General features: G+C 39.8%; 4 protein-coding genes across 5 annotated transcripts in view; all 4 read right to left on the bottom strand.

Annotated features, from left to right (window-relative positions):
* The window catches only part of adcy9 (adenylate cyclase 9), a 54,333-nt gene extending 36,161 nt beyond the window's left edge, over positions 1 to 18,172 (bottom strand). For both annotated transcript variants that reach the window (XM_042484701.1, XM_042484702.1), the window contains exon 1: positions 14,077 to 18,172. In XM_042484701.1, coding sequence (XP_042340635.1) covers positions 14,077 to 15,967 — 1,891 coding nt within the window. In that variant the 5' untranslated portion in view covers positions 15,968 to 18,172. The remainder of the gene's footprint in view (positions 1 to 14,076) is intronic.
* A 6,089-nt stretch (positions 18,173 to 24,261) lies between these two features.
* Positions 24,262 to 44,972, bottom strand: LOC121942643 (sarcalumenin-like). Its single transcript, XM_042485907.1, has 8 exons — positions 44,855 to 44,972; positions 34,605 to 35,840; positions 31,282 to 31,383; positions 30,437 to 30,532; positions 28,681 to 28,797; positions 27,590 to 27,823; positions 26,689 to 27,038; positions 24,262 to 25,825 (listed from the first exon to the last, which is right to left on the bottom strand). The coding sequence occupies exons 1-8, from the start codon at positions 44,937 to 44,939 to the stop codon at positions 25,325 to 25,327; spliced, it is 2,721 nt and encodes a 906-aa protein (XP_042341841.1). The 5' UTR covers positions 44,940 to 44,972; the 3' UTR covers positions 24,262 to 25,324.
* Positions 44,973 to 47,523: 2,551 nt separating this feature from the next.
* LOC121942182 (transcription factor AP-4-like) lies at positions 47,524 to 58,502 on the bottom strand. Its single transcript, XM_042485319.1, has 7 exons — positions 58,173 to 58,502; positions 55,164 to 55,329; positions 54,907 to 55,005; positions 53,480 to 53,650; positions 52,619 to 52,765; positions 51,632 to 51,802; positions 47,524 to 51,514 (listed from the first exon to the last, which is right to left on the bottom strand). Exons 1-7 carry the CDS (start codon positions 58,259 to 58,261, stop codon positions 51,359 to 51,361), a joined length of 999 nt encoding a protein of 332 aa, XP_042341253.1. The 5' UTR covers positions 58,262 to 58,502; the 3' UTR covers positions 47,524 to 51,358.
* Positions 58,503 to 62,774: 4,272 nt separating this feature from the next.
* On the bottom strand, positions 62,775 to 71,072 carry mvb12a (multivesicular body subunit 12A). Its single transcript, XM_042485919.1, has 10 exons — positions 70,935 to 71,072; positions 68,917 to 69,006; positions 67,091 to 67,174; positions 66,830 to 66,929; positions 65,906 to 66,035; positions 65,608 to 65,748; positions 65,209 to 65,318; positions 65,064 to 65,122; positions 64,859 to 64,924; positions 62,775 to 63,934 (listed from the first exon to the last, which is right to left on the bottom strand). Exons 1-10 carry the CDS (start codon positions 71,070 to 71,072, stop codon positions 63,848 to 63,850), a joined length of 1,005 nt encoding a protein of 334 aa, XP_042341853.1. The 3' UTR covers positions 62,775 to 63,847.
* Positions 71,073 to 72,089: the final 1,017 nt, after the last annotated feature.

The raw sequence follows: 72,089 nt of genomic DNA, 5'->3' as shown, positions 1-72,089 counted from the left end.
ACACCAACATCCGGCTATCCGTGCGTACCTTCTCAGCAAGAAGACGACATTTACTTTGTGTCACCCAAAGCGGACCAAACAGACATGCAGACATGGAAAATATAAAGCTGCCTTTCAAACTTTACGCCTCCGAGTCACTAGAGGACCTGTTTCAAATCTCAATATTTATTACTTTGCATACTAATTTTTCCTCTAAAAGTAGCCTCAACTGACCAGCATGGACTTCAATCACAAAGCTGATGGTAAGCAGTAAAGTTGGTACCCCGCAATCAAAAATATTGATTTATTGATAAATAATGATTATTAATGCTTAGAACAGTTTTAGTACTCATTTTTCACAGTATCGATACACCGGTTGCAGCTGAGCTTTCTCACTCTTTCTTATTGTTATGTTTACTTCGGTCATTCCGCTCTTCTCTGCTACTAACAACGAAAAGATGTCGTTATCATGTAGCCTAAATAAAATGTTAGATTGTATACCCTCAATTATACATTTTTTTTACCCTGTGGTAATGTAAATATTACCAAACATCAATATTTTTTAAAGGTATTGTATCAAATTTGGAAATTCCAGTTTGTCCTTGATGACACTATTAGAGATACAAACTGTTTTGCTCTGACTATTCTCCTGGAGTCATTCTTCATACAATTACTAATCGAAATAACTTCATGTTGCTTCTGTGAGGCCAAAGGGCATGCTGGGAAACAGAGGAAATTATTGACTGAACTAGGCAGGTTAAGGGAAAGTAGGCATACCTTTTAAGTGATGCACTTTGACTCACTGACAACTCCCCTCTCCTCAGTCACGAGTGACTCCAAATGAAGTCACACACACATTATGGGAGACGGTATGAATAAACAGTTAGACTGGTACTCCCATCCTCCACCATGAAAAAGGCCTCTGTGTGTCTCACTTTATTTTATTTGACATATTGGGCTTTTTGATTGGCCAAGTCTCATCCATACTTTGCCCCACATTGGCTATTAACTCTCTTTCCCTCTCTTATAAGCTCTTTAGCTTTATAAACCAGTGCAAAGGAAGCTCATGGATTTTTTAACAGGCTTGAGGCCACGCTCCGTATATATTATTCAGAGCAGCCGTTTAACACAGCACCGCTCCAGCATACTTGAGTTGGCACACTGACTCACACACACACACACACACACGTGCACACACAAACAGGGCAGTAGAGACAACCAGCTGCTGTTGCCACACTGGCACATACAGCTGTCGTAAACGTGGAATTCATTACAGTTGTCACAATACACGCAAAACAGAATAACTACAAGGTAAAGGGAGACATTAATTTGGCCTTGTGCACAAATCCAACGTTAACCCTCTGAACACGGATATACAGCAAATAGTAACTGAACAAGAAATGACCCCAAAATTAGCATGAAATTAGTAAAAAGTACAAAAAATTTACTTGAAAATTACCAAAAATTACAGGGAGCCATGAACCAACACTGACACACACACATGTGATTATTGACCCCTGCTATTCAGACACTCATACAATCTGTATGATCTGGTCAATCAGTGACAGTGCAACAGGCGTGTCAGATAGGCCCAGAAAGTGAATAATCAGGACTATCCAGCATTTGATGAGTAGCAATGTGCATGACAGGACAGAAAAAAACATTTTCCCAGAGTTACAGCATTGCAAAAGTAAAGACAGTTTGCTCACTGTGGCCTGGTGGGCTGAGCTACTTCTTGCCACATAAAAGCAACGTCTGTGGCTCGAATCTGGCCACAGACCCTCACACATCTCTTGTCTGCCTCTGTACTGCATGTAGGATTTAGGGGAATTGATCGTTTTCACAGAGCATGGAAAATATGCTTATGAGAACACGTGTTTTTTGGTAAGCATGTTAAGTAAAATGGATAGATTTTAAGATAATATAACAATCGCAATGCTAATTTCCGATAGCTCGTTATTGTTAATTCCCATTAAGTGCTAGTTATTTGCCACATGGTTTTAGCTTTAGATTCAGAGTAAGGTTTATTACCATGTAGGGTTTCACGTACACTGATTTTGCCTTGGTGTTTGGTGCATAAATGAAGCATATTAAGAGGAAATATAATTAAAGGCAAAGCACTGCAAAATTCAAAAGCCTAAATATAGAATCAAAAATTACAATAAAAATCTGAAAAAATACAATAAAAATGTTTTCACATCAGGCTCTGTGATGAGAGCATTGGCAAAACGCAGATTGTTTGACATGAAACCGCTTCACTAAGTGTATTCTTTGTTTTGTTTTGTTTGTTTTGGGAGATTTGGAATAAAGCTTCCACTTAAAAAACCTCCTAGTCATCTGGAAAAGGCGAGTGGAGATTAGCAGGGGCTATCTGTGACTACACAAACTGCTTCGGAGAACCACTGAATTGTAAACTTAAATTGTTTTACTCAGTGTTTTTACCAGTTTTCCAGTCAATCACCTGGTCCTTTGTGGATAATTGAGCTCCAACCAAAAATCCTGAACAAGGAACACTGAAGAACTTCTAACCAGGAGAAGTTTCAGCTGCCTGAAATCTGCAATCCTCATCGCTAGATGCCACTAAATCACCTTAAGTCTTACACAATGTTCCTTTAAAAGATATATTGCCTACACTGATAGAGCATTGGAATTTTATTGTGTTTCACAGAATGCAAGTGTTTACACAATCCAGTTTTATCAATATCTACTAAATGTTGAAATATTTACTAGTTATGCTAAGCTACACGTCTTGCTACCAGGGCAAAAACTGCTGTAGCGTGGCGCCAGTGAAGAATATGCCAGTCATGTTGTGTGTAATAAAACAGTAAATGAGAACAGGTAGTGACTTCATCCACCTGTAACAAGCCACATTCCAGTAATTTATTACATTGCATCATTTGGTTCACGGATAAATCTTCAGTGTATGTTAAATACAGGCAAACACGCACACGCGTAACGACAAGGTAGTTTGTCCCAACACTGTTATGTAATTCTTCACTGAATGACTGATAACTCCCAAACAAACATTAGCATGTGCAACCTTTGGTCTCTATCACACACGAGCAAAGACACACGATGGAAAGACCGGACAGACCTGTAAAAACGATTAAATAAAACACAAGCAGGTGACTCATCTGTTTGGGATTTAGTTAATTACAGAAATTAACTTCATCTAAAAATAGCACATTGTGTTACACCAACAGCAGACTTCCAGGAAGGACTAGTTAAGTGCATGTGTTGTGTGTGTGCGTGCGTGTGTGTGTGTGTGTGTGTGTGTGTGTGTGTGTGTGTGTGTGTGTGTGTGTGTGTGTGTGTGTGTGTGTGTGTGTGTGTGTGTACTGTACTTGCAATCAGGCTAGGACAGGGTTGGGCATGCTTATCAACACTGAACACACACACACACACACACACACACACACACACACAAGAACACATTTGACTCAACACATTCTTGAGCAATAAGAATGACAAGCTTCTCATGAAATATGTGGGGTGGATGAATTTAAAAAAGGCTGAATAGACAAATCTGTGTGAGTGTTTGACAGTATTAGGGTTGAGGGTGCAAAATGCAGAAGAAGAAGACTGTCTGTAGAAAACTCCTGCTCCTGGCCTCTCCTTATACTCTGCTGCTTCTCTGGCTGTTACTGTTAAATTACAATTTAGTGTCAGATCTACACCATCATTTCTCTCTCTGGAGCACGCGCACATCACATTAATGATAATGGGGTCAGGATGTACCTAATATAATAATGTAGAGGGGCATTATGTAATTGTAGGTTTACTCCTGTTCAGTGTGTGTGTGTGTGTGTGTGTGTGTGTGTGTGTGTGTGTGTGTGTGTGTGTGTGTGTGTGTGTGTGTGTGTGTGTGTGTGTGCAGCGCTGGAGAGTCAGGCAAAACTGCACTGATAATGCTTTTTCATCTTTGAATGTCAAACCTCTATTTTCTCTCAGCTAAATGACTTTATCCACAAAATGTGTGTTTCAAGTCATCTTTGTCTGCTGGCAGTGTGCAAAGTGTAGAAAGAGCTAATTAACAAAAAATTGTATATGTAAAAATGTCCTGCCTGCCACTCAAACTTGTGTGCCACCCTTTTACCTCAGCCGTCACAGAATCCTCAATACAGTAAAAAATAAAAAAATGAAGTCGGAATCAAATGAAATGAATTTGTATTGCTTTACCAAGCGGCACCCAAGTAGCCAAACGCTGTTGCATAATGGAAATGTGCAGGGCTGCCCTCTAAAAGTCTAAGATTCGGATTTAAATCGTCAGTTGGCCCTTCAGGGCACTGAGATTCTTAAGGTTGAGTAGTCAATCGATTTTGTTTACTTATTTATTTTTTGTCAGTCAGTGTGCATTCAGCTTTTCTACAGCCTAAGACAACTTAACCCTTTGACACCTGAATCAGCATAATTGTTCTTGTGCAGCATTCAGATGACTTTAATAAACCTTTGAAACCTTAGCAAATTTTTTTCAAAAACACGGAAAAGGGCAATGGCAAGGAATGTCCTGCAAATCGCAAAAGAAAACTGCTTTCTTCTTATATTCTTGAAAGTAATCAGGCTTTAAAGGGTTAAGAGTTTTAAAGACTTTTTAATGCCACTCGAAACGAGACCAATTTTACGATAACAAAAACTGTAGAGAAAACACATGAACCAGCATCAAATATTAAGGGTTAATACGCACAATCTTGGATAAAATGCTCATACCATGGTCAGGTTTTCTTGGCAATTTTGTGTTTCTCACACTCTTTACTGCCTCGATTCCCACTGTGACTTTAACAGTTATTGGCTTAAAATACACTAAGTCTTATATGATTTGTCTTGTACAGGTTTCAGCCATGCTGCCAAATCTTAGATAAATAGCCCATCTTGGTTAAATTTGCACTTCCTCGTGTTGTCCAGGGTGCAGTGACAGCCAGCTAGCAGGCAGTGGATCCTCTGCTCTCATTATCCAGGAAAACAAAACATGAGTGTTGTTGGTTCCACTATCCTGATCTGCGTAACATTAATGTAAGAGACATTAAGTAAATAATCTCTCTTTTTGGAGTTTTTCCTATGTAATGGCATTTTTTTCAAGACTTTTGACAGATTGATTAAAGACGATTTAATAACGATAAAGGCCTTATTTTTAGACTACTAAATTGAATGGCTTTTATGATTCTTTAAGGCACTGGAGGAACCCTGAGCAGAGTTCATCTGGGGATGTTTCAGTAAACCCTATTCAAAATCTTAAACTTTATATGCAAAAAAAAAAAAGGAAGGAAGAAAAAAGTTGAATATTCAGATTAAACAGCCCCATCTGACTGGACCAACATAATTATGAGTCAGGTACAGCAGTAGGTACTGGTGGGAATTTGACAAGGAGCAATTTCTAAACAGGTTTTTACCAGTATGCCACCGCCATCAAGTCACATGCAGCTCAGTTGGAACAGGATTAGTGAGTAATAAAACATGAACTCTGGTCGTCTTTAACTGCCTGCTACAGAGATGACTGTCAAATCTAGAGTAAAGACAAACGTTGTGATGAAAAATGCTGCTTAAGTAAAGAAAACTGTAATCGAGCTCAGAACCACTACAACAATCACAATGGAGCATCCCACATCAAAAGTCCCTTTGATAACCTTTTTATTCTCTCTCTCTCTTTCACCATGAATCTCTGCCTGGTCTCCGTCTTTCCTCTGACATGTCACATGTTCAGCTCTCCTGTCACTGGACAGCATTTTTTCTTTTCATTCTGTTATCGTCTACACAACAACAGTCACAGAGACACACAGACCACCTAGTCAAGTGATTAGAGTTGACCTTTGAACCTTGTAGTGGCAGCATTGCTGAAAACCAGTGAGGTACAGGGAGCGGGGGCGAAACAACACCATGCTGGGCTGCAGGCCTCAGGACAACTGTCTCCTCTCAGCTTTAAACAGAACGCTGCTCTCACACACATGTGACGGACACACGGGAGATGTGCTGCATGCACAGAAACAGAGGGCATACTGACGGAGGCCTGTCAGCGTTGGAGAAAGAAATTGCAAAAGCAGAGGGAGAGTGAGAGAAAAAGAAAATATGCAACAGGGAGTTAACTCTACAAAGAAAACATTAACCCTTTGAAACCTGAGCAAATTGGTTTGATTTCTTTCAAAAACACGAAGAGAAGGTGATGAGGAACTTAACAAGACATGGCCTAAAAAATAGCTAGAAATTAGTATAAAGTTAAAAGAAATTCATCTCAAAATAAGTGCAAAAAAGGACCCAAAAAGTGCTTAAAAAACTTTTTTTTCCAGTAGCACAAATTTAAATATATAATTATGATTATTATATAAGATAAAATATAGAATGTACAAATAGAGTTTTTCAAAACACATTTTTAGGTCCGTTGTTTGTTTTGTTTTCTTTTACTAATTTCTCCCAAATCCACAGACATTGCCTTTTTCCCCATGTTTTGAAATAAATAAAAAGAATTTGCTCAGGTTTCAAAAAGTTAAATCAGCTTGTGAAAGGCGTCCAAACCCAGCATGACAAAACTGATGTGCATCAAAGTTTCAAAGGGTTAAAAGTCTTAAATTAGTTTTCTACCCTCTGTGCTCACCTCTAAGTGATAAATCTGTGTGTACAAATGTGCACCTGTGTATCTAGGGCACAAAGACTTTGATCAGTCATTCTGTTTTATAACCTGGGCATCTTATCTTTATCATAAAACATGCACACACGCACACTTTGTTTGCCCTGCCAGTGCAGTGTGTGGCTCTCATCAGAAGGTGGCAATCTGAGGAGGAGAGTCAACTATGATACAGATGTCTGTCTGTCTGTCTGTCTGTCTGTCTGTCTGTCTGTCTGTCTGTCTCTGCTGTTACCAGCTCGCTCTCGCCTTGTTCCTGTGTTCTCTAATCAAATTAAAACCCACAGAAAAAAGCTGAGAAATTTTGACTGCAGAAAGTAAACTTGAAATACTTTTTCTGGGTGCTTTTGTGCAAGCGCTAATCTGTATCAAAGGAGCTTTTCAGAAAGCTGAAGAAATCTGTTCAATTATTCTAATTTATGTTTTTGTTAATGTATTAATTTATTTCCATTACTTGTCATTTATCCATTTTTAACTACATATTATTTATTACAGTGGTGGAACATGTCAATATTTGGTATGTGTGCCTAAAAATGACATAAAAGGTTATTGTTTATAAATATTTCTGTTGATCAGCTCATCACTTATTAAACTTTTTTTGGTTCTGGGTTGTGCAGAATGTGCCTTTTTTAACAGCAGACACTTTGACTTGTCAAAGTAGAAAAAGCACAGACTTTACTTATAATATTAACAATGTCTCTGATCTAATCAAGTGTCCCAACAAGTCATGACAGTGAGTCACCATGACCATCAAAAATCTTTTTTTATATTACCTTTTTTGTCTTTTTTATCTTGTCTTAGTAGCTTTATGTCTTAATTCAGGGTGTTCGCATGTATCAGACACTTAAATTTAATTCTATCTTATATCTTTTCAAGATATTTTTAACCCACTTTAAGTTTGTTGTTTTTTTAATCCTCTTTTCCTTTTCAAGCATTGCAGGTAAATATTAAACTAAGTACTAATAGTATATGTGGTCCTGTGAAGAGGTAAGTTCTATTGAGGAATAGGGTTGTTTGATTCAGTAGTGTTAATCTACATTTTGCCAACAGGTTAGTCTAAGTATATGGTAAAAAGACTTTCACACTAAAGACCTCGACTCATTTTGGCAAAAGATATTAAATAATGGATAAATAAAATTAGCTAAAATGTTGGCAATTAAGACCTTACAAATTCAAATTAAAGACTGTTAAGTTACTTTTAAGACCTTGTGTTTATAAAACTAAATTTAGGACACTAAGTACCAGTACCTGCTAAACAAGTACATTTGCAAGGCACTGATTTCTGTGAAAAAGGCCTGCTATGAACAATATAAAATGGGACAGTGCTGCTAAAAAAACTACAAAGCAAACCTTCCCTCGACAGTCTGAATAAAATTATAAACATTACATGACATCTATAAGCCAGGAAAACGTCACCATTGGAAAAGTAACTGTTTGTCTTGACCCATTAGTTTGACTTCCCAGTCTCAGCAGAATCTCACACAAACTCATGAATGTATTTTCATGAAATCTGGCACAAAGATCAGCTCTGGGTCAATGAACTACTGATAGTTATGGTGATGTAGCTGCGGAATTTCGATGACTCCATGGGATAAAACAAGATGAAAAAGGGGATTTTCACCAACTTAAATCTGCAAAGTATGAATTGCCAATCAACAGAACTATTGACGAGTCCATTTCAAAGCATATGGCCTATATTAAATCGGAGCAATGTAACAAAGGAAGCTTTGCACACAGGACAAAAAAGATTGAGACTGAACCTGGATTTCAAATATCTGTTTTAAATGTTGCAGGGTTGTACAGACAGTAAAAAAAAAAAGGTGCAAAAAGTGCAAACATTTGAGTCCGTGTTGGGCTCTCCTCAGTCAAATGTGCGTGTGTCTTCCTCTGCTACACTGACATTTTTCTGACTCTCGCACCAGAAAAGAAGACAAACATAGGAACGTTTTTTAAGGCGCAGCTCATTGCATGTCTACCTCTTATAATTGAGAGAATTTTTTGTTTATTTTTTACATCCATGTACTTAAACTAGCTGCAAAAAACAGAAAATGTCAGTGGAGGGGCTTTGCAAGTCAGAGGCTTCCCTATGAGACAGTTAAAATGTTATCTATACCAGCAAACAGTGGATAAACTCAGTGTCGAATAGCAAAGCCCATGACCCACCGGGGCTGGCCTGGTTATGGTTAAGGATCTGCCATTTGCTGCTGCATGTTTAGGTGACATGTTTGATTTAGCACAGCCTAACCAGCCTCAGGGCATGGACTTCCCACTGCAACACACTGCACTGAAAGAATAGGCTGTTTGTACACATGTGAAGAAAAGAAAAGAGAGACACGTGCAAACAAGCACCTATTTGTATGTGCATACATAAGAATATCGCCCACCCTTAATTTGATTGGCTTCAAAGCCCAGCCCTCAACGCAGACTCATGCTGACTAAAACTGACAAGATGCAAGTGCCACCCTATGATACCATTAGAACAGTTCAAGGTCCAAAACTCCAGTCTGCAGATATACAACATGCTAGCTGCTGTACTGCACTGTAACTGAAATAATACACACACACACACACACACACACACACACACACACACACACACACAGAGAAAGACAAGTCTGAGAACTCCACAGCCTCATTTCCTTTCCTGAAGCCACAGTACAACACTCAACAAGACGAGCCTAAAAAGGCATTAACACAGCAGTTACAGGCAGGACATAAAGACCAGCTAAACAAAAACCCAGGGCAGAAAACTGCAGTCCTGACAACCAGTGAGGTGAAATACTGGTGTGTTAGAAACAGAAAGAGACAGTCGAACAGGTGGACTGGGGAACACCAATGATAAGATTGTGACTCATGTACGTGCAAAGCAGGAAAATGGAGGGTGCTAATATCATAGTATCTCACTGAATAAAAATTGGAGTACGATGTGAGAAAAACAGAGTAAATTAATACAGTGAAAACTAAGAATGGCGTTCTTGTGAGACAAACCGACAGGAAAGAAACACTGCTCACAGATGTGGGAGAAACATAAAACTCCTAATATGCCTGAGACATTTTAAAAAACCACCAACCCAAACACAAACTTGGATAAAGTGTATAAAGTTATTTCAAGCTTTAAGTGTGATAATATTTGACCTCCTCTAAACCTTGCATTAATATGCATTTTGTGTGATCAAACTGCAACTAACTGCAGATAGAGCTTGACCACATGAAAGTATAGGGGCAAATTTAGTCAAAACGCACTGAAAACAGTTTGTGATATCTGATCAGCCAAATGACTTGCGGAGTTGGTCTGTGACGCATTGTGACCACACTGAATAAAAGTGTAAATGCTATTGCATTTGAAATCTATCTACAACTATGTGGGTGGAAATACATGACTGCCAATGACTGTTTCAAACCGGAGAGGTGTTTCAATCCAGAAAACAAAAGCTCATTGCTCCAAGGGCTTTTTCTCCTAATATAGGCAACACATTCCCAAACAGAAGCACATGGCTAATTATTAAGCAAAATTAAGTCATCCTCACAGAGCCATTTACGAAGCACTGGTTTAGCAAATGGTGGAGAAAAGTTATAACCAGTCCTGGCTGCAATGTCCACAAAAAACACATGAACCTGGCATAAAGAAAAGCCGAGGACAAAAACAAGACAAGTCGTTCGGTAGTTGGTTTCAAAGTGGTTCCCTCGTCAAAAAGCCTATGGGATTTTACCACTTGATTTTGGATAACTGTAGAAAATAAGCTCTGTGGCAAAATAATGTTTATGATACTTACACATTTTGTTCAGTAAGATAATCTTCACAACACAACAACTTTTAAGGATTTTTGAGGCCTAAAGCAATCATCAGAAGAAAAAGTGGACATTAGGCTGTAAACAAACTACACTACAGTTACATGGCTTAACGCCACCACAACGAGGCTGTAAAGCTGTGTTCGGCGCAGCACATAGTCTCATTTAGCTACTTGCTCGCAATCGCCTTAAGACACATAAAAGCTTCAAAGTTCACAAGTAGAACAAAATGTGACAATTTCTTAAACTTGTGTTAACCACAGACCTAATTTTGGGCATTTTAACAAAAACCCATAAAAAGATTTTTAAAAAAAATTGACTTTGAGACGAGGGAACTGGAGATGCTGAAACTAATTTCGGGGTTTTGGAATCATCCTGGATCACTCTATTGGGTTGCCATCTGGGGATTTAAGAGAGGGTGTGGTCTAAGATGGTGAATGTCCAACCAGGTGACCAACAGGTGGACACAAATGTTGAAATGCATGTACAAGTTTCAAAACAACCCCATAATTTTCTGTGTATATGGCAACTTCTCAGACCCATTTAGTGATATTAATTAATCCAATGATCCAACGGGGCACACGTGAAACCAACCTAGTTTTGCCAACTTGTGTCAATGGATTTGGAAACTTTCAAAACTGCTGTGAATATTATTTTTCATTTTTATGTTACCCTTTTTACATTTCAGAGCAACTGCATCAGAATCTTAAAATCTTATGAAACAACTTCACACGATTAGAGTGCATATATGCTATATTTGTGTACTTGTCAGAATTTGTAAAGTTCAATCTTTAGCTTGCCTAAACTTCCTATTTTACTATTAAGCACTGTGAAGCATAAAAATATTGCTTGTTTTACCTGGTCTGCAAAATCCTCACTGCATACCTGCATTGTTAATGCATTTGTCAATGGAGGTATGACTCATCCCAGCATCTTTCATTAAATACATAAAGCAGATGTGTGACATTTGGCAGTTATTACAGTCTTGCAAAAGTCTTCATCCCATGTGCTGCAATGTGATGGAAGATTGTTTTTCATCCCTCAGATTTCATGACATATATCACTTAGATTTAGCGCCTTTCAGATACTGACAAACTCCAACTGCATTCATGGTCAAACAAAGCTTGCTTTGCTCAGTTGTTGTTCAAAGGAGAGCGAGCGGGGTGATGGGTATTTAGGGACTAACAGAAAGAGAACGGTTGAAAGCACGCTATCTGAGGCGAATCACTCGGCCTGCCGGGGGATCTGTTGCAAAGCCTTGACTAAAGACAGACAGACAGCACTAAAGCAGTGTTACACAACAGACCACATGTACAGGCCTGGGTGACAGGTGAGAGACTGAGGCAATGAATGTGATAACACAACGAGGATGAGAAGGAGCAGAGGGAGAGAGATGTGGAAGGAAAGGAGGCAGAGAGAAGAGGGGGAAGGAGAGGAGGGGAATTAAAGAAATACACCAAATAATTTAGTTTGGCACCCATGCTAATACTTCTGCATAAAAGATGCTATAAAGAATGAAAAATGCATGAAGATACCGAAGGTGTCAGCTGAGATGAAGATACAGCGATTTATAACACCTATATTTCAAAACTGTCTTTTAACTGAGGGGAAGATGTATTCCGGTTGTGTGACTGTCAAATGGCAAATTCAAGATGATCAGACTGACTTCATGCACACCTCCAAAAACTGACCCGCTCATTGATTTTCAACTCCCTAACTTGCTTGGACAAATTTCTCCAGTCTCTCTGTCTCCAACATGAAGCACTAGTTACATAACTGAGCATGTGTGACTGACAATTTATTCCTCTCAACAAAGTGCTATGTTGATTTCTCTCTATGTCCTTTTCTTTACAAAAGAAAAAGAAACCCCTCTTTCTTGCCGCAAGAGAGGCAAACTGTTAAGGTCATCTCTTTCTCTGAGCAGGAAACTGTGGGTTTCTGTTTAAGCAGGAAACTAGATGCCATTCTCCTCTTTTCACTCCCTCAACAAAAGCTGCATGTCAATATCTCACTCTGTCACTGTTCGCCAGTCTGGAAATAGAGAGTGATGGCACCATTTAGAGCCAAGTGTGAATACACTCTGACACAAGGCCTGACAATAGAACAGACAGTCTATGTTCGCGAGAGACCTAAGATTAGACGACCCACGAGGAATCCCCTGCTGGAGAGATTAGCTCCATTGATGCTGCTTTCCACAGAGTATTGAGACAGACTGTGTGTGTGTGTGTGTGTGTGTGTGTGTGTGTGTGTGTGTGTGTGTGTGTGTGTGGACTCAGTATGAGCAGCGGGAGCTGAACAAATTGCAGACATCCAAGTCAAATGTATTTCCATATCTTTTAACCTCTGTCTGGTGTCTGTCTAGTCTCTGCCCCCTCTGCTCCACTATTCCCATCCTAATATGTGCGGTGGGCACAGTATGATAAACACCTGTTTAATCCACTGGAATCCTGTACAATATGTGCCACAGAACAGTAAAGCCGGTCAGCTCTCCTATTATCAACTGCAATCTCCAGCTCAAACATTCTGGCCGACCACAACAACAAGTGGCAAACACAGTCAGAGAGATATAATGAACCAAACATTGCACCGACTCATAGCTCCAAGGAAAAACAGGATGTTGGGCACTTTGAACTGGACTGGACAGATTTTTGTTTGGTTCAGAACTGTGTTTAATTCAATCGGTCTCATCTGTGAAGCAAAACTGACCTTGCCTGACTTCATCTAAACGATCACATATAACAGCTTATGTGTGAGCCACAGTCACATACCGTCTCTGCCATGTATGCCACAAGTAAACACATCCCATCATCATTGTGTCAGTCTAGTATTACTATGCAAGTTATAACATTTGTCTGTAACAAGGATTTCAAATCCATTTGCTGTATTTGCAGATTAAAGTTTCTAATCTCACTGACACAAGCCTCTGTCATTCAAATACAGAGCTCCAAAAGATATCTGTAAAGTGCTGCTTCAAAACAATACAATCGTAATTCTTAAAAGCACTGACAGCAGAGGGCAATTAAGGTCATTACAGAAAGCGTAATATATTTCCTCAAGCAACAAAATGGCATTAAAATTGCGTACTGGTTGCTCTTCATTTCATAGTTTAAGATAACAAGTTGGTTCAGTGATTTCTGAATACAATCCTACAGGTAGTGACAGTGGAATCTGGTATTAGCTGCTACTGAATGTTACATGATATTCAATTGATATAAACCAAAACATGTCTTTCTTCCTGGTGCGCTAATCTCTTGATCTTGTATCCCGATCTCCCGAGCTTCTGTTGGTGCACCGTCTCAACAGGACTGACTGGTCAGATAACATACTTTAGTGCTGTCTAAGCACGTGGTGACCCGACTCAACCCTGATGACCAAGTGCTACGGTGAACATGTTCAGACAATGCTTTTAACCTTTACCCTTTACCCTGTGGATATCATAATATTCAAATGCAATGTCCTTCTTTTTTGGCTTTTACTGCACTGTTCAGCTATTTATTACAAAATAAGTGCTCGGCATTTTATCAGAACCTTAATGGCCTTTTAAGACAGACTTTATCTTTAAAAGTAATCACCATTAATCAGTAGAATCTGTGTCCAAGACCAGTCATTCTCTCTTCGTGATCATCTTGAATTTCTAGATTAAGATTGTGTAAAAAAAAATTCATGAGGAAGTTAAGAGTTGAACAGCCACTTACCTTTCAGTTTCTCCACCACACTTTGTCCAGCTCTCTCCGCCACCCGCCCATCCTCCCTCTGGTAGTGATCATCCAGGAATCGGGCAGTAGCTTCTGACAGGTGGACCTTCCCCGCCACGCCAAGCTGCTCCATCAAGTTAGCCAGATTGACATCATTTGACCACACGTCAAACTTGAAGCGCTTCATTCCCAGGATCCCACACAGGACAGTGCCCGTGTGGACGCCTACACGCATGCTGACAGTCTCACACGTCTCATGGCAGAACTGCTCGATGGCCTGGATCATGCCCAAGCCCATCTCTACGCAGCAGTAGGCGTGATCCGGCCTGGGCTCAGGGCAGCCAGCTACACAATAGTAGCAATCTCCCAGAGTGCTGATCTTCTCGCAACAGGTCAGTTCACAGAGTCGGTCAAAACGTCCAAACAGATCATTGAGAAGGCCCACCAAGGCTGGCGCTGACTTATTGGCAGACATTCGAGTGAAACCCACAATGTCCGCAAAAAGAATGCTGACAGGCTCCATTCGTTTCATATTAAAAGGCCGGAAGATGATCTGCCCACGGGGGATGGAGGTCTTCTTACGTTTGTGATTGTTGTAAGGGTAATTCTTGGCGCTTGTGGCACTTTGGGCTTGTGAAGCTCCACCGCTTCCTCCACCACCCACTGAGACGGCTGAGGCAGAGCAGGCACCAGAGGAATAACGCTTGCCAGAGTTTTCACCACCGCCCTCATCATCGCCTTGCTTCATCAACTCATCTGCAACTCGCCGTGGCATGACTGAGTGGATCATACGCTCCTTCAAGGCCTTCTCCACCTCCAAGTCTTTGCCATGCATGATGGCCTGGCCCACTTTGAGAAAGGTGCTGCGAGAACGCACCTCCGACATGATGAAGAGGTGGATGCCTATGACGTGGGCGCACAAGTGGAGCAGAGCTTTGGCCGGACCCAGCCAGCGGAGGGTGTCTCCTTCCCAATCTGAACTTGACCCCGCTAACCCTGTAGTGTCATAACTCCTTTGAAGCAACGGCAACCATTCTAATGCCTCGAATAATATAGAATAGAGGAACCCCAGCATCACGGAGGCATACAGACGGACATGGAGGACGCTGTACAACAACAAGAGAACCTCCATGCACAGCGAAAAGGTGCCCACGGGGGAGATGCAAGGGGTTGGAGCTGGTGCTGCTTTGTCTTGTGAGCGATACGACTCGTTCCCTCCGCCTGCCCACTCCAGCTCAGTGTAACCAGCAGTCTGTATCTGTGGAGCTAAGGTGATGGCAAAAGTGACCGCAATCAGAAACAAGGAGGTTTGGTTGTACAGCCACGTGTAGGGCTGGGTTAAGGTGAACAAAAAGAGGAGCACGAGGATGACTAAAAAGGAGGCTGTAGGGGCGAGGAAGGTCACGGGGTTGCAGCGGTCACTATTGACCCCAAAGTACACCCCCCAGAGTACAGCTGCCACCGCCAGGTAGAAAAGGACATATCGGAAGCGCCGCTGTGTCTGAGGAAAACACCTCTCTTGGCACGCATCTTCCAGGATGAGGGAGTCAAATTTGGGGTCCCAGCACTGAGCAGCAGAGCGCTCAAACAGAGGTGGTGCCTTTCTTTGCACCCTGGATGTGGAGGTCCCAGCCGGTCTGGAGTCTGCTGAGCTGCAGGTGGAGGAGATGCTGTATTTGTGGAGGTTAGGGTTCGTTTTACTGACGGCCCCATAGCCTCCAGCTCCTCCTCCGGCTCCTGCTCCACTGCTGGCAGCCTTCAGTGGCTCATGTTGATGCACGTGTGGCGCGCTGTTAGTAATCCGCACGGTCACGGCGCCATCCCCGCTGGAATCGCAGCTCACTTCCGTGCCATGCATGAGAAGCTGCCGGTGATGTTGCAGAGTGGCCATATTGACCGGTGTGACGAGGAAAACGGGGAGGGTGAAGGAGAGGTGTGAAATATTAATATCTTCTGATGGCGCTCAGACAATTAGTCTCGGTGCGTGGGCACCGTGTGTGCACATGTGGCACGGAGAGAAGAGGGGGGAGGCGGCGGGGAGAGAGTGACAGGCGGTCAGACAGAGAGAGAGAGAGCAAAAGGTGTTTGTTGGAATAATCACAGTGCATGAATGGTGAGCACGGCACAGACGTCTTTGCTACGCACACAGCAGCCTGCACACTCACTCACACAAGATGCGCCGTTCCAGTTTCTTGAGCAGTTCATTATCCGACCCCGGGTTTGCGTCAGTACTCACATTACATGTATCCTTCTCCAAAGAGGCTCTGGGTTTGAGCCCGGCTTTCTCTCCAGCTGCGGTAAAAACACTGTCATCACTCTTTCTGCCTCCTGAATTGAACATCCTTCTCGGAAAGGACTGGTTAGTGATGCAACCTTTTTTTCTTCTTATCCCTTCATCAAAGCGCTCCTGACGTTACATGACTGGAAATGACCTCCCGTGGATGTGCGCAATATTTCGATACTGCTGACATTACAAAGCCAGATTAGGAAAAATACACAGATTTATCTTCATTCCCTTTTTTTTTCCTGCCTCGAAAAACAGCTCTCATGTTCAGGGCTTCATTGCATGAGCAGATGCAGATACAGGCTGTCAACAGTTGGCGTTGTGCACAGCAAGTGGCTACAAAAGTTACACTGTCCTTCTTATCTCCACAACATGCGCGACAAATGGTCCATTTACGCCTCCTTTCCCTCTCTTAAAAACACGCAACAAAAGCTTGTTATGAACAGCTAGCAGTGCTAAAATAATGTGTGGACAGTTTGAATTTTTCGCCATAAAGCATCAAAATTGTAAGAAAATTGAAAAATAATAATAATAATCTGTCCTCACTTAAGACTCTTGCCTTGTTTCACATTGTATGCTGTAAATGTTTTTACCCTACATAAAAATAGTGCGAAAATAATGTGGGTAAACTGTTAATTGCGTTAAATAAAAAAGTGGGAGATCTATAATTAAGGCAGCTTTTACCTTCCACTACATCCCTTCTCGTGCATGGCTCAGTGTGCTAAGGATTTGCATTTCTTATTCCCATACGTCCTCCTTCCATCTTTATTCCAGCGGGGCCATGGAAATAGTCCACACTGAGTTATTTGGGAGCCCTGTCCAGTCCAAGATCCAGATCATGAGAGGCCTGACAGGCAGGCCTATTCCCACGGATCCAGCCCCGTCCTTTCCTGAACTCCCTCTCCGGATCTCCACCGTTTATTCCCCCTCTGCTTCCCAAAGAGGGGGTCGGTGAGGGGTATGCGCTATTCAGGGACGCGTAATCCGAAAAGAGAAACGCAGAAAATACCATCCGCTGGCCCAAATTAGTGTAGGTTTGCCTCTGCTGGGAGTGTCTGCAACTTGTTGCGCGCAGTTGGCAAAATATACAGCTATGAGGAACAGCCTCGGTCGGAACAGGCTGGTCTATAAATAGTGATGATCAAAACTCTTGCAATAACAACACCAACGAAGAGAAACATTTGAATGCCTTTCAGCAATTTAAACCGTTTAACAAGAGAAGCGCTCGAGAGAGAGAAAAAAATGTAATAGGCTACTTAAAAATCACGTCGTAAAACGCGTGCAAAAACGTCAGCGATAGGCCCCCTCTCCTTTCCAAAAGCTCCCAAACTTTTTTTCCCAGGCCGTATTTCCTGCGTTTGGAGAGGAGACCCAGTTAGGAGTCTCTGGTTATTTGGAGCTGAGGCTGGATTTCCTCCCCTCGCATTCCCCCCAGAGCAAAGAAGTAGAAAATCCCCAGAGCAATGCAGGAAACCCCTTGGATCTCTCCTCGGCGGGATTATCAAAAACAGTCCCACAAAACTGCTCTGTCTCCTTATCTTCACCAGTTTCTCAGGTCTGGATTGCACTAGTTTTCGCTGGCATGCATGTGTCCAACAAACACAACACTGTGCGCTCTGGCTGTGGTGCGTCCTCTTCCGTCCGCCGCTGGTTGCCTCCCTTTTTCCCCCTGATATAGCTCTCTGCTGGAGTTGGGGGCTAAATAAAAACAGAGCTACAGCGGGAGTTTCGCGGCTGCTTTTCCGTGTTATCCGGGTGAAGGCAGCGTCTCCACTCCCGTAGTTTTCACCATCCTCGCTGTGACTGGGTCGGAAATCCTCCCCCAGCTGTTGTGGCGGTGCGGGTTGGTGGGACCAGCCTGTCAAGCAAACCACAGTTTAGAAAAACACCGTTTCCGGTCTCCCTTTTCAAGGCGGCCAATAAGATAATAAATAGGCTTTTTTTTTCATTCAGTACATTCAGTGGTCAATACAAAAATTTATAAATGAAAATAATGACACACGTAGGTACAAACCAATAAGCCAAAAATAAAATAAAATCTGCACAGGTATGAACATAAGCAGGAGTTTACCTAATTAGTTATGTAATACAGCTATAATATTTGCATAAATTGCATTTTGATTCATTTTTACTGCATATTTTCAAGTTAGAAATTGTTTAGATATATTATTATTATTTTATTTAGTTATTTATTGATTTATTTATTTATATAACACCTTTAATAACAGATGTTATTAAATCAAGGAATTTGGGGGATAATGAAACAAATATCAACAAACATGTCAAACAGAGTCCAGAAAGGTCAATAAAATGCAAACACAAAAAGTCCACAAGAATAAAGCAAATAAAAGGAATAAAAGTGATAAGACCTCAAAAGGCAGTTAAAGTACTAAATGAATAAAGTTTTAGAAAATATAAGAATGAATGCAATAAAAGACAATAAAAATAATATAAGAAGACAACATCACACCAGTGGGGATAAAACAATTAAAACATGAAAAGATGATAAGAACATAAGAAGGATAAGGATAAATAGAGTAAGAAAAGCTAAATTAACAGAGGAAGAGTGATAAAAAAAAAAAAAAAGAATGAATAAATACATCTAATATCTAGATCTGAATTTTTGAAATTGGTATATAGGGACAATGTCTTTCAAAAAATATATATTTTTAAATGCAAAAATTAGCTAAAATAATAAGCACATTAATAATATAGGCTACTGTTCATTCATGGATACATTTGAATTTTTCACGTTAGTAACAAATCAGGTTATGGTGTGAAATGTTCTTGGTGTAAATGTTCTTGCCATGATGTCTTTGGAGATCTGGATGAAATACTGGCTTGTGCAGGACGGTGGAGGACAAAAAACTACAGACCACAGGGACCTAAAAAGGAGATAAGCTGTATTGTAATGGTTCAGCAGGCTAGCTTGTGAAAGGTGTTGCAAGGCTGACGTCGAACCAGGTTTCAAAGGTTAAAGAAATCGCCACTCTTCAAATATAGACAAAAAGCACGAGGCAATATAGTTCAATAAAAAAAAGTAAATGAATGGATAAAATTAGATATAGCCTAAAACAACGAGGCTAATGCAACAACAGCCTAGCTGACTGTTAGCTTACTTGCTAATTAGTTTAGTCAAAGCAGCGATTCTTCTTCAAACAAATATTAACTCTGGAAGTAAAGAGAAGCATTTAACTGACACAAACAATTGGACGCCTTTACTTTGAAGGCAGACTGTGTCCTCCGGTGTCTCCACGGTTGTCTCTGTCTGACTTGACGGTTGTTGGTGGCTAAATGTCCAGGGTGCATCTCTGCTACGTTCAAGTCACATGTCAATAACATTAGTATAGTTAACTGAAACTAAACTAAAAACTTAAACCAGGAATGAAAAGTATGTTAACTGTAATAAAAATAAAAACTAGACTTTAGAAAATACCATTTAAATAATACTGTGTAGTCGACTGTGTAGTCTTTTTTAGTTTATTTTTAGATTAACATTTTATTTGCATTTTTAAATGACAAACATCTGAAAAGAAAGTGTGTTCAGCAAATAAAATTAAATAAAACTGTAGTTTACTTCCACACTCAGGTTTATCAGATATAGTAGTCATGGTGATGAGACACAGCAAAGGCCAATCCCCTGCATTTATAGGAATGTAAATGAGAAAAAAATACTTGAAGGAGGTCCGCTTTCATTTTTACAATCATTTTTATTGTTTACAAACAGTAACCAACATGTCCTGCATAGTATATTTATAAGCATGGAAGGATAACCCACCTGGCCTACAGGAACAGGCTCAGGGGCCCTCAGTGTTAGGGGGCCCTCTGGCCCTCATTGCAAAATGTCACTTCAATTAATATGGGATTCTAAATAACCACCTCAAAGCTACACAAAATGACCAGAAAAGACATTAAATCACACTAAATTAAAAACACAAAACAATGACACAAAATGAAGCTAAACAACTATAAAGTGCGTGTGTCCAGCTCCATATGTAGGACAGCCAGAGGGGGGGCTTTTGCTTATCTGTGAATATCTGTGCCCAGGGGCCCATTGGGCCCATTGTCTGATAATCCACTCCTACCTTTAAACACAGTATGCCAGTCTCTAATTTAAAGTATATTCAGTTTTAACAATGCATCCTAGTTTGAGCACATTAGTGTCAAGAGCAAGACAACATTTTTTTTTTCAAAGTAGTGAAACTGGGCAGTAATGCAAACAACCACTGTCCTATCAACATGTGAGGACAGACACGCTTTCTCAGCACACAGCACTTTATAACCATTTATTCAACACTGACTCAGTCCTCACCATCCAGTACAAACCTGAGCTTCTATTGTATTTTTGATAAATGTTTCCTTCACTTTAATGTGGTATTATTTGTTTTACTGTACCTCTTTTAATAGAGGATATTGCACATGCAAAACCAAATACATCTTTTTGCCTTTTGCATGCAAAAAAGGAGACAATTAAGTATTTTATATTATTTTCTCAAACTTCCTTTAATTAACAAAGTTTTAGATTAAATTTGATTCTAAAACTGGACTTGACTTACTCAATAAAAGTCATTGTTATTGGTCACCATTTTCATAGTGCCTAAAAACAGCATCACATAACTTATCTCACTTTTCCATGATGACAACTTTCAAAACCGGCCTGCCTGTCTGTATGAAAAAACAAAAAAATCAAATATGCAGCTGAGATGAAGCTTGTGTTTTGTGTTAGTGTTGGTCATTTGGGAGGTGATCTGAAGTATTTCCCAACTCTCTTTTAAGAGCATTGAAACTGTGCAAGCAGTCCATATCTGTGGAATGTAGTTCAGTCTGATATATAAACCAAGGGAAAACATAAAATCTAACACATTTCTTGTTTGCTGCTTGTTTTATCTCCAAGGTCACGAATATCGAAGAGGGAAATAGCAGGAAGAATAAAGGAGGATGGTTTACTGTGCAGTGACCTGACACTAAGCGTTATCCCAGGCAAATTGTGCCGAGAAAGAACAAAGATATTGTTATTTATGTCTAAAGACTGTTGACTATCAAATACCCAAGGTAGTATGTGCTTTATGAGCATGAATGGACATCATACACTGAATGGACTCAAAAGAAAGGAACACAAATATGAAACGGGGTGTGACGGTGTTTGAGCATAAAACACTTAATTTCCTCCATTCTGGTGAACTGTTTTTGCATCAGTTGTAATGTAAACGTATTTTATTATGTCAAAATTTAAGTCCTCTGCACTGTCATGTTTTTATTCGGAGGCACAAATTTACACGTATGGCCTTAAGGTAATGGTAATATTCTGAAAAGAGATCAAATATCTCTAAATATACTACAAAATATAATGTATTATAATTTACATTTTTATATATTTATAATTATATAAATTAGGCGAACAAAAACATATTATGCAGGTATAATCAAAGCAACAGGTGGACTTACTGCACACCTGTGAGATGGTGGTGACCTCAGCTGCTGGAGGAATGGACACTTCACAGTCGGCATGAGACGCTGCCGCTTTCCAATATGTCACCCTTAAAAAAGTGTTTTTATATGTCTTAATAAATGGCTGCATTGATTTATTTAATCTCACTGACCTCATAAAACCACAAATGTCTGCACGTGTGTGTGGCATGTGGGTGGTGTGTACAAGTGTGCATGCTTATGTTGGAGAGCTTACAAGAGGCCTGTTTGAAGAGTTGATAAAGCTGCACTGATAAGTCTGTGTTAACATTGTGCCTCAGAGCTGAGAGCGCCGCCTGTCCACTCTGCAAACACAGATTACTCACAGAATATCAGATGCATACTTCTATGTATAGCATTTTTTACACGTGCACAGGTGTGTTCATGCCCTGTGTCTCATGAGTGTGTCGGCTGCCTCGGTGTGGTCGATGTGATATTTTATTTACTGTTGGGGTGAAATTAACTCCTTGATTTAGAGCTCAGGGTCGACTGCAGGACAGCTGCAGATTTGCTTACAAGTATTTAAGAGAAGCATCAGTAAGGAGACAAGCTGTGACAAATGGTGACAAATAGGCTTAACTCCTCAACTTGGTGGCATCTTTAAAACCCTTTGAAACCTGTAGTGACATTACTGTTGTTGTGCTGCTTTTAGTGACCCTTCATCAGTATTTTAATCTTTGAAACCTGAGCAAAGTGGTGCGATTTCTTTTGAAAACTTGAGAAACTTGGCAAGAAATGCTTCACAAATTGCAAGATATAAATAGACTTCCTTAAAGAATGAAAAAGCTAGGGAAAAGAAAAAAGCTAGGGAAAAACTATATTTATAATTATCATAATTGCATATTTAAATGTATGTTACATAGATATTATAAATTTCAAGCACTTTTCTAAGTCCTGTGCCTTTTTTTCCCCACTTTCTTTTTTTTAAACTTATTTTTCAGGTAATTATCTTATACTTTTTACTAATTTCCTGCTAATCTGGGGTTATTTTCTCTTTGGTTGCTCTAATCTATTGCCTTTTTTAATAAATCAAGCCAATTTGCTCAGGTTAAAAAGGATTAAATGTGTTATCACTTATGAAAAGTCTTATCACCAGCAGTATTTTGGCGCCTTGGCTTTAGATAAGAGAAAGCCTATTATCAAAAGGGGTAACATGTCCAGAAATTTCCATTTATAATTTTCTTAATTATATATTTAAAAAATATTTTTTAGTTTTTGCTGTTTTTTATTTTTCATTTTTTGTAACGTTTTACTAATTTCTTGTTAATTTTAAAGGGAGCATTGATTTAAAGGAACAGCTCACCCACAAAATGACCATTTGTAGAGGGACTACACTTTTTCTTGTATGCCTCCACAGAAAATGGTTAACATATTGATTTATTGATTAACTGGGGAACAGCAAAACTACTAACACACTAACACTACTTACTCTATCCCAACTTGTGCAGTATAATGCTCAGTACTCTTCAAACATATGTTTTTGTGATGTAAAACTGAACTGAGAGTGAAACTTACCTATGCTCTCTTCAAAGCCAGAATACGATACTAAGGGTTTTTTTGTTTTTTTTTGCTTGTTTGTTTGGGTGTTTTGTTTTTTGTTTTTTAATGGCAGAAATGTGTGTCTGGATCAATGAAACTTGGTTTACACCGCTTGAGTTGTGTGAGTGTTTGTAAATGGATGTTTTGATATAGTTTTGCTGATGTTGTGGCCCCCAGTAAGTCAATAGGTCAGCATTTTTATGTGGAGGCATGCCAGAAAAACAAAGTTTTCTTCGTGAATTCAAGGGAGCAACACATGATTTACAGTTGATCGCTTTTTTTGGGGGGGGGGGGGGGTCCTTTAATACTGAATTGTACAAGCATTGTATGGTGTTAAAATGGAGATGTTGTCTTCACATTTTGTTTTTAATTTTTTTAATTTATTTTTCGAGCCTGGAATTTTTTCCATTGTCCTGCATTAAAAATAAAACAGGCTATGAAGAAATAAAGCTTCTTTCTTTGCACTCTGCTGTGTAGTCAGTTTGATGAACACATTGAATACAGGCGCCTCCTGGTGGCTGATTTTAACCACTGCATGGGGATAATTAATTAACAGCTATCAGAAAGCATCATTTTTATTTTATTGTTAATGTGGTTTGGGGCTGATGTGTGCTCGCCAGCTGTTACACATTTAATCATGTACCTAATTACAGACAATACTTTTATGTATGAACAAATCTTTCTGCAATATTTTATTCTGAAGTTGCAGTTTCTCCAATCCAGAGCATTGTGTTGTGAGAAGAGGTAGTGCTTTTAGCATTTGGCCCATATTTTCCAAGCCGTCTTTCACTGCATTTTGCAGCTAAACAACCAAATGACATGAATTATGTATTGTTTCTGTGGAGGAGATTCCATCTGTGATGTTTTTGTAGCCTCAAAAAGGGAAACTGAGCCTGCACATTTTAATGTGGTTGTTTACTCAAAAGAAATCACTCAAAAGAATGACAATTACAAACAGATCTAGAAGGACAAGGAAAAGATTACATTTTTAAAGGAAATGCCCATGTGGTATGCAGCCGTGTTGAGGTAAAACTAGCAACAGTTCAGAGCGCTGAAAAGGCCGCAGTGGCATTATTAAATACAAGCTTATTGAATGATGTTGTTAAGGAGAGAATTCAGTTATTTCAGTCCCAGTGCAGCACTGAGAAATGCTAAAATGAAACTTGTTTCTATAATAATAGTACAACACTTAGGAATAAAGACAGTACAATATGCAGCAGTGCAGCACAGTAACTAAACATGGTTGAATCCCTGCTCAATAAAACGTGATGAGAGAATCCTCCTTTCTGTTTTATTGTCCTGTCATTGAAATGAAGCGCCCTAACCAGTGACGACCTACGGCGGTTCAACTGTAAAAACACAGCACAGCAGTTTGAATCTTCAGACTTTGCAAACAACAGAGAAGACATGAGTGGCAGCATTTTCTGTATCAGTGGAAGAAAACAATCGCTACCGGCATCTTTCTCTGAGGAGGAAAACTTGAATAAATAATGTACAAACTTGAAAACAACAGGAAACAATTAAACATTCATTCTCAGATTTCATTAAAATGTAAAGTTACAAAGGAGATGAACGTCTTGGGTTTTTTTTATTATGTTTTTGAAGTTGGTTTCTCTGGTGGATATTCATCACATTTTGCGCAGTGAAGGACTCTGACGGAAAGTTGACTTCTTTTTTCTAGATTCTTTTACTACCAAACCATAGTGAAAATATTTTTCTTTGTTCTGCCGTACCTAAACACCAGAAGGGTGTCATATTGGACAATGTGTACCAGAGAATTGTCACAGAAAAGTCGACCCAGCATGGTACATCTTTGCACATTTTCTATTCTCTTTTACCGCTCAGTCGCACCATTCCCAGTTCTGAAAATCACAGCAGTGAGGATTATTTCAGGAAACCCTCTGGCTGCTGCTGCCATCTGCCTCCTCTGTTCCCCCTCCTGCACCCCTCTCCTCCATCTCAATGCTTCCTCCAGCGATTCTTGGGTTTCTCCTCACACGCGGGACCCTCACAAGTGCCAGGGAGCGGAGGTGGGGGTGCGGGTGCGGCCTTCGCCGGGGCAGGCGTGTCTGCGGACTTGCTGACGCTGCTGAGCAGAGCCGGGAGCTCGTTTGAGATGGCCCTCTCTATCTTCTCCAGCAGGCACCCGCCAGTCCAGCTGCAGTGGGAGGAGAGCTGCTTGAAACTGGAAACTGGGTTCACGCCGAAGAAGTCCTGGTAAGCCTCCTTGTTGGGCAGGTCGAACTTGCTGACGTTGGTTTTGGCCAGAATGGATTTGAAGATGTAGTACTTGTCTGGGTCATTGACTATGTCTTGGAACACCTCGTAGGGGTCGCTGAACCAACCCAGCTTGTCGTAGTAGGTCTGGAGGTAGCGGTCCACCAGCAGGGCGTGGATGCGAACGCGGATGCCATGCTGGCGAATGAAAGCGATCTTGTTCTCCATCTGATTCTCAATCACCTGCAGGGGACAAAAGAAATAAGAGGAGATAAAACATAAATCAGACGTGAACTTGTAGAGCTTTGATCACAATTTGGCCTCCTTTCATTTAGTATTAAACTATAATTACCAAATCCAAGATTAGAGTCAAAAATTCAGCATCCGACCAAATGTTTCCCCTTTTATTCCTGAGATATGACGTCGAGTTCAAGTTCATCATTTTATCCAATTCATCATTTTATTTTTTTGACCAAAAACATGTTATGTGAGGTCACAGTGACCTTGACCTTTGGCCACCAAATTCTAATCAGTTTATTCTTAAGTCCAAGTGGATGCTGCAAAATTTTAGGGAAATTTCTTTGAGATGTTCTTGAGATATCACTTTCACAAAATGAGATGGACACAAGGTCACAGTGACCTCTGACCCCCAAATTCTGATCAGTTCATCCTCGACTTAAAGTGGATGTTTGTGCCAAATTTGAAGGCATTCTTGAGATATCATGTTCACAGTGAGACAGATGAGGACACAGTGACCATGACCTTCGACTTATGGCCACTAAAATGTAATCACCTCATCATTTAGTCCAAGATGACATTTGTGCCAAATTTGAAGAAATTCCCTCAAAGCATTCTTGAGAAATCGTGGTCACGTGAACGGTACGGATGGACGGACAACCCAAACACATAATGCCTGTGGCCTTGGTTATCGCTAGTGCAGAGGTATAAAAAAAACATTGCTGCAAATCTATCTCATGAGTGTACTGAACTTTTCGAAATGTGGTTAGGATCAATAAAGCTGTTTATTGAAGCAATTACCAATTAGCATGTATCTAAACTCAACGAATCACATCCTCAACAAACCAAGCCAGGAACTCATATCATACCTGGTTAAGGTCTTCCAGCAGAGAAGTCTCCTCCTTCATGAAGAGCCCTCGGCTTGTGTCTGCAGCGTAGTCCTGAGGCCAGAAGGAGCTGACGTACACCCGAGGAGGCTCGGTGACGTTGATTAGGGGCGCCATGCTCCAGAACAGGGCCCCGTAGACCCTCATCAGGTCCTGGGTGGTAAGGCTGTCGGCCTTGTTGAGGATGAGGCGAATCTGGGACTCGCGGCCCTTCATCTGCCTGAAGAGCATCTCCAGCTCCCCGCCCACGTCCAGCTTGGTGGGGTCGAACACCAGGAAGATGAGATCAGCTCGATCAATAAACCACTGGCACACCTCATTGTAGGGGTAACCTGAGGGAGAGGAGACATAATAATGTTTGGTGCATTATTTGAGCATTTCACATATGAAAAGCTTCTTTTGTGTACAGATGCAGGTTAAACTAATGTAATTTCTGGTTTAATAACTAGCACACGTAATAGTACAGGACAAATTAAGGTGGCTTTTTAAAAAGATCTCTCAGCAGATTTGAGCCCAGATCCCTCACATTATCTGCCTTTTAGTCCAATTAGCTTCAGAGAAACCTTTCATTTTTGTGTGAAAATCTCTGTCATAACACACACTGTAATCTGACACAACAGACACAAATGGGTTTCATAAACATGACTTCTACACACACTTTTGATTTGTCTGCATTCTTTGTTTTCTGTACACAGCTAAGTTGTAAACTGTTAAAATGCATTATGAATAAACATAATACATTGTGCAACCACAATATTTATTACTGTGTGTGTTATAATCACTGTCTAATGTTGATTTGATGTTGCAGATAATATTTCAGCAAGTCTGCAAGTCTATTGTTTGACTTCAGCTTTGATACAAAAGAGATGTGGTCAATGGTAACCTCTTTCCTGCTGTTTGCGGTTTTCAATGATGCCGGGCGTGTCCACAAAGGTGACCCTCTCCAGCAGCTTGTGGGGCATCTCAGTGCCAATCAGCTTCTCCAGGAAGCCTTGGCCAAACTTCTCCAGTGGCGAGAAGGACCGTGAGCTGTCTGCTGCCATGACGATGCCCTCTATGGTCCGAAACTTCTCACCGTGCATTATTACTGTGTACTCGGAGGTGGTGGGCTCAGCACCTAGTGGAGGAATTATTTTACATAATTTCTATCAGTGGGTTACACTTATGGGTTGGTTGAATTAAATTTACCTACAAGTCATGCAGTAAACATTTTTTAAAACAATGCCTAACTAGTAATTTTGCATTTATTAAGAATGTATTACTACTGGCATGCGCTTAGGTAAAACAAAATTTACTAATAATTAAGCAATAATTGACACAAAACACCTTCGCATTTCCTGAGTAGAACTTGAAACAAATGTTTAGCTAATGTTTTATATAACCAATATATTAATATATCTTATAGTAGACTATCTGTTTTTACAGATGGATAAAAATTAACAGTATAATTAACATTCGGAGCATATCTATAATTCAGAGTATGAACTGTGTTTGCCTGCATATGGCTCTCAACATGGAGGTGGCTGAGCTGGCGGCTAACAGCAGGAACAGTGCTAACAACAGCAACTGTGCTGACTGAGGTAATAGTTTTAACGTGGGGTACACTTCTACAATTACAATCACCGTGGGTCAGGGCACGGTACCTACAATATGAGGGCAGAGCAGCAAATAACTAGCCAGTGGGATACACTCACACGGATGCACATGCACTCACACGGCTGTATCATCTAACACAAAAAAGAATAAATGCTCAAACTACAACACACAAGAGGTAGTGTGAGGTCTCTTCTTAGGACGCCATTACTCCACTATATCTTTACCACATAGCATAAGCTGGTGCTGTTATTTGATTACTCTGAATGTTGCATACAGAAACTTTAATGAAACTATGAAACGCCATCACCGCTCTGGTTTACACATGTTATCAAAGGACAATAGCTGTGTCACAAGCAGTCAGGTTTCATGGGTCTGAACCTGTGTAGAGTTCCTGTGAGGTGCCGTGAAGACCCAGCAGGTAGTTGATCATGGAGGACTTGCCGACACTCCATGGTCCCAGGAACAAAACCATGGGCTTGGAGGTGATCTCACCATCTGCAGGGACAAAGACATGCATAGAAAGAAAATTTATTTCAGGAAAAAAAAGAAAAGTACAGCATCAAGCTTTTCTGCCAGGGTGCCATGTTGAGCTTTAATGCTGTTCTTGAATACAATTTTCCCTATTCAACTAAAGCTTATCTCAGGGCTGGCCAGAATACTTGCATGAATAATTGTGCTTCTCAGACACTAAAACTTCTGTTTTTGTCCGTTAAAATTTCCACTAGCAAACAAGAAATAACTAAATCAAATGGGCAGGCTGCAGTGAAAAATCCTAAACACATTTCAGCTCCCCTCAGACTCCTGATTATGTGCATGTCTTTCCATTCTGCACCACCAGGGGTGCCAGAGTAACATGCCACAGTTTGAAGTCTTCATCCTGCTCCTTTGCATAAATAATACTCCCTGCCCTCAAGTGCAATGGAACAAAGTTGTAGGGAGTCTGGCCCACACAGCGTTCCCTTTAATTTTCAGCAGACAGAGTCCTTATTGTGCCTCTCTGTGTGCCTGGATTGAATAATGTTAGGTCCTGGCTGAATTTCTTCTTAATTTTGCCTTTATTGGTGCTTCACTGTTTGTGTGCAACTCCACTTTATTAAACCATGTGCGGTATGGTGGAGTGAACCGATAGAAGAGCTGTGAGGTGATGTAGAGGACTTTCTATAGGATAGTGGTGACTATGTTATGTTTTTACATTTCAGTTAACAACTGAAAAATGAAAATGGTAAATAAATACGTATCGGATTGTTTAGTGACAGCATACAAAGTGATAATAACTGTGATAAGTGAAGTGATAACTTCATGTTTTGCGTTTTGTTTTATTTGACTTGGAGTTAAGGTATCTGACTAAAACTCATAACAAAATATCTCAGGTAAGGATTCAAAATAAAAATAAAAATAAATCATATAAAGACACAGAATTGGTGCCTACAGAGAACCCCAGGAATGAATCCTAAAACCCAGAAATCTGTATTTCTGGGTTTTTTCATTGCATGGAACTGGAGGTGCATTTCAGCACCTCCAGTTCCCTCGTCTCAGAGTCAAGGCTTTTTGGTTTGAAGCCTGAAATAAGGTCTGTGGTTAACACAAGCTTAAGAAACTTTCACCTTTTGCTTTACATCATAAAATAAGTCAGTAAATACCCCACTCCAAAACTTTGAAGCTTATATGTTTCTTAAAAAAGACAGTTGCTATTAAGTGGCATAATGAGACTACAGAGCGTCATCACGCCAAACTGAGTCTAACACAACTTTACAGCCTCATATATAGCGGTGGTGAAGCCACTGTAGTGTAGTTTGTTTAAAGCCTTACATTAACTTTTACTTCTGGCAATTGCATTTAGGTGAAAAAAGTCCTGAAATTGAAGTTCATTCATGAAGATTATCTTGCAAATAATATCATAAACATTTGTTTACCACAGAGCTTGATTTCTGCAATAACCCAAAATACAACGGAAAAATCCCACAGGCTTTTTAGCAGGGAACCAGGGCAACATTAGCTTCAGGGCTGGCCTACAGATAAAACATTTGTAAAGCCTATTGAGACATTGTCTGTCCCCTGCAGAAAGACAGTGTTGTTATTGCTTCTGTAAAAGCTGTTTTATCCAGGTGTAAACTCCAACAGGAAGCTGAGTTACCTGTGACTTCATGCTGCCTGAGCTCATTATACTTGTAGGCCTGCTCCATGGGCTTGATGGCAGTGTGGTAGATGTTCAACAGCTTCTTCATAGCAGCTGGAGAGAGAGAGAGAGAGAGAGAGAGAGACAGGGAGGGATGTAATAATTGGGATGAAATGGTGAGAAGACATTTTGGACAAGAGTATTATTAATGCCCTTGCTACCATTACTGATTACAACAGTTCCTTTGGCAGTGCATGATGAATTGCCCTCATAAAGTTTATTGAATCGAGCCGAGGTGATTAGAGGAGCGGCTCTGCTGCAGCACTTTGGCCTCTCTGAATTGAACCAATCTGGTTCAGGGGAACAGAGGCGCTTTCATGGCCGAGGACAGAGTTGCACATTTGCACTGATTAATCACCTGCCTTAAGACGTGTCTGCACGCTCACACGCATACACACACATGCGTACAGTGCACACACGCTCACACATACACTAACAGCCCCAGGACTTAGACATCATGAAGCAATTTTCAGAATAGTTTTGGCAGAAAATCCACCCCCCAAAACTGTCTCAAACTTCCTTTCATTCACATGCAAACACATCTGTTTTTCTTTTCCATTGACAAAGTGGCTGTAAACATTCTTCATTTCAATACAGAACTTAAAGCGGCAAAAGTCTGAAAGACATTTGAAATGGTGGGCAGCACACAGTGTTATCATTCAGCATCCATGAGGGTTTCACTGGTTAGTGTATGTGTGAAGGTGTGGGTGCATATATTGTGCTGGTGGGAGTGAGGTGCTTTATGACCATTTCAAAAGAAATTTGCGTTGGTTTAGTCCAATAATTTCGACATTGATCCTTACCTGAGAACTCTGCCGAGGGTTCAGTAGTAGCCAATCGCAGTGTTTCCTCAATATGGGCGCGGTCTCTCAGTGTCGAGCCGGCTGCCGCATCTTTCTTTTTCTCTGATTGAAGGATCAGACTGTCAGTCAACTGTTGAGGTCAGAAGCCCTGACACGCATTTAACTGTGACTGCAGGAAAGTAGTAATGCTTAATTCGATCTAACAACCATGGGGGGGTTAGGATTAGGGTGTTAGCCTAACCTAATTTTACAGGTTTCTATAATGGCATCTGTAAAATGCACCACGTTCTCTTCAAAGTTGAGGAAGCTACTTTGCAAGCAGCAATAACTTCACACTGGAAGAAGGTGACCTAGTTATAAATCTAGTTTGGTTACCTAAAGCTACTAAGAAAAAGTAGTTCAAAATACTTTATAACAACAAAAAAGACAATGTACGTGTGCTATAGGGATCAACAGATTATCGGCCTGGCTGATTATCAGGGCCAATATTCGGCATTTTGCTGATTATCTGTATCAGCGTTTTATTTTAATGATACCTGTTAAAATTTTTCATGAAAAGGTGCGAATTACACTCAGCCAACACCAGGGAAGGCAGCATGGCAGAAACTTTTACTTTGTAAAACCTCAGAGAGCTATTTTTATTCATCCATTTTTTTATTCACATTTTCATTAAACTATAAAAAAAAAAAAAGTTGCTGGAAACTTGCTGTTATTTGCTGTTGAAAGTTTCAGTTTTGATTAAACATTTGCTAAAGGCATTTAAACAAAGTTTTGTGTTGGAGTTTGTTGTATTCCAAAATTTAAATTTTGACAGAAATCTTTTCATTGTTATTGTAAATGAATATTGGTTCCAAATATCAGTGATTGGTCTCATTAAGTAATAATAATTGGTATTGGTTTCGGCCCTGAAAAACCAATATCAGTCAACCTCTAGTGTGACACAAAACTATAACATGACATATAACAATATATAATTTAAAAAAGTCACATGCCAGCAAAAAATGACAAGTGAATTTATCTAACTTCAGACATACATCATATATTAGCCAAAAAAATCACCCCACTATTTATGAAGAAATGTCTAAAGAAGTGTCAAGAAATGTCAGCAAAAGTTTACAAGATCTTGCAAAAGTACATCCTATTTTTTTTGTCAATCTTCGATTTTTTTCCTCTGTGTCCCTTGTAGTTTCAGTAGTTTACTTCACAAAAATGGCAAAATTTAGCTCTAATTTAATTTCTTTGATCACTATGCAAGTATAGATATTTTTGAACTACAGCAAGCTACTCCCCAACACATGGTTCTTTTATCCAAGTAGTAAAAAACTCAGCAGACATGGACGGTTACAGACAGAAGCACTTCTGAGCTGTGAGTGAACGGACCATCTGGGCAGAGCACAGGCCAAACTGGTATATCTTGCTGTTGTCCATCTATCTATATATTCCTTTCCTCTGCTATTTTGGTTTGTTTATTTCTGTCCCAGAGGTTGTTGATAATTCCCCTTTAGCTACACACAGTGTCATATTCACGGGGCTCTGCATGCCCGAGAGAAAGATAGAGCCATTCACTGTCGTTTTATGACCCACCTCAGTTAAATGCCAAGTCAAACGAGGATTAGAATTGGCTACCACTTTGTAATAAAGCATATTTCATATAGATCTTTATACATGGTTATGTATGAACAGTGTATAGGCTTGCACTCAACATATTTGTAAGTACTTCTTTTGTGTTGACAGGATGTGAGAAATCCCTTTGGCTGGTGTTTATCCTCCTCTGAATAAGTTAATAGATTAATTTTGGTCCAGATGCTCTGCAGCTCATTTCCTGAGGATAAGTGGACATTAGAAGGGTCTTGAAGGTGATTTAAAGTATTAGCTAAAAGGACAAAGGAAGTTATGTTAGATGAGGATAAACACCAAGGGTATGCACAATGTGGCGTCCCAAAACATGTCCTCATTAATGGCCTATTATTGCACCATAAAACATTTCAAAATGATTCATCAGCTGTTAATGAATTTGTATAAACAGGAACATTGATGCAGAGTTGTTGTTTTTGCTCTTTGTTGTTGTTTACGACTGTTTTTCTCTTGTTTTTGTACTACTGCTGTTTCTCTCCCTTCTGTACTAAGAGGTATTGTCTTTGCTTTTTTTTTTAAAAGGTATTTTATTCACTTTGTACTTGTGTTGAAATGTCCTCCTCAGGTTTAAGGTTGCTTAGTTTGAATCCCAAGAAGATTTTATCTTTTTTTGTTGGAAAAAATGCTTTTTCTGTGTACATGGTTTTTGGATATGTTCTTCTTTCAAAATACAATAAATAAGACATGATAGAACAGAACAAAATATTTTCTTTTGGCTAAACAAAAAATGTGACTCTACTCATGTTAGAAATGTACCGCAGGCTTTTCCTGATTGTTGAAATCAATTACTGTGGATATCCAGAGAATTTTGAACAACCCGCTCATAAAAGATGAGACATAATACATAAAACAACCTGGCATTCACGTAAGTGTAATGAACGAAGCGATGAAGTGGGATCATCATCTTTTAAAGCAGGTGTCAACAGCCAGACATGAGATAATGGCGTGCTTCCTTAATTACAGAAGCAGCAGCTGGATGGAGACAGATTTACTGTAACAGAATCCCTGCTGAGTTAGTTGTCGCTGCTCGTCTGTCTAACAGAATAAAGGCAAGACATCTTGAAACCTGAGCAAACTGGCTGATTTCTTTCAAAACATGGGAAAAAGGCAATGAACAACTTGAGAAATGACCCAAATTTGTAAAAGAAATTACTATAAAAAAGTATTAGAAATCTAGAATTAATTATGTATATATATATTATATATATATATATATATATATATATATATATATATATATATATAACATAATATAAATAAAAAACAAACAAGGAAATTACTTTAAAAAAATGTACTTGATGTATATATATATATATATACACACACACACACACACACACACACACACAATTAGGAAAAGAGTCCCGGTCACTTTTCCCTAGCTTTTTTAAAAAAAATAATTCTCTAAATCTACCAGTTTCTTGCAATCTGGAAGACATTTCTCGCAAAGCTCCTAATTGCCTTTTTCCCGATGTTTGTGAAAGAAATCAAACCAATTTGCTCACACAATACTTGTGAAAAGCACCTGAACACAGCAAAAAAAGTGATGTCGATCCAGGTTTAAAAGAGTTAACCTTCTGCTGCAGCGTCTCCTTTGAGATGACAGGAGAGGAACTTAAATGTTACATTAAACATTAAACTTAGACCTGTGACACACTATGAACCCAGATGATGCTATCTTTTTGTACCTTTGGTTTGAGGCTCCTCTGCAGTCACCTCCTCGACTGTCACCTCCTCAACATCAGCAGGTGCCTCCTCCACTGCCTCCTCAGCTACATCAGCTGCAGATTCTGGTGTGATCTCCTCGACAAAAGGCTCCACATCAGGAACAACCTCTGGTTCCAGTTCGGGCTCTGAAACCACTTCAATTTCAGGCTCGGCAGTCACCTCTGGCTCTGGTTCTGCAGTCATCTCTGGTTCTGGTTCTGCAGTCACCTCTGGTTCTGGTTCTGGTTCTGCAGTCACTTCTGGTTCTGGTTCTGTCGTCACCTCTGGCTCTGGTTCTGCAGTCACCTCTGATTCTGGTTCTGGTTCTGCAGTCACCTCTGGTTCTGGTTCTGGTTCTGAGGTCACCTCTGGTTCTGGTTCTGGTTCTTGTTCTGGTTCTGCAGTCACCTCTGGTTCTGGTTCTGGTTCTGGTTCTGGTTCTGGTTCTGAGGTCACCTCTGGTTCCAAAATGACTTCAGGCTCTGTGGTCACTTCTGGTTCAGCCTCAGATTCTGCTGTCACTTCTGGCTCCTCCGTTTCTGTTTGAGGAGGCTCAGCTGGTTCTGCTTCTGGTTCCGACTGAGCCTCCACAGCCTCCTCCTCCTCCTCAGCTGCGTCTCCAGCACCAGTGTCTTCGTCCTCTTCAGCCTCAGAAGTTTCCACACTTCCCTCCTCCGCTGCTGTCTCTGACTCCTCCTGTGCGTCTTCTGATTCCTCTTCTGTAACTTCTCCCTGAGGTTCACTCATCTCCTCCTCTGTTTCTTCCTCACCTTCCTTGATTATCTCCTCCTCCTCCTCTTCAGATGATGCAGCCACTTCCTCCTCATCCACACTTTGATCCACAGCCTCCTCCACACCCTCCTCCTCAGGTGTCACCTCCTCTTCTTCTGCCTCCTCCTGGGACTCCTCCTGCTCTTCTCCTCCATCACTTATTACCTCCTCTGTGGAAGTATCCTCCTCCTCTGCAGCTGCTTCCTCCGCCTCCTCTTCTTCATGCTCTGAGGTGGGAGATGGCTCCTCTTCAGTATCTAGAGTTGATGGGGGTTTGCAGGGCTGGCACATGGCCCTCTCTGGGGCCGGGGTGTCATTGGAGGAGCTCTGGCTGGCGGGCTCCTCTGTTGTGTCACATCCACAGGAGAAGAGGTCTCCCTCGGGCTGCTGGAGCTGCAGACGCACCAGAGGCTCCTCATCATGGATGGAGGACCCTGCCAGGAGATCTAAGAGGAGGAAACATGTGATTAACTCTTTCTGCTTGTGTCTCTTTTCGAAAACGTATCTTTGATCAGCACTAACAGAGAGACGCCTGATTAAAACGCTGATCACCATTCGCCTCTTTAAGGATTTTGTTGAGAAATAAACAGATCAGTCAGACTGCACAGCCAAACGAGCTGGACCTCTGCAGATCAGTCACCTTTGTCTCAGTCACTGTGCAAGAACGGAGCAGATCAGATGTTCAGCACCTCCCAGATTTAAGACTCACATTTCAGCTCCTTGAATGGCGACACTAAAGCTCGTACTATTTGAAGCAGACGTACGGTGGACAGTTGCATTGAACAGTTGGGTGGAGAATCTAAAAGGAGACAGCTGAGTGGACAGGGTGGCTTGGGATACAATCATCTATTCATTTTGCATACATTTATTACTGGTGTCTTGTTTTAATCTAATTCATAGGAATTTCAACAAAAAGGTAATCAAAAAGGAGCTATTTCTGGGGTCTTACCTTATAAAAACATTGCTGCCATTAACAGACACTCAGAACACCCAAAACACTGGTGAATGAATGAATTTGGGCTGAATGTATGCTTAGTCCCCTCTATATTTTCTATTTCAAACATATTTCAATGTTTATTATTTGACAATGAGTGAAATTCTTCAAAAAATGGAAAACATACTTGTTTGCATGTCTGCTTTAAAGGTCCACTGTGTAGAATTTTTGGGCATGTATTGGCAGAACTGGAATATAATAAATAAGTTTAATGTATAATCACCCCAAAATAAGAACCATTGTGTTTTCGTTGGAATGAGCCGTTTATATCCACAAAAGGAGCGGGTCCTTGTTCCACCGTGCTTCTACAGCAGCTCACCTCGAGATACGTACATTCACATTTTTGTGTCGGCCACCATAGTTTGTAGCCCCTCTAAAGCATCTGCCGCAAAAAGTCTGTTTGTTATGGAGAGGAAGAGCCCTCTGCGAATAATTTGGCTCCTGGTAAATTAAACTCCTGAGAGTGTGGCTATTAATTTATCAGAGAAAAAAGGCAAACTGGTGTTAACAGGTGCTGATTTGTAACATGAAACTGCTTTATTTAAATAACCAGGTTTGTTTATTTTGGAGAGGGAGAGACCGCTGTAGATAATTCGGCTCCTGGTAAAAATCCTACTGAACAACAAACACTGAAGGAATCGTAACCAGGAGAAGTTTCAGCCGGTTGCAATCAGCAATCCACATTGCTCGATGCCACTGAATTTCCTTAAATCTTATACACCGCTCCTTTAAGCTGTTTAGGCTGTACAAACAACGTGTAAATCTGCAAATTGAAAATACCACAATGTTTGTAGCTGTCATTCCAATAAATATACAACAAATAAGCATTAACCTGTTTAAACTTAAAGTTTCATAAAAAGCAAAGCCTAAGATGGATCGCTTTCTTTCAGGTCTATAAAATACACTAAAGTGTACAATACACAGTCCAGATCACCATCCCTCAGCGTCATACAGTAGCTTTAAGTTACTATGGCTTCAAAATAATCACAGCTAAAACTGGGGACTCCCTCTCTATTACACCCTATGCATACATGCACATTAGATACTCTTCAGTGTACACAGTGACCTCTATTTAATTATAACTGCTTGCAAGTCTTCAGACTGAGGAACGCGTAGTGGTACACAGTGTGATATGAGGCAGCTAAATGTATGTCTACAGTTCACGTTACAAGATGGGGTCAGTGTGTGAGATGAGGGGTAATCGCTGTAGGCAGCTGTCGCAGGTTTTACGGGTTCGTAAGCCATCTGGATCGACACCCATCTTGAGCAAACAGGCTAATGCTGAGGAAGAAGGTAACTCAATAGATGATGGCTGTATATACTCTGTTGAACCTGCAATAACTGATTTTTGGTGTTTTGGCCACTTGGGGGCGGCAGAAAGGAGTTGTGGACACATTATGATAATATGATCATTTTTAAGCTCATGTGGCAAAGCTATAGAAAACAAGAGTTGCACATTCAGCAGTTTCAGAGCAGCATCATCATTTATTTGGAGCTGTGTTTCAGGTCGCCTGTCCAACATTTACTCTTTTTCAACTCTGCTTTTGGTCTCCACCAAGTAGAAACCTTGAATGCTGAAAAATTAAGCCAATGCAGATGTGCGAAAAACTACAGTTCATCAAATGTTCAGTTAAGCCAGGCTCTGAGAGTGAGTCAGTTCCCAAATGCCCCCCTGCTAAAATGCTCAACTGTGCAGCAGAATTAAACATGTTTACAGCCTGGTACAAAAAAAACACTTTTTGTCTCTATCACTGTAAAATCAGACAAGTTGATCTTACTTAAAATAAACTTGGAAACCGAATATCAGATACTTTTACTCTAGTAATATTCTAATAGGTGACCTAAACTCTGACCAAAGTCATTTTCTAGTAAGATATCTGTACTTTTACTAAAGTATGGCTTTTTTTAACCTTATTACAGATTTTAATGTTGCAAACCATGAACTCCCTAGGCATTTTATAAACCAATTACGAACAGCCTATTTTTTTAAATTGTCACAATTACATGACATGACGCATCACCACATGGTTTTGTCTATAGATGTTGCACGAACAGTAGTATGGCTGCAGCTGCTTTCTGTTTTAAATCTGGATGTGAAAGTACGAGTGGAAAGCCTTGAGGCTGAATCCACCAAACCACAATCAGCTGCTTCAGAGTCAAGATACATTAAGCTAGATGGAAAGCTTATTGCTCATCTAGCTATCCTAAATGATGCTAGCAGGACTCTGTGTACCCTCCTTTTCCGGCACCTTCCTCCATGACTGCTTTTTTTGCTCTATTTTAAGGCCCCGAGTCACACATCAAACAATTTTGCTCTCATGCTGTCGCTTGTCACCTCTTGTATCTGTAAGCTTTTATAGCTTATCACCTCCCGAGGAGATTGTCAGTGTTGGTGACCAGAGAACATCAAGTCTATACGCCCCAAAACATCCATGCCTGCAAACTGTCAAGATGAAGACATTAAATCTCTGATAGTAATGTATTCAAAAGAGCTCAAGTCCCAAAATCAAAATCCAAGCAACACTTAAAGAATAAAATCCAGCACATGATTTAAGGTGTACAGGTCTACTGATCTTAAGAGTCACTGAGTATATTCACGCTGTACTCCCTCTGCGTTGCTGGCAGAGGTCAAGGTATGAGCTTGTCCGGCCTTCTGATCGAGCCATGAGGAAGTTTTGGGTGCCATCCAAAGACATAGTGCCACAGCATCGTCTGAGTTGTAACATGAACAGCAGCAACAGCCAGGATCCGGGAGTGCATCAGTGAAGATGGCTTGCCAACGTTAAGTGACATTACATAACAAGGTCAGTCCCTAATGACCATTTAATGATTTGTTTACACTGAAGAAGGTGAACGTACTAAATGTTCTGTGATTTTGTTTTCTGACAAATCTATTGTCTGGTCCATGTAGCAAGCAGATCTTAGATTGACTCTACGTATTTAAAAATAAGTTCAAAGCCCTACCTTTTGTACTCTGTTCTTGTATTTGTTCCTTCTGTTTCATGTAAGCTCCTTTAAGTACTTAGGAACACTATCTATTATCATCATCATCATCATCATCATTTCTTTTATTATTATTATTTGTGCACCTGGTTGTGATGATGTCAATTTTAAGAGTCAAAAGAGCAAATAAAATACATAACAGCTGATAAATATGATAAATAATGTGTGACTGGGTGATACTATAAACACAGCCCAGAATTAACTGGAGCCAGAGACTCCTTTACCATGTAGATAAAATGTATTGATTATTATAAAATAGGTCTTGTTTCCATTTAACCAATTAGCAGCAAGGGATTCAAATGAAAAAAAAAACTAAATTCAAGCCATCATAGAGGAGGGATGGAGTAAATAGTCCTGTTAATGCAGAAATCAAATCAACAGTAAAAGGAGCAATGAACATGTGTTACTAGACTACACTATACTTAATAGAGCAAAATGTAGGAAAAAATGGTCACAAAATATGTAGGAACATTTTGAATAAACCAGCACTGCACACAAACCAAATCAAAATGGTTCTGCAACACTCAGTTTACCTGCTCACAGCAAGCTGAGGTGACTAAACCCGCACCATAAAAAAACACATGCGAGAACGCTGAGAGTTTTAACACAGAAGAAAAGCCCCACATGACTAACAAAACAGAAAATGGCCCATTTAGGTAACTGATCGAGCTCATTAAAGTCTAATAAGTCTGGGACAAACAGTGGTTGCCTCCTCTACTGTTTGTTTGAAAACTGTACATTAATATACAAAAGAAAACCTCACATGAAACATTTTATAGAACATAAAATAAAATGTGGTGTAACTGCAAGTCATTTGAAAGCAAATAATACACCTTGCTAGACTGCAAGGTGTATTATTTGCAACCCCCTCCCCATGTCAGAGACACGCAGGTGACTGTATTCTATTTTTGTAACACATTTTATTTTGTTTCTCGGATGACGTGCCTAAGCAATCACTCCAAGGTTTAGTCCCTCACCCAACATGCAGAATCTACCATCTAACACAATTTTAACCAATATTTAATCAAGTTTAAAAATAAAGAGCTAAAAGGAATATTTCAGGTTTCTACAATTTTACTATTAAAATCATGCTTTTAAACACTTTTCTTTTAAGGGAGCCTACCAAACCTGAGATGAAACAAAGGCTGGATTGAGCTGCCCTCTCTCAGGTGCGTCTCAGAGTGGCAGGAAGCTCCAGTGAGCTTCCCGCCCCTTTTTATAAGCTCTGCCCCTTTCTGCTCGACTTCCTGTTACCTTCCCCTCTACATATATGTAACCACAAAGAAGCCGCTGCAATCATACAAACTGGATTCAGTCTGTTGGCTTTTCTCCACACTGCATGCCTTGAGATAGTTATGAAGATAAAGTGGAGGGATCATTTTCTGCTGTGGTGAAGGCCGCCGATGGCTAAATTAAATTAAAGTTAACATAGTTAGGAAGAGCGGTGGAGGAAAATATGAGAGACAGAATACAAGAAAAAGTTGTGAGATCTCTGAGACACATTGTGTTCAGATTAAGAGGGAGAGTTTTAACAGAGGACTGCACAGGCAAACATCTCTAAATTATTTGGGAAAAGTTTCCCCTGCAGGTTTTCTGTTTTTTTATAGGGTTTTTTTTAGCATTGTCACTGGTACCATATTAGTTTTTAGATTATTGTATTAGACTGCATTACTGTATACTGTATTAGATGTTTCATGAAATGGCTAAACTGATAAGTTGCAAAATCTCTGACCCACAGCAAGAGGGAAACATTTCTTCTTTCTAAAGCAGCACTTATTTATGTTTTTGGCCACTTGGGGGCGGTATAACAAGCCATAAACACAATATTTACATATAATATTATGATCTTATAAAGTTGACATGGCAAATGTTAAAAAACTGTTGCCCGTTTACCCAAACAGCAGACATGGAGCAACATTAGCTTCAATTTTGGAGATTTGTTTCTTTCCACGGTATGAATGTAAGTTTAATTAACTCTACTTTTTGCCCTGTTTTGGTCTCCTCCAAATCCAAGTCAATGATTTAGCTCTAAAGTTGCATTATACTCCACTAAATTCTTCAGCTACTCCCCAGATTTGCCTACCTGTCCTTTCTTTCTTTTTTCTTTTTTTTTGTTGCTTAAAATAGATAATGCTGTGATTGCAAATCCAAAACAAAGAGCTAAAAGACATTAAAATGCATGCCAGAGATAAAGGAAACTGCAAAGTCTGCTGATGATTCTTGGTGGGTTTGTCATTATGAATGTGTCACATTATGCAGTCCATTGTAAACATAACAACATTGATAAGTGCAGCCTTAAAAATTCATCTTTGAAAGTATTTTCTTACATGTATTTGCAACGTCACTGTCACAAGCATCACATCCTGTGCAACTGTTCATGTGCCACTTACTTGGTCCTGAACACTGTGGGAGTATCAAAGTCACATACAAAAAACCAGCATATTATTTATGGAGTTATTAATGCAGAGTGTGTATCTTTTGTTTGCTTCTACCAGCACCAAAGTTTCGTGCACCGTGCCTCTCTGGAGGTTCCTCACCCTGCTGTGTCTGCAGTGAGGCCTGGGCAGAGCACCGTGTCGTGGGGACAGAGTGGGACAGGTGCCTGGGTGCTGGATGGTACATCTTTGAGACAGAAATAGTCCCACAATGAGTCAGAGGGTGAAAAGAAGGAGGGATAATTCCACTTCTATTTTCAGGGAGTGTGGCGCTCCCCTCTCCTCCCTGTGATTGTCATGCGGCCGACCTGCAACTCCGCAGCACTATTGCTCACATTCCCTGCAACAGTGTGCAGCCGTGCGTGACTCAGACTCTCTTTGAAGAACAAGAACAATAAATGCGTCAGCACTGATGACATGTGGTGTAACTAGAGCCTAGCCTTGATTAATGATGAGCTTAATACGCTCAAACACAAGCAAAAATTCCCTTTTTCAGACATCAGCGCCTAAAGCAAGAACGCACAGCAACACAAAAATGCAGCCAGCCATGGTTTTTCATTTCTGGCTCATTTTTATGGAAATCAGCATCCATCTCTACATTCATACTGATATATTAAAGGGTAACTTTGGTATTCTTCAACCTAGACCCTATTTTCCCATGATTTTGTGTATAAGTGAGTAATGGGAAGAGCAATTTTTGAAGTTGGTTCAGTATTAAGCATGAGAGCTGCAGCCGGCAGCGGGGAAACAAGCTGCAATTTAAGCATTTGGAGCAATTATGCACCATAAATTTACATTCACCAAAAGTGGTTGTTTTTGCCACTGAGAGGCTCAGATTGTTATTATAAGTGTCTGACAACACAATGGAAAGAATACCCGCAGCGACAGACATTTTTAATTAAAAGCAAGATCATTTTTGTTTAACCAGAAAAAGCCCCAAAATCGCTATTTCCAAACTCACCAGACTGTATAGAGCCCGTTTATTTTCACATCTAGCTGGGTTTATTAAGGGTTCATCTGAAGAAAAAAAAAACAGAGTTGGTGACTGTTGGAGCAGTGGAAAAATGAACCAAGATGGTTTTCGAGAGTTATTTTGTTTCTGTTGACTTTCAATGAAGTGTGTTTTCTGAGCATAAAATCACTATTTATTTAAATAGAGTCTTGGTGAATTTGGTGATAGCAATTTTCAGGATCTTAATGTTTTGAACAGGTCTTTCACTGTAGGGATCCTTTCCATAATTTTATCAGACACTTATAATAACAATCTGAGCCTGTCAGTGACAAAAAGGAGCACTTTTAAAGGTCTTACATCAAAGGTGCCAAATGCCCCAAGAGGTTACATTGCAGTCTGTTTTGTGGCTGCTACCTGCAGCGCTCACACCTAATACTCTGACCAATTTTGAAAATTGTTGTCCCCATTTGTCATTCAGATGCAAAACATGGGAAGATAGGGTCCAGGTTGAAAAATACCCAGGTTACCCTTGGAAGTTATTTAGACAAGCACGCTCTTTTCTCTCCCGCTAATCAACCTGAAAGGCTCACCTATTTATCTCATCAGCATGTATTCTATTTTTGTCACATCTCACCCTTTCTGCGACATGCCCACACTCACAAAAATTTAAATGCACTGTGTGCAAAGGGCCATGTCAGCAATTTATTTCTACTTGTTTCAACTCTTAATTGCTAATTGCAGCTATGTAACTTTTGAACAGTCCAACTGTTGGGCTACTGAGCTCTGGTCCTACATGCCCTCTGCTGTGTTCGCTCATGCCTGTTTTAGCCGGGACATCCCCTGGACACGGACCCTGCTGACTGGAATGACAGATTAGCAGCTCTGCAGACAGAGCAGAGCGGGAATGATGAATGAGACATTTGTTGCAGCACTGACTTTAGACGTGGAGTGTATTTGTACTCATGTATGACTTTATGATTGTCTTGTAATTTCATGCGTGTACCTTGAGCACGTCTTTGTGTGTGTGTATGTACATGATGTGAATGCATGTGCATTCCCGAGAGTCTTAAAGAGATGTGTATCAGCGTGGTGACCACAGTATCTGGTGACTTTGTCTGAGTGACGCCTGACACCTGACTACGGCAACTTGCAGGGACCAAAATGAACCGGTGGAAGGACAGACAAGGGTATTCTCTGCCTCAGCTTTAACCGAGCATGACAAGTCACTTCTCTTAAACTTATGGAAATGAGTTGTGATGGAAAAACCTCGATATGGTTTAATAATATATCACTAGTGTCATGAGTGTAGTTTCCAGTCTGCTCGATTTAAAATTCATTGATTTGACGTGGAATAAAAGGCAAACCTGTAAAACACGAGCGACTGCAAAATACCAAAATCCTCATTTGAGTTGCATGCATGCATGCAACTTCTGAGAGAAGACAATCAAACCAAAATAGATCCAGTGGGAAAACTAATCATTTCTGCCAGCTTTTTCTTTGGCCGCTGTGGAGAGTATGTCTTTGTAGTGAGTCCAAGTCATTCTGTCAGTGCTGTAACTGTGTTTGTCTCCGGGGCAGAGAGAATAAGCAGCAGCAGACAGGACAGTTTCCATCAGCTGGTGTCACACCTCAGCACTGGCTTTTTTTTTACATATACGACCACAAAGCTCCGCACTGCACCGCCGTGACATACAGTGCATTTTCCACTTCATTCAGTCAAAATTTGAAACATATTTCAACCCCACTCTGGCCAGCTGGCAGGAAGCTAAATGATCAACACACAGGTACTTAATGGAACTCATTTGGTTACACATTTATACTCATTAAATTAAAAAAAGACACTGAAAATTCGATTTTTCCGTGATAATGACCCATAAAAATGTCTTCCACATTGAACTCTCAGCAAAACAAGCAAAGCTCTCATATGTTCAAAGTAACACTGCAAGACCCTGTCCAACTGCAGCATATCAGCCTTTCCATTTCAAATATCAAACCTCCCTAAATAACCCCCTCAAATGCATCTATCAGCAGTAACACTCTGAAACATATGATGTAAAGGCGTGCCCTACAACATACCTGCAGCAGACAGGGCCAGCAGAGACAGCACACAGCACACAGACAGCAGAGACTTCATTTTGGCTGCCAGGGGCCTTCCCCTCATCTCCCTCGGCTATATATACCGCTCTGGCTGAAGGTCAGAGGGCATGCCAGCGGAGGTGGTGCTCAGAAACTGCAGCCATATCAGCCATTGTGTGTCAGAGCAGCTGCCCGGCCCCATCATGAATGCTGAGAGCAGAGAGAAGCAGGCTAGTAATGTAGAAATTGTTGATTTTAAGAGATTTTTATGAGCTCATGATGTGGTGGCGCTAACAGTTTTTTCATGCACTGCTCAATTTTGAGAAATTATTTTGCTGTTTTTACCATTTTGCTTCTATAACATGTTTGCTTTCAGAGCTAGTTGAACGGTAACATCCAAAATACCCATTAAGGTGTTTGTTTTAGTTTTGATTTCTGTTTGGGTATTTTATACGGAAAGTGCTTTTCTAATGTGATAATGCATCATTTGCATATGTACACATAAAATTTCAGAAAACATGTTATACAAAAAAAATATGATCTAAATATAAGTAATAAACAGAGGACGTTTCACGCCAATATCTATTATTTTTGTCTAAAAATGCATGGATTTTACAATGCATGACTTTAAAGGCCATTTTCTCAAAATAGGTTTTTTAATTTACTCTTAGCCAGAAATCTCCACCTCAGCGGGGCCATAACCAGGGTTTAGAAATTAGTGAGGGCCTAAAATTTTGCCCTGTGGCAGAAAATTTTCACATTATTTGACAAAAAATGATGCATTTTAACATCAGTTTGGACTGTTGTAGCTAGTAGCTACTTTATAGTCGGCTGCTCATGATCCTATATGGTGAGGTTTTAGCTTTTCTATAGTACGCTACTTTGTAGTAAGTTTTAAATAACCATAATGTGCTTTTGAGGGAGGGGAGGGAGACGACTTCCTATTGTCTGGACTTTAAGGTGAGAGGTAAAAAGACCCCTTTTAACAGTTTGAGCCAAATACTTACCAAAATGACACCTACAAACACAAGCAGACAACCCAAGCTATACACTACACACAAACTCATAATCTATAATAAAAAACACACAGAGGGAGGTGTGGGCAGATATATTTTTATTACTAAAACTGCCTGCAAACGTGTGTGTGTGTGTGTGTGTGTGTGTGTGTTTAAGGGGGTCGGTGAGGAGCGACTGCCATTTACAGGTCGCCTCAGTGGAGTATACATACTTAGTAGTATGTAGTATTATTTTGAAGTGTCTTTGAATTCAGTTATCAAAAGTCTCTGTGTACTTTGCTCTCGTCTCTTCTCTCTTTGTCGTCTGTTCTGTCAGTCGGTCTGTTGTCCTCCTTGTCCTCCTCGCCGTCGTCTGTGTCGTCGGTAATACTAATAAAAGAGCTGTGACTCACCTCGCCTGTCTGTCAGCTCCCAGCTCAGCGTGGCTGCTCTGTCGTGGATTCTTCTTCTTCCTGTTCAGATTCTTGTTTACCGCGGTCTGCCGTGCGTGACTGCGTCACACATAAATTGCTGCGTCATCCGCGCTGCGTGTCTTTTCAAATTAAAAGCTGTCTGATGTGTTAATGTGTTTACCATGCTGTTTGGGGATTTTTTTTTTATCACTGAAATTTTTACCTCATAACTAGTTACAGCCCCGCATCTCAGTAGCCCTTACATACACCACATTTTCCAGTATCATTCCTCTCCATAATCTGAAGATTTTTATTTCATAGGCTATATTATTCATAGCCAAATTTCGATAACATTTTTACTGAAAACTGGATTTTTTTAAATGGCTGTTGACAATATTTCCTAATATATGGAGTGATGAAAAGAGATATCTAAACTTCTAACCCTAATGTGTTAACAAAATGAGACAAAAATGTAAAACCTGTATTCAATGTTCAGATTTCTGTGCTGCAAATGTATGCACATCAAAACATATTTAGGCTAATTAATGCCTCACTTACATTTTTAAACATAAAATGCCAGGAAACTTGTAATTCAAAAAACAAAATTCATAATGTAATAAACATAATTGGGAATTTATTTTATTTTATCTATTTATTTTATTGGATTTTTTTTTTTTTTTTTTGTCTAACAATGTATCGAATTTTAAAACACACGTTTTTAAAGGCCATTTTTTCAAATTAATTTTTCCTCATACTCTGAGCAAAACAACTAGTGATTATTTAATTAGATAATACCTCTTTTTAATATGTTAACATGAAATTTCAGAAAACTTGTATTACGATAAACAACTGACTTAAAGTAAGTAATCATCTTGAGAAGTTTCATGGTGTTATCTATATATCAAAAATGCTACCCTATTCACTTAGGTTGTCTACAGTTAAGTGCAGCTTTTGATTTATTAAAATCAATACCGTCCAGTAGAGTATGCCTTGCTTTGTGCACTGATGTATTATGATAAAAAGGATGTTTTTCTTTAAAATGTGCACATTTCTCAGTTTAGGATCTGTAGTAAATGTGTTTATGCTCAAAGGGATTAAAAAGACGCCTGTGTGCCACCTGTGTTTATCAGAAATGTGAACTCAAGGCTACAGAGTAACTTCTCTCGCCTGCTGCAGGCAAATCTTTCTCTCAATGTCGCCTCCTGGTGGACAAAAAGTTTCATATCATGCATGCTGAATTAATGCCGAGGAATCCAAGGGGTGTAATAAAAAAAGTACAAATTTTATTTTTTTTTTTTCATCTTTACAAAGGCCTGTTTACCCAAGTTTTTATAAACAAAATATAACAGCTTCTTGTCGACCTGGACTGATGGGAAAAATAACAAAAATCACACAAATATAAAAAATGCTTGTCACCAAAAATGAAAACCGGACAAGAAAAAAATGAACAAATGAAAAGACAGAAAAGCAGAACACGATAAACAGCTGTTGAGTCGTGTTACAGCCAAGAGTTTACAAAAAAATAAATGCTAAAAAAAAATCTTCCTCATCATTGATTCAGGCAGTACAGAACAGCAAGTGCTTCATATCAAACATCTCAAATTCCACCAAAAGACAGCAGTGCTGCAACACAATGTACAGAAACATTTAAGGAATAGCGTTCAGCTGAACAATCACAAACCTCTGCCAAAACTCAGCGTGCGGCTTGTGACAATTTTTCGCAAAACACCAAACCTTTAAACAAAGTTTCACAAACAAAATATGAGAATTTCCAACCATGTTTGGCATGAGAAATACTACTCTAATCAGATATAAAACTGATGTCAGTGAGTGGTAGTGTCCACACATCTCACACAAGACAGTTTCACACTGAACACATCACTCGTGTTCACGAAAAAAAGAAAACCTGAAAAAAAAAGTAAAAAACAAAAGCCCGCTTTAGACAAGAGTAAAACAGCAATTAGTAACATGCATTCAATTGGCAACAGAACATATAAGAGATCAAAAGACAGATACAAATCCAAATGAAAGGAATGTTTACAGCATCAAGTCAGCGTATCAAATCGAGTATGACAGGAGGGAGGCTCGAAGCAGGGATTTCCAGTCAAGTTCCCAAGAATATAAGCAACGTAACATGAGGTGGACAGACCTGGTGCAATTCTGAGAGAAAAGGGGGTTCGAGGAGAGATCTGCAGTTCAGTTCAGTGCCTTTCATTAGAGTTCTGCACTTCATCAGCACATGCTTAGTTGTCCAACTAAAGCTGCTGATCCTCTCAAGTTCTCCTTCTTGAAAGTCTTTTCCAAAACGACGCTTTTTGGATTGAAGTTCGGTAAGATGCGACCGGCCTACATTTGATATTTGTTTCATATTTATGTGAGCAAATATCAACATGAGATAACACAAAATCTGCAGCCATTTATGACCAGACACAACGTCTCCCAGCTCCCTAAGCAATTACAAGATGTGGAAATGACACATATTATTCTGCAAAAAAGTCCAGACACAAACTAAACGTGATCAAGTGTGAAGTTACACAGCGGACTTGGGCCTCGGCTCGCTGCTGGTCAGCGCAGCACCAGGTTGACGAAGAGCACCTTGCAGATAGAGACTACATTCTTTTGATACGAGCATGTTAAGTTTCATACATATACTGTAGGTGTAATGTACACACCTATCAACGGTGCATAGATAACTTCACCTCATGTATAAATGACACCCACAAACGGACTGAAGATGGAATTGCATAAATACCAAAAAACTAGTGCATAGTCACTGAAATCAACAAACCAAGACTAGAAGAGAGACTGGAAGTCTTTGGAGGAAAACCGGAAGCCTTCATGCAAACATGTGAATCACGTCAATCTGTTTCAGATTTCATCATATCAGCAAAAATGTCTGTAGTTTCATGCAACGATGAAGTTTGACTGAGTCAAATTGTCTGACTGAATCGATTGAAAATTAACAGCCACTAAAATGCTGTTTGTTTTCTGGGAATGAAGCAACATTTGGTTCCTTTTTTCTTTAAATCTCTGACGGAAGCGACTTTAGTTGGCTCAAAATTCAAAAATATACCATGCAGGATTTTCCTTGGAAAACGATGTATGGACTCATACAGAAGTAATCGATTTCAATCATCTCAACTAGAAGTGCATGAACGTTTTTTCTGCAGAAACTCTGCCCTCTGCCTGCAATTGTTTTCTGTGTTTGGGACATTTCTGGGTGCTCAGCCCCACAGCGCTCAGGTGGGGTCGGGTCTTCATTAAAAGTGAGCAACCCGGGGCTTGATTGCAAGCCAGTCCCTCCAGGATTCTGGGGCCTGTTTTTTTGGATTGTTGCAGCCTGAAATGCCTAATTTGACTGCAGCTGTTTTAAAGAGTTTGCAAAACTTGATGCAATGTTTTTAGGCTTGTTTTGCATTTAAATTGTGTGGGCAAGTGATAGTTTGAAAGACAGCCGTGATGTTGTCCCGGATAATGAGATTATTATTATTATTATTATGAGTATTTAGTGTTTCCCAAAGAATTATAATCCTTATAATGTCGGGGGTGGGGGTGACAGCTTATTCAGCTGTTGCTGCAGCTCTCCTCCTGCTTTCTCTGCCCCGTTAACACAAGCTAACACAGCAGTGGTGGTTAACATCCAACACCAGGCTGTTAAACTGTCCCAACAAATTCACAGACACCCAAATGACTAAACTCTGTCACTGAACCCGTTAAAAAACATAAGCCGAGTGATGCTAACACTCCTGTCCGTGTGTGTGACTGTCTCAGGTTCAGAGCTCACACTCCCACAGCAGTGGTCACATGATAATCAGTGAGAGAGCAGGGCAAGGAGGAGATGAGCGAATCAATATGCTGCATGCAGGTCTACAATAAGGTTAGATTTACCGGTTTTAAATAGTCAAATTTGCGGTTAAGTTGTGCTGCTTGGACATAATTGTGAAGTCGTGCAGAACTCACAGGTTTGGCTGCTTTTATGTTCATTGTTGTGGTTGCAACATTGTAATATCCTGGAGGTACTGGTAAGCAGCAGGCATCCAAGAAATAACGCGCAGAAAAAATGCTAAAATAGCAAGGCGAAACACCCAATGAGAGCGAACGTGGGGTTGGCTTTACTTCACTTTTTCTAGCGAGCGTGTTTCCAACAACCCTGACCAGTATACCTTTAAATAAGACCATCAGAATTCATCTCAAGGCCTCCGGTTCTCTGTGAAAACCCGACAAACCTCCAATTTTAAGTTGTTAATCTCAATATAACAAAATGTTCACCTTCGACATTCAGTAACCCTGACAGAAAAAAAAAAAGTGAACGCAAACATGAAAAACATTTAAACCAAAAGAAGATCGATGTAAATTGTTCAACAGCTTATTTTTAAGGGGTTATTTAGATATAAAAAAAAAACACAAACTTTTTTTTTTCAAGTAAATCAGACATATCTACCCTTAAATTAAATTTTGCAATTATGTTTGAATTTGTTTGTAACTTTTCAAATTTAGAAATGCCTTCTGTTGTAGTTAAAGTTGGGTTTTGTGGCACTAGAAAATCACCTTGCCAACCAGGAAACAAAGAAAAGCTAATTAAGACTGGGGAGGAAATAACTGCAGCTTTTCAGAGTCTACAGCTGCTTTCTTATTGTGTCGATACATTCAACTCTTCACTGTACTGGCTCCATCAATTTGTAGCACAAATAATACTGTCAGCGTGCCAGTGATGACAGTTAAATGTGATACTGCGACTGTATGTAGCACACATAAACACTCGTGAAGGACGGACTGATGCTGATAGCTTTTTTTTTTTTTTTTTTTTTTTTTTTACACGAGGAGACCCATAAGTTTTCAAGTAGCCACAGACCGGCTCTGACATTGACATTAGAGATCCCACAGGGCCTCCCCTGCACGCTGACCATCCTATGTTTTCAATCTTCAGAGATTTTACAGTACGAGACTGACACAGAGCTTAACCACTGGATTTAGGAGTTTGGATAATGCCAAAAAAAGATTTTTTTTTTTTTTTAAGTAGTCAAGCTCCTGGAGGGAATCTTACAGTGAGTAGGTATTTTAAGTGTTTGTGTGTATACGTGAGTTCATGGGGTGGATCAGTTCATTGAGGAATCCTCGCCCTCTGTGTCGGTGTCTGTGTCCGAGCAGGCGGTGTCCATGGCGACGTGAGCGGGGCTGACAATGACGGCTCGTCTCTGCTCCTCCTCTGCGCTCGCTCTTCTCTCCTGAGCGCGCTCGATGTGCTGGATGGCCTGAAAGCAGAAGGTAAAACAAAAACTGAGCTGCAGCAAATATTATGATTTCATGAACAAACAATTTCACTGTGACACGATAACTTCAGACTGTTTACTCGACAAACAAACTCCTACCTGCACAATAGTGTCCAGGTTCTGTCTGGACGTGGACACAGTGCTGGTGTGGACAGACGGGCTCATGGTCACCACGGTGACATGGTGGTGGGGGTGCTGGGTTAGTGTTGGGGCTGGAACGATGACTGTGGGGTGGTGGGTCGGGGCTGGGGGAGTGGGAGGAGCCAGCACCTGGAAGATGGACAAAATATGAACAAAATACCACTACATCTGAGACTCTGTATATTTACTGTGACTGTTGAGCTCTGCATGACTTATAGACGGAATAACCTTCACATCGCACTAACAACAACAATCATTTCCAGGTAGACAACTGATTTCAGCTGTAGAGAGATAAAAAATGGGCAGACTTTCTTTTATTTCATTCATGATTTTCAGACCTGACCGTAACATTTCAAGATAAATAGTTAAACATTTGTGGTCCGACCAAGCTGACATTTCTGCTTTGCCAGCGTCATTAATAATCAAAACTACCAGCACAGAAGGTAAGCAATGTGCTTCTGTGGAAGGGGCTGCTGCAAACACATAGTTTAGCCACCTAAAATAAATAATTAAAAACAGTGTTTTTAAAAAAAATCGATTTCAGTTTCAGTGTCCACTATATTGGAATATTTGCTCTGCTTTACATTACAAAATAGCTGATCCAGGCGGTGATAAACCAGCAACTCCTGTGTTCTGCTTAATAAAGTTACAGTTTTTGTCTCTGGAGTATGTTGACTTCGAGATAACTGCTTTCATTTCCTGTCGGAAAGGGCTGTCTGATGGGAAGGTAAAGCAGTAAAAATATTCTAAATACAGCATACACTTCAACTGATCCTGATCTTTGCAGGTGGGTATTGTTATATTAAATTAATATTGTCTATCACAACACAATCAAGAAAAAAAAAACCCAAAATCCTGCTATAGGCCAGTGGTGCAAAGGGGCAGAACGCATCTTTTTAGAGGCAATTTGTGCAAACAGCATTGTCCCAAGTGTGTGTCTCTAACCTGTGGACTGTGTGGTTGTCTGTCAGCGGCGTGGATCTGCTGCAGCCGTAACAGCGTCTGGCTCTGGATGAGCGCCTGCTCCTCCTCCACCTGCTGAGTGATCACCTTCAGACGCTCCGGCTGCAGCTGGGTGTCCAGAGATCGCACCTGCACGCAAACACACACAGTGCACAAGTTAGTTACATTAAGAACGATTTCAGCACCAATTTAGGGACAGCTCAAACATATCTTAAGACTCTAAATGATTGTAAAAACATATCATCAGCATCACAGTAATAGTTTCTACAGAAATGACAGCAATGAACACTAACGTGAATAATGCAAATTATTATTATTCACGGTGAACTAACACACTAATACAACTGGTGAACAACACTGATGCGTGGTAGTTTTTTTTTTCTGAGAATTTAAGAAGTATTTGCTTTTTTATTGTGCAGCACTGAATTCTGCCATATGTCTTTCAACATACTGAATTACTGCCCTGCTCAGTTTTCACTCTGTGTAAATATCTCAATTTCCTCCTCTGCGTCCCCCCTTCTGTTTACTTTTTTCTTTTACTAGCTGCTTAGTTTCTGTTTATCTTCACCACCTGTCCAGTCCCCTTTGTCTCAACCTGCTGTTCAGGTAGATCCAGGATGTGAGCCTATCAGGAAGTGGCTGGTGGACTAGAAGATCTGTCAACACCACCAGCCACCGAGCTTGTTATGGTGACGGATAGTTGCGCAAAGGACCCGCAGACTGATTAGAGATTGAAATGGTTATGGTAATGACATTTTAGGAACTTTCTGAGAGAAACTGAACAGGTCGAAGCGCGCTAATCACGAAGAAGCTCTCCCGCCGGGGCTCCTCGTTTCGTCTCACCTGTTCCTCGAGCTGCATGCGTGCCGAGCGCTCCTTGTCCAGTTGCTGTCTCAGCTCCAACATCTCTCTCCTCACCTCCTCCACTTTCTCCTCCTCGAGCGTGTCTGGAGACCCTATACCTTCATCCTTCTCCTCTGCTCGCCTCCTCTTGGGCGATGAGCCGCTGAACTCCTGGAGTGACATGAAGGCCACATAAATATAAAATAGACATCATATTAACTGATGCATATTTAAACGTAGTATGAGAATGGGGGTGCTCCGAAATCCAACAAACACAGCGTCATCCTGCACAATCTGAGGAGTTTCTACTCTATTACAAAGAAACACACATCGCTTGTGCCGGGCTGCACAAATGGCAGATTTGGCGAGAAAACAAAACACCAGGTGAACCAACAGCACGGCCAACAAATGAAACGGGTAAAACACATATTTTTCACATGGCTTTGCATGGCTGAATGCAGACTGAGAAAGTCCTGTACTGTCTTTGCCAACACTTGCAAGCTGTCCAAATATTAAATTAAAGCTTGGCTGAAATTCACCTGCATAAATTACAATAATTACACATATTTTTAAAACTCTACATTTGGGGCCGTTTCAAAAACATGTATTTGTTCTAACAATCAAAACAAGTATTGAGGTTTTCAAACGAAGCTTTGAGTGTTCAATGTCATATTTTCTAACGTCATCATGGAAACGATAACATCTCTTTTCAATAAATTTTAACTTTTGTTCTTTGCAACAGCTGTCTGGAGTTACTGGAAATGTTTGGTTCCCGCGAGTCAGAGACAATCCCACACAACCACCACTGCAATCTAACTCTATACGGAGAAACATTAGTGAAGACGATTCTTTATCTCCAACTGTGTAGAAATACTAGGTTGAAAAAGAATTAGGTAAAACTGAAACGTAACCATTATGAATTCATTCAAGTATATTCATATTCATTCATGTATTTATATGTTTGTGTAGACCTTAAAAACTCAACTTCAATATGAAGCCTCGACGCAGAGTCAGACACGCTACCTGATGCTGTTTGATCATCAGCTATCAGAGATGCAGCATCGCACCTCCCACCTGCGCCACGTGTTAGTCTAACTCTACATACAGAAAGTCTGTCGCTCCGTGCATCTCTAAAAACTCCTCCTTACAGAGCCGTCGCAACGCACACGTCATTGTTGAACAATAATGCATTTACCAGACGACAGTTATAACACTCGAGGCAGCATGATGTTGCGTGTATGAAGTTTCAACTCTCTGCAGGCTACTTTTAAAATGTACTTAAGGGAGAGGAAAACTATGGTGGCCTGCAAGGTAGGAAAGCACACAGCTTGATATGGTGGATTGTGAGCAGCAATGAGAGAGACACAAGATCTCTATAAAATGGGTTAAACACACGCATGATGGAAAACAACGGCACAGGATGTTACCTGGATGAAGCGTTTGAGCTGGTTGTTCTGTGCCAAGAGCTGCGTCTTTTCCTGTTCCAGGGCGAAGATGTAGTCTGCCGTCTGTTGCAGGATGGCCGCCTGACATGGACGAATGAAAAAGGTGAATAAGAGTGTAGACGGAATAAGATGGAAATTTTCTGCCGTTCAGCTCGAGAACTGGCCTCTATCATTAAAGGCTTTATCATAATGTACATCTGTGCTGTCAGAAAGTGTCGCTGTTTGCATGTTTCCTGCACCTTGCTGAGTTTCTCTCCGTCCGTGTGAGGCAGGAGAGTTTTGAGGGACTGGAAACCGGCGTTGATGCTCTGCATGCGCCTGCGTTCGTTGCTGTTGGCGATTTCACGGCGGATTCGTCTCTCCTGGTCCTGGGCCGTCTCTGGACTGAGGGGGATGTTGGCCAGGCTGACGGAGCGGGGTCAAAGGAGAGAAAGGCCATCATTATTTGGTCCGTTAGGACCTGGTGTGCAATGAGAAGACATAAGCTCCTCTTGGACGCACATCTGGTCCATCTTTTCATTTGGGTTTAAAGTAAAAAGACATAAGTCTCTACTTAAAGATGATTTTAACAAGCTGTTGACACCACAAGCTTAAAGAAACATGGTTGAAATGAAAAAAATTAAATAATAATTTGCACATACAGCTAACAAAACACACCTCTGAGACTAATCTTTTCTCCTTGATCCGATAAAATAAACAGCAATAACAGAATTACCAATGAGCCCATTTGTGACACTGACTCCTGAAACCTTTAACCTGGAAGCTTCACCGGGCTTTAGTCTCCACCTCACCACATTCCTCAGTCTAGCTGCCTGGAGATCTTTGAGTTTGGCTGAACTCAGTGGCCCCTCACACACCTCCACCCCACGAGGATGGATGTTATGGTGGTAAAACCTTCTCTGTCATATTTACTCAGGGAGAGGGGGGTATGTGAACCACTAAGCCTAAAGGCATCCATAGTGCCAAGAAGACAACAAACCCGAGAAGCCAGATCTGGGATGTTTACGAAAATGAAAGAGGTCAGACAGAGGACACAGCTGCACATACCTCTAAATAGTTATTTTCTACGAAATTTGAGCGTGTGTATGCAGCCATACTTAAATGCTCAGAGCTACAATCAGTGATCTGATTTCAAACTGACTGTTTAAAAGCCAGTACCATGGATTAATTAAAAACAGCAACAAAAAAGACCTTAAAAATGAACAGATAAAAACCTTCATGATTTCATGATGTGAGCACAACTTTTAAAACAAGCTCGGCGTCCTTGATTTTCTTAATTTCAGTGTCTCAGATTGATCTTATTTTGAAATATTTGAGAAAAGATATCTTAAAGGAATACTCCAACCACAAAATGACCATTCGTATATCGATTTGTCGTGGCCTGTTGCCTCGAATTCTTGAAGAAAACAATGTTTTTCTCACATGCCTGTGTGGAAAACTAACATACTGACTCATTAATTGATTGGGGACTACATTTAATAACAAAGTTATATCAAAACATCCTGTCACACAATGCGTGCAGTTAAATTCAAGTCTCATTTATTCGTCTGTGCCCTGCTCAGTACTTTCCAAAAACACATTTTAAAGAAACTGCATGCATTTAGGAAGTAATAAGCATATGACTGGATAAATGACATGGGCTATACTCTGCAGGATGTGTTAAAGTTTGTTTATGGATGTTTTGATATAACTTTGCAATTGTTGAACGTGGTCCCAAATCAATATGTACACTTTTATCCATGGAGGCATGTGAGAAAAACAAAGTTTTATTCAAAAATCCAAGGTAAAACGACATGACTAATCGATTTTTTTTTTAACTTCTGTGTATTTCAGTGATATTCAGCCAAATCTGGCCCCCAAACAGGGTGCCAGGTGGCCCCCCAACCATGTTCAAATTTACGATAAAAATAAAGTTATTCACACTGTGTATTGTTTTGAACATTGAGTTCACACCGGTTGCCAGAGTGCATAAAACAGCATAAAAATAGAACTTGTTTACAAAAAAATAGTGCCAGCGAAGGACCATGTGCCCCCCACCCCACGCCCCTAATGTCCTAAAATCCCGTATAGGGGCTGCTGCAGCTGGCCCCTGGCCACTTTTCAGTTTGCAATAGTGCCCCCCAAATCAAAGGCAGCCGTGTATCCCCGGTGTATTTCTCTGCGTACAATATTCATACAACTCATTTCTACGATCGTGCACATTTAGCGTCCAAGGCGCAATATTTACAACTATCTACCGCATGCTGACACGGATCATCTAGCAGATCTTTGCCCAGAAAAATAACTACACCCCGCTCAGCTGAACCGTGTGGGTGTTTTTAAGGAGATGAGATCAGCTGTTGTCAGCGGTGGTTGCCAGGAGCTGCGGACCTCCAACATGGCCGCCGGAGGGCGCGTGGTGCAGTCTGGACGGTAGCGGCAGTGAAATGTGACTCCGCCAGCAGTAGCAGGCCCCCAGCGTCACCGAGAACAATGCTTTTCAGCGCTAGCGCCAAGCTAGCAGTTACTCATTGGTCTGCTGCTAAAGTATGTGGATGTAAAGCAGCCATTAAAGCTAATACACGACATGTTTCGACTAAAAAGGCTAGTAAACACGAGTAACAACGGCCCAACACACGCGCGGCACGACTCGAGCACGAGCGCCTTGTGATAGCTAACTAGTTAGCCAAGCTAAGCTAATTTTAGCACACGACACAGCCATGGCTGCTGCGCGAGATTTAACTACGCACATGGTAGAGCCGAACCCCAGTTTCACATGTCCGTATTTATTCCACCAATAAACAAATTATCAATACAGGTATTTCGGTGGAAATAGTTAAGGGTGTACGAAAATATGTCGTTACAAACATGTGATTTGGTGTACAGCGGCGAGGCGGCGGGGAACACGTTAACTACCACGTGGTTGGTGTTCAACTGGAAGCAAATGTATCGATTTCATGTCGCTGATTTACATATTTCAAAGCTGAACGCCTGCAAACACGCGCCGCAGCCTTCTACGTGTAAATAATCGAACAAATGTACTAAAATCAGTCAAATATAACATATCCTCACCGCCGACGCCAGATGCTGGCCAACAAGCTGCTAATTTCTACAACCATGCTGCTGCTGCCAAGATATCGCAGCGACGCTAACAGCTAGCATGCTAACTCGAGTCAGACTGCATCACACACACATATACACACTACAGCGACACGAGGGAGGATTTGTGTAAGCTGTTTCGTATCAACAAAAAATGGCTAGACACACACCTGCAGAGCCCCCCGATAACATCCTTCTCCGTCTTCTTGAAATGCTGTAAGGAGGGTATCTTCTCTGTCGGCATCATGAAATATTCCATGCTTTCAAAGCCACCTTCTGTAGTCCGTGTTTTCTGTTTTTTTCCCTTCCTCCGCTGCTGTCCTGGATCAAATGTGATAATTTCTGGTACAGACCTCTCGCTGTACTCCTCAATAGCGCATATCTAAAATACAACCTCAAAATCTGGCAATCTGGAGAACAGACTAAGAAAAATAAAAAGTAAGTTGAAGCTGTGTTGCTTCCCACAGCTGATGGGGTTCCCTCCAATGTGTGTGTGTGGCTTCTTGCCTCCGCCTACTACGTGTCTGTCTGTGTGTGTGTGTGTGTGTGCGCGCGCGCGCGTGTGTATGTGTCTGCTGCCTCCGCCTACTACTGTGTGTGTGTGTGTGTGTGTGTGTGTGTGTGTGTGTGCAGCTGATCTGTGCGAGGCGGGAAACAGCTGGTTGGAATCAGAGCCCGTTTTCCGGAAAGCAGAACAAACAGACCAGCAAGAGTCACAGTGTGTAACTGCAGTGCAGCAAATCAAACCCTCACACAGAAAGTGTAAGCTACCAGTGAACACAATTACTAGTAACGATTTTCGCACAGCATCGGTACATTACATTACAGTCATCAAAGCTAAAGAAAATAAATACATGACTAGATTAAGAAAAAATAGGTTAAAAATTAATACATTAGATACGTTTCCAAAAACAACAAATGAGGATGTTTAAAGGTATAACATTTATAAATAATGCTTTTTTTGTATTTTGCCTGTTGATCTCTTAGTATAGGCCTATAGGTCCTTTATTTATGTCATTTCCCTGTTTATTTGTACATTATTTATGTTTACTCATTAGAGCATACTTACATATGTATTTATGTGTCTGTATGTGTGTATGTGTGGGTTTTTGGCACCTGTCCATTTGTTCAATGTTGGTAAAATGCATCCCCTGATCCCTTTCATTGTATCAGTTATCAGTCAGTTATATCTTATGGAATGAAAGTTATGTAACCAGTTGAACTATTTCACATGAACTTACATTTATGTATAATAATAATAATAATAATAATAATAATAATAAATAATAATAATAATAAATAAATAGAATAATTTTCAAAAATAATGATAATAAATAGAAAAACAAAGAATAATTTTTAAAACTTTAGACAACTGGTATTAAACAACATTTTAATACAAATTAATATTAATAGTTATATTACTACTAGTAATAATAATAATACTTATACTATATTAATAATTCTAATACTATTATAGTAATTAATACTAATACTTCTAATACTATTATAGTAATTAATACTAATACTGAAGCAAAGGACTTTTAATTTGAAAGGGTCACAATTTCTAATGTGATGCTGACAAGAGTTTTACTAACTTTCTTATAATTAACTGAACTAAATACAATTTTATTTGTATTTCTTGTTTTTAAGGTTCCCACACATACTCATGGACACAGTTTCAAAACTTTTCCATGACTTTTCAAGCACCCATAATTAAAAAAACAAAAATCTTTTTTTTATCTAAAATATCAGAATTAAACTGTATTCAAACATAATGTCAGTTAGCTGGCATGAAGGGCGAGACTAAATGTGAGGAGAAAATGAAGAAACATACATGATGGCATACAAAACGTGCAGATCAACGCATATATGAGCTATGTTATGTCAACTGCTTTAGAAAATCAATTTGCTATTATTTTACATTACACGCAAGCTTATTCATGCAAAATTACTGTAACATTTCAATACTCACAACAAAATTTCATTACTTTTCCAAAACTTTCAATGATTTTAACTAATTCCATGATTTTTACAGGTCTGATGGTTCTGATTGTGAAATTCCATGACTTTTCCATGTTTTCCATGACTGTTGAAACTCCGTTGCTTGTAAAATCAATGTACTTTAATAATCTGTGATGTAATTTCGTCAGGTGTGATCCACGTCATCTTGTCTTTATCACCTTTGATATATTGTTGGACTTTCTGTCCTGGTGGCAGTCCTGCTCTTCTGCCTCTCCTTTTTGCCACAAACAAACAAACACTTTCCATTTCTGAAATCAGCTGATAAAATCTCTGTTTCATGTTGTGAGTGTATAGTGATGGAAGCACGAGTTGTGTGTGAACAGAGTGCACTTAAATAGTTATCTTTTGGTGGACGGTTGGCCTGGTGGTAATATTTGGCCTGCTGATCCTTCATCAGGGATTTTCACTGTGGACAGACAACAACACACTGTCACTTAGCGCGCACGCACACACACACACACACACACACACACACCTGACACACAACCACAGGCCAGGTAGTTCTTCATGTACAGCTGGTTGTTCTCCTGCTGGCCTTTACACTTTCTCTTTCTACAGGAAAAAACAAAGAGCTCATGTTACCACCGTGTAAAACTGTGAAAAACAACATATTATAGAGAAAAATGTGAAGATTAGCAGAAGACATTAACCTTGTCTGTACTGTGTCATTTAAAAAAATAAATAAATAAAAGAGATCGATTATAATTATATTTGCACAAATCATGAAACAGTGAAAAAAAAAAGAAAGAAAAGAAAGTATTTTTTGACCAAAACTGACCAGAGAAAACTTACTTTGAACTGGAGGTGTTTAGAGGAGGAGCAACAGAGACAAAAAGAGTGAAACCCTCTGCTGTCTCCTCGTACAACATCTCTCCATCCTGCACACATATAGAGAGACATATAAGGACATTAGATAATAGAAAGACTGTGTGTGACATTTTAAACAGAAGCTTGATAGCTGTGCGTATTCATGTGTGTGTGTGTTTGCATTTATGTGTGTGTTTCTTACAGCTCTCAAACACAACAAAGCCTCTGGCCTTCAGAGAGACTCTCTACCTCATGCTTGAACTGGAGACACAAACACACAGAAAACACGTGATGAGACAAATGCATCTGACCAGAGTGTGTCTGGATTTCCCCCTCCTTTACATTATGACACACAGGTAGCTGTTGAGGGTCACAGGGGTCAGTTTACGCCTGTAAAAGCCAGCTGCAAAAAGCAGAACAAGGGTTGAGTTAATGCATTCATGCAAAATCAAACCATCTCTGAGGCACTGAGAGGAAGAAGGAAGCACAGAAAAGTTAAATTCTGTGATATGCTGAGTGAACCTCATCCACAGTCGCTAAACCGGGGTCTTACAGTGTGTGTGGCAGCAGCAGGGAAACCAAAGGCTGTTGCCGTCAGAAGGTCGCTGACAGGCCGCTGATACGGCAGGCACCGTCTAGAGAGAGGGGAGGTTAACCAGTTATGATACACACACTCATCATACAATTTCATAAACCAACACATTTCTTTCCTGCATGTAACCACATGATCGTTACTGTTAACAGACACATAAAAACACAGTAATGTAAATCTACTTTATCAGACTATCCAGTCAAAATCATATATCACATATCCCTGTGCGTGCAGACAGATTCTGTTAGCATCTGTGTATCATCCTCGAGTATTTAAATCTTCACTAAATCATCTGTATGATAATAAGGAGCCAACATCAATTCAAGCAATAATCAGAGGTTTATCAGAAGGACGGGAGAGTCACCTTCACCATGAAACTACTGCATTTTATTGTCTGGTTTCTTCTCTAGAAAAGTGTTGAAGCAGAACAAAGTTTGACAGCTTCACTACAGCGAGCTCTCTTGAATCATTACTTTTGAATTACGATGAATCGGAAGTTATGAAATGTATCAGTCAGCAGAGCCTCACAGTTAACACATTAAAGTTAAAAAAATCTATAAACTTCCATCCATAAACAGTGAAATTGTTTGAAATCAAACCAGTTTAATTAAAAAATCACAAGGTGCAGTTATCTATTATGATCCTTTACAGCTGAGATATTCTACTTATCAAATCTTGCATTGACACCAGACCATGAAAAAAATAAGCAATATATTTAAGTTATTCATCATACAAAACAATTTGGGTGTGGATACAAGCATATGTTGAGTCACTCATTTCCTGATTTTTCTTTTTAAATATCAATATAAATTAAATATTTTTGAATGATCTTAGTGCTGATAAAAACAAGAAATTTCAAGGCATCAATTTGGAGTTAAATAACTTGATATATTTGTCATAGGAAAAAGTTAGTGTTGTAAAGAGGAAAAAAGTAAATCTTAAAAAAAATAAATAAATAAAACAAAAACATTATATCTTAAAGGTTGCATAACTCTTTAGTGTGCAGAGATATATAAAAGGCTACGCGTACAAGACATGTCCATCATCGCACAGCAGGTGGCAGTAATCTACCATAACATGTTTCCAACTACAGCTGAACAGAAAAGAAGAATGCTGCATTTAAAAGTAAATATTATTCAAAATGGTAAAGAGTTGTTGGGAATAGATGCATAAAAACCTGATAGAAAAATTAAAATGTTACATTTTGGATGTCATGGGAATGATGAAAAGAATGGATCCAGAATTGACAATAAAAATCATACTTTTTTCGTTCTCAGGTCAGGTTTCAAACTGTATCTCTCTCTTAATATTTCAATTCAGAGTGGTGTATGAAAAAAAACAAATAAAGTAATGTTGCTATTAGGTTTTTATTGTTTTCCATGCAGTAAATTTGCTATATGGACCATAAAACAACAAAACATGATTTTTAAATTGTACGATGACAAAGATAAATATTTGGTCCTTATTCCACCCGATAGTTAAAAAAACAATAACAATCAGACACTCTCCACTCCCCCCGACACATGATGTCAAAGCTTAACGGACACACTGAGCTAAATATACAACCACTGTCCACTCACCTCAATAAAAGGATATATTATTTTTTGGTATGAAACAAACCTGTAGTAGTAGGCTACTTCATACAAGAAATGCGCTGTACATCATTTATATAATAGTGTATGCAGCAACATCAGTAAAAAGTCTGCAATTAAGTTCAACTACAAATGCTCCGTATTACAGCTCTGCTTAAGATTATTAATGATTCACATGCGTATCACTCGAGGGTATCGCGTAACAGACAACGGAGCAAGTAACAAACGACGTAAATGGTAAGTACGTCCTTGTGATTAAAAAAACAAAACGAACTTTTTTGGCATGCGATTTGTCTAAATTTTGCAAATTTAGCATGTAAAAGTTGGGCTTAAGGCTGCAGATGAGTAGTACCAAAACACCCGATACTCTACAGATTTTCAAATTCATTACATCTTTAACCCTGTAACTCCTTTCAACGACATGTTAAGAGAACATAGCTTAAGTATGATTTCGTTCAAACAGGCCTTTCCTTTGGCAAATATAAACTCTGAATGCTTTAAGATGGTTATTTAGCATAAACTCAACATTATAGACCAATACAAAGGAATGCAAGGGAAAAGTGTCGCATTACAACTTAACAGCTAAACCACCTGAACGGCTCTGAAGTATGATTGTCAGTCTCATGTAGAAAAGTAGTGCCAATAGATGAGCTTTTAATTAACCCTGTCATGATCGATCCTGTCTTACCAAAGCCTAATATGGTAAACCTACAGTGTTTGTGCAGGCGTGATCGTCCTTCATCTGTACCGTGATGCCAGATGTCATGCTAAAAGCTTTTGGACAGAGCAAAGCCCACAAGTGTGATATTGTTGATTTGTCAAAGTTCAAAGATCACTGAGCTGATGGGGCGTCTCCTGCAGGCACTGATGGTCTGGTCCTCTTTGCAGCGTTTTCCTCCACAGCAAAAGTGTAGTTATACTGAAAAAAAACCAAAAAAAAAACCAGAGCTCACAGAGTGAGTATATTCTTTGTCTTAAAAATGTGATGTTCTAAATTTAAAGGCCCAGTGTGAGGATTTTCAGGGATATGTTGGCAGAAATGGAATTTAACATAATAAGTATGTTTTCTTTAGTGTATAATCACCCAAAAATAACACTTGTAATATTTTTGTAACCTTAGCGTGAGCTTGTAGCAGCCATGATTTAATTTATAAAAGAGAGTTTTTTGTAACATTAATAAAATGCAGAATGCTTTATGATTTGTATTGTTACATGTTTTTTTTTCTGTTAGTGTTTTTATTATTATTTAATATTGTTGTGACTGTAGTTTTTGTGAGCGTTGGGTCACATGGACATGCACAGTAACACTCATAACCTATATGAGCATTCACCAGTGATGGGTGAATGGGTTACTGTATTTTTTGTTTTTATTCTTTGTTTGCTGGGATTATTTTTAAAATAGGTTTGTGCATGTTAGAATAATTCCTCTTCATGAAAAAGTTTATCGTATTTTTCTGATCTCTAAAAATCTTTTTTGATGGAATTTTGCACAAGTAAACTAGACTTGGTCTGAGCCTTTCAGCAACTTTTAGTTTGTTTCCTGCAGTTGCTGGAGAGCTGTTTATGTCTAAATAGGGAGCAGGTCCTTGACCATGGAGTCCACCACACTGCACCACCATGTTTCTACAGTAGCACAGAAAGGACACACTCACAAAAAACACACAAGTGTTTTTCTGGTTTAAATAACTGGGTCCATTTGCTTTGGAGAGGAAGAGACCTCTGCAAACAACTGCTAAAAAGCACAATGGACACTGAAGGAAATCTAACCAGTAGTTCATGATCCTATCCACCAGATGCCACTTAAGAATCACAGGCTGAAACTGCGAGTCAGGTGTGACCCTACCTCATTTTCAATGTCTTGGAGAGACTTTATACGAATGTTGTTTAGCTGAGAGTTCAGCTGAAGAGCCTGGGAGAGAGAGATGGCAAAGAGAAAGTCATGTCAGGCTTGAGGAGAGAACGACAAAATGTGTGATAAAGTGAGGCAAAACACAGTTTGCAATAAAAAAAATCAATCACTATAGTATTGTTGAAAATGTCAAACGTACCGTGCCGTTTGCCTGGATATCAAACTTTGGGTGAAGGCTAAAGGGAACTCCATCCAGAGCTGCAGAGAGTGAACACGGGGAATAGTTAAGTGCGATGCCTGCAGTGAGAAATAGTTTCCTGTGTATGAGGACAGACTTTGAGTACCTGTGATTCCCTGGATACTGCTGTCAGCAGGTTTGTCCAAGTTGTCCTTGCTGTGGAGGCTGTGTCGTCTCTGACTCAGTTTATTATGCGGCACAGGAGGAGGGGGATTACTGTGGAGACGAACAGATACATATTTATGCCAAGAGAGAAACAAACTGCTATGCTGTGGAGTTATAAAACCAAGTTTGCCATTATTTTAACTTTTTTTTTATAAGTGACATAAAATTATGATTTTCTCTATCTCAGGCTGTTTTTTTCATTTGAACTGGCTGAATTTTAACACCGGTGCACCATGAGAGCTGCAGCATTTTCCCCAATAAATGATGACAAGCACTAATTTGTGAATTTTTCAAGTGCACTCTAGGCCCTCATAAATTAGGCATGAAATAAGCGCTGTACCTGGGTCTGAGGGGCAGAAGAGCAGACTGCTGATCCAGTGAGAGAGAGCGGAGGTCCAGGCTGACACTGCGGGGCTTGGCTTGGGGCATAGGGCTTGAAAAATGGCCCTTTCTGCACCACAGCACATAGCCATGGACGTCTCTGGGGAAAAGGCACATTTCATGACTTATTAGAAACTGTGAAACTGTGAAAAAAAGTCATTTCCTGAGACAGACCACTGAATTTAGGTTCTGTATTTATGAAATGCCTTGATGAAACAGGTGCAAGTCAAATGTTTGTACATGTGAATGCTACTAACCCCACGTATGTGTAGTGCTGCAACATCATTTTGCTTTTGGCCGTCACTTTGATATCCAACACAGCTGTGTCCACACTGCCCACTGGGACGACACGTACACACACCCGTTTCTTTTTCCAAACAGAGGCCTCTGAACACACACACACACACACAAATATAGAAAATGTCCATCAGACTGCAACGTAAATCAGCAGCGAGTAAATAAGACATAAAATATCAGGACTGTATCAGCTCTGGGGAATGTGTAAACATCTGTGCGAGTGTGTGTGCGTGTGTGTGTGTGTGTGTGCTCTCTTTGTGAGGACCAGAGCAGGATTTTAGCTTTCAACCATTGTAGTGAGGACATCTGTCTATTCTGAGGACATTTTGGCCAGTCCTCACTTCATCAGAGGATTGTTTGAGGGTAGGACTAGAGTTGCAGTGGTATGAGCCTTTCATTATGTGATTACTGCCTCAGAAAATATCGTGGTATCACGGTAATACTGAATTATTATTATTATCAGTTCTGATGACCCTCAAATTAAAGTAGACAGAACATTTTTGGGGTTGAACAAAGATTTATAACTATACCTGGCACTTTAAACCATTAAAAAAATGCTAGTTTGTGTATAAAGTCTCCCTTTTTAAAATAACTAAAATAACGGTGACATTCTCCGTCTAGTTTGTTTTTTCCCCCCGATTCCATAGATAAGGAAATGTACAAAGTATGAAAATCATCAATCTTCTTAACACGGTATACCTTGAAACCGCTGTACCACTGCAACCCCAGTTAAGACTCACTACTCAGGTTAAAGTTAAATTAAATTCAGGTCTGGGTAAGAAATGGTGTCAGGCAGATAAATGTGATGGTGAAGGTTAAGAGCTCGGTACAATTCGCTCATCCCTCGTAGAAGAAGATAAAAATATGAGTGTGTATGTGCTTACTTGCTTCGAGATGCTCTGCTATGTAGCAATAACCATGAGGAATAGAGTCCTTTTCTGAAATAAGCTGAATGTCTGACACTACCATACCACCCGCCAGGTCCTACAGAGAGACAGTAAATTAATGAAAGACAGAATGGACAAGAGCAAAGAAACAACAGCTGGCCAGAAACATACATGATGTATTGTAGTATTGCACAGGTAATGTGGTTATGATACTATTATTAAAGGTATGGAAGTAAATCTGTGATCTCCATCTGTTACCTTGCTGTAGCAGAGGTAATACCCAGACTTCATCGCAAAGCTGCGTGTAAAGTTCGCTGCTGCTCCGTCCTCTGTGATGCTGATCTGTAGGGGGACAGAGAGATTTGAGAAGACAAAAAAGGGGACATTCAGACAAATCGACTTCATCTTCTTCAGACTTGACTACTGTAAATCCTTCCTCTATAGCGTCAATCAAAAATCATTCTCTTTTAAAGCTCGTCTGGGTTTGGCCCCGGGCTATATTACAAAATTACCGAGCCCATGTGAGCCAGCTCGAGGCTTAAAACTAAAGGTGACTGTGCCTTCAGGGCCCCACGGCTTTGGAACGACCTGCCCGAAGAGATCAGCCGCGCAGAATCAGTGACTTCTTAAAACCCATTTTTATAGACTTGCTTTTATGTGATGTAGTCTTTTAATTTTATCTTGTAATTAATCATTTAACTCATCTTTTAATTCTGTCTTGATCCTGCTTATTATTATCATTATTATTAATGTTCTGTGTCTACTAACTTTTTTTTGTTATTGTATTTTTAAAGATGTTTCCGCCTCTAATCTCCTGTCCTCCTCTTGTCTGGCTTTGTTCAGCATTACTGACGAACTTCAATTGTTTTATTAACTCTGGAGTTTATTGCTTTGGCTTTGCTTTGCTTGTCAAAGCACTTTGTAAACCATGTTTTTAAATGTTTTAAATTAACTTATTATTATTATGATCATACGATTATAGAAGTTGGGCTTTTGACTCAAATGTGACACTTAATTTAACTATAATTTAACTACAACTTTCGGGTTGTCTTTAGCAAGGCATTACTTGAGGATTCATCCTGGCCAAAAGAACAAAAGTGTGGGTGTCGTGTGCTGTTCCTGTAGCTATTAATTAGAAGCAGCCAGTGTTTGGTCCACTTGAAGATAAGATGACAAAAGTTAATAGCTAGGTCAAACACTGAGTTTAAATACACAGCCATTGGGTACAACTATGACAAAAATTATAATTAAAAAGCTGGTCATGATGCTATTCATTATCGTGTTCAAGTCACACAGTAGACCAAACAAACTCAGCTGCTACCCCCCCCCAAAAGGAAGTTTACAGTCAGTGGAAGTCACTTTTAAACAACCACTCTGCTTCTAAAGGTCAGGTTTGAAGCTCAGCAAAACCCTTAAATTGTACCTCTAAATATTTAACTCTGTTACTGGAGCTTTTGCCACTTTCTTAGTATTTGACCCTGCAAACATACTGTATATTCTGACCTCTCTATACTTAGACAGACTGAAACAATACGACCGGTGACATTTGTGTCCCATCCATGCATGATACAGTATGTGTTCGTTTCACTCTTCCTTTCATTGTTTTTTTTTTCTAATTAGCATTTTTTTAAAAACATAAATCCTGCCAAACTATTATAGAAGTTGCACTTTTGACTCAAATATGACACTTAATTTAACTTGAAGACTTCTTTGTTACAAGCAGACACTGGAATCTTGTTTCTATTTAAATAATCTGTTAATTGCTTTTAACTCGATGAAGCCCATTTAAAAATACAGTTGCTCCTATAGTCACTGACCTAAAGGAAACAGATCATATCACCATTTCCAGCATTTCCAGTTACCTGTAAGTTTTGTTTTTAAGACTTTACTTCTGAAGCAATGACTGGTATTGACTCACAAAAACTGTTTGTGGTCACTATTGAGTGGAACAAATACACTACCTGGGTCCTATTTATTTTGTAGGTTATTAAAAAATAATTTGACATTGTTACTTCAGTGGCAGTAATATACTATTTTATATGGACAAATGTAAGATCTGTATCTAGTATAGCAAGAATATATACCAGAGTGAAATCTTTGGGGCAAGTGCTGCTGTTGGAGGTCCACGCTACTGCTGTGATTGGCCGGACTACCCCATGCTCCATCACAGACATCTGGGGAGGAGATAAAGAAAAAGCACAGTAAACAAGGATAGTACAGGCGTATAATATAAATAATGGCTGAGGCAAACATAAATGACAGAGCAAAACATACACAATCTTCTCAATCTTCTCATTACCAGAGGAGGTTTTTCTACAAATTACACAACTGTGATAGCAAAGACTGTCGTTAACTGTCATTTTTCGTGTGTGTGTGTGTGTGTGTGTGTGTTCTCTCTTTGGGAATGATTGGCATTGTGAACCAACTTGTTGTGTCCATGTGACGAAAAGTGAGAACTCATGAAGGTAAACAGGCTCACATTCACTCTAAGAATTCATGTTATCCCTAGGCTATATTGTCTAGGACAGAGAGATCCTGTTCAGTCTGAACAGTCTTGTTATCTCTATATATTCAAGGACACAGAGAAACTATTCAGTGCAAGAGTTTATCCCTAACCTCTGCAGTGAAATGGAAGTTCATCCTGAGTTCTGCATTTAATAAGATGTTTTTAGTTTAATAGTGCCTTCACCAAGCCCACCAGTTCTGGTAGAAGGTAGGAGTGGCTGATTTGGATAAAATCCTCAGTAAGCATGTAATTTTATATCACAATATTAATACGTTTTGTAATATATTACATTTTTGTTAGATAAACAGGCAACAGTGTCTGTTTTTTGTGAATCAAGAAAATTACACACCTGACAAATTGAAGTACTGCCTTAAATTAATATGAAAATCTAATTTAAACAAACCTGCTATCGGATTTGAAGCATTGCCAACAAAGGCCTAACATTACATCTAGGTAGGACGAGGCGATATGGGAAAAAAGAAAAAGGGAAGCATCTCTACGTTTTGGACCAAATATCTTGATGATGAGTATTGGTGCTTTCATAAATTACTTATGCAATAAAACTTATGATGAATAAGTCATCAGTCATATGAGTATAATGATTAAGTGGGTAAAGGCACATAATAAAACAGAACAGTCTGGTAAGTTCAGAGAGTCACATCACTTTACTGTAATGCAGCCAAAAAAAAAAAAAAACAACAAAAAAACCCCAGAAAAAGACAACACTTATGGCATTAGCCAAAATCTGAGACAATACCTAATCTCATATCTGGTATTTACATATCAGTATATTGCCAAGCCTTACATCCAGAGATATTTAAGAGAGAGTTATCGCAACATTAGTGGTAAAATCCCTGATGGTAGACACATTGTACATATTATTATACTGCATATCCCTAGTAGAGGTCAGTTAACCTGATCCCTTTTTGGTTTAATCTAGAGATTTCTTCCCCGGGCCGTGATTAAACATTTCTCAAATGAAAAATGTCCCCTTTACAAATGTTTGAAATTTCATTAACAATCAGATGCCAAGGGGCTGACTATTGGCGTCAATCTTCACGAGATAAAGCAGACACAAAGAGTTAAATAGCCTAGAGATTAAGAAAATGAGATTACTAATAAATTAACAAAACGTTCAAATGCCACAAACTAATGAAACCATTAAGGTGAAAGCTAAATATTAAAGGAACTTTTTTTCTTAGCGAAATTTTCTTACGTAATAGTAATTGCTATTGTCTAAACTCTATTTTGGTGTCGGGGTGGTAAATCAATACATGCAGGTATCTTAAACCAATCCCTGCTTAATTCTGACAGTTTTATTGCCTTACCAACAATTTTGACATCAGCGTTATCATACACATATTGTTCCCATCAAATTAGCGTGCACTGCAAGAGTTATTCGTAATTACAGCAGAGCAAACTCTAAATAAAGACTGGGTCTGAGTCAATTTCCACGTAGTGTGATGACAAGCAGAGCTTCACTTACAATAGCAGCTCCTGTTCCATTGACAAAACTTCGCTCCCTTTTGTTCAAATTTAGCTTAATTGCGTTTAATTCATGAGTCGACGAATGAAATAATGAAAATACACACTTACTCTGTCTCTGTGTTGACTTCTGTCCCTTCGAGGTAACACAGTTTGGCAGGTAAACAACTTTTTAGTCAACAGCCGAAGTTTCTTGGTCTTCTGCGTAAAAGCAGGAAGTGCTGAATCCATTCTGACTTCAACTCCCATCAGACATCGGGGTAAAACGTCAGCAGAGTTTAAATGCTGTCTCGAGTCTGGCGGAGAGATGGCAGCATTACCGCATGCATAGAAACAGCCTGTTATCCAATTTCTAAGCATATTGAAAATGCTTCACCACTGCTAACGGTGTACATGAACCATTGTGTTCAATATCGTGCATTTTTTAGACGATTAATGGAGAAATAAACATTTAGCCTATTTCAGCTTGTTTGTTGTTGTCAGCAACAAACAGGGGGACTTCAAATTTGGTCACTAAAAATTATATATGATAGCATTAATCATAAGCAGGTACAACAATACAGGAGCATATTCAAATATGAACCCCTAATCCACATCTAACTACATTTATGTAGGCAGAAGCCCCTTTTGATAGATATTTGTACTTGAATATAGTTAAATGTGGAGGAGGTGATTCTGACAAGTACAGATATCTATCAGAATGACAGAAAACCTGTATAAATGTGAGTAGATTATTCTGTCAGGTACAAATATCTGTCAGAATGGACTACTGCCCTAGAAATGGAGTTAAGTGTGAAGTAGTTAATCCTGTCAGTTATAAATATCTATCAGAAGGGACTAATGTCAGTTTAATTGTAGTTAAATGTGGAGTGGGTCACTCTGTCAAGTACAGATATCGATCAGAATGGACTCCTATCAACATGAATGTTGTTAAAGGTGAGGCAGGTTATTCTGTCAAGTACATATATCTATCAGAATGGGCTTATGCCTGTATAAATGTAGTTAAATGTGGAGTAACTCCTTTTCTCAAGTACAAGTATCTATCAGAATGAACCCCTGAATATAGAAATGTGGGGTGGGTCATTCTGGCAGGTACAAATATCTATCAGAATGGACTACTACCTTTATAGATGTAGTTTAATGTGGAGTAGGCCATTCTGACAAATACAGATATCTGTCAGAATGGCATCCAGCCTGTATAAATGTGGAGAAAGTCATGTTGAGAGGTATTAAAATAATTCAGAATGGACTACTACCTAGATAAAT

Source organism: Plectropomus leopardus, chromosome 4 (assembly GCF_008729295.1).
Source record: "Plectropomus leopardus isolate mb chromosome 4, YSFRI_Pleo_2.0, whole genome shotgun sequence".
In the NCBI taxonomy this organism is placed as follows: Eukaryota; Metazoa; Chordata; class Actinopteri; order Perciformes; family Serranidae; genus Plectropomus; species Plectropomus leopardus.
Note: the sequence above shows the minus strand (reverse complement) of the source record. Positions and strands in the feature narration are given on the sequence as shown.

Coding starts and splice junctions, on each gene's coding strand:
- mvb12a (XM_042485919.1), bottom strand. CDS start 71,072: ATGGGAGTTGAAGTCAGAATGGATTCAGCACTTCCTGCTTTTACGCAG. Junction 65,749..65,905: donor CAGCACTACACATACGTGGG/GTTAGTAGCATT, acceptor CCTTTTCCCCAG/AGACGTCCATGGCTATGTGC. Junction 63,935..64,858: donor TCCAAGACATTGAAAATGAG/GTAGGGTCACAC, acceptor GTTTTTTTTCAG/TATAACTACACTTTTGCTGT.
- LOC121942182 (XM_042485319.1), bottom strand. CDS start 58,261: ATGGAATATTTCATGATGCCGACAGAGAAGATACCCTCCTTACAGCAT. Junction 55,330..58,172: donor GTTATCGGGGGGCTCTGCAG/GTGTGTGTCTAG, acceptor CCGCTCCGTCAG/CCTGGCCAACATCCCCCTCA. Junction 55,006..55,163: donor ACGGAGAGAAACTCAGCAAG/GTGCAGGAAACA, acceptor CGTCCATGTCAG/GCGGCCATCCTGCAACAGAC.
- LOC121942643 (XM_042485907.1), bottom strand. CDS start 44,939: ATGAGGGGAAGGCCCCTGGCAGCCAAAATGAAGTCTCTGCTGTCTGTG. Junction 28,798..30,436: donor CAGGCAGCATGAAGTCACAG/GTAACTCAGCTT, acceptor TTGTCCCTGCAG/ATGGTGAGATCACCTCCAAG. Junction 27,824..28,680: donor CTCACAGGAACTCTACACAG/GTTCAGACCCAT, acceptor TTCCTCCACTAG/GTGCTGAGCCCACCACCTCC.